This window comes from Miscanthus floridulus, chromosome 18, assembly GCF_019320115.1.
Source record: "Miscanthus floridulus cultivar M001 chromosome 18, ASM1932011v1, whole genome shotgun sequence".
In the NCBI taxonomy this organism is placed as follows: Eukaryota; Viridiplantae; Streptophyta; class Magnoliopsida; order Poales; family Poaceae; genus Miscanthus; species Miscanthus floridulus.
In genome coordinates, this window is record NC_089597.1 from 18,649,820 (window position 1) to 18,721,908 (window position 72,089).

The 72,089-nt window shown below is 48.8% G+C and overlaps 2 protein-coding genes and 1 pseudogene across 2 annotated transcripts; all 3 read left to right on the forward strand.

Annotated features, from left to right (window-relative positions):
• Nucleotides 1–10,398: 10,398 nt before the first annotated feature.
• On the forward strand, nt 10,399–16,150 carry LOC136523391 (ATP-dependent 6-phosphofructokinase 2-like; annotated as a pseudogene).
• A 2,571-nt stretch (nt 16,151–18,721) lies between these two features.
• On the forward strand, nt 18,722–19,131 carry LOC136519951 (uncharacterized). Its single transcript, XM_066513353.1, has one exon. It carries the CDS (start codon nt 18,805–18,807, stop codon nt 19,129–19,131), a length of 327 nt encoding a protein of 108 aa, XP_066369450.1. The 5' UTR covers nt 18,722–18,804.
• An 18,753-nt stretch (nt 19,132–37,884) lies between these two features.
• On the forward strand, nt 37,885–39,146 carry LOC136522826 (uncharacterized). Its single transcript, XM_066516628.1, has 2 exons — nt 37,885–38,150; nt 38,790–39,146. Exons 1-2 carry the CDS (start codon nt 37,938–37,940, stop codon nt 38,928–38,930), a joined length of 354 nt encoding a protein of 117 aa, XP_066372725.1. The 5' UTR covers nt 37,885–37,937; the 3' UTR covers nt 38,931–39,146.
• Nucleotides 39,147–72,089: the final 32,943 nt, after the last annotated feature.

A 72,089-nucleotide genomic window follows, 5' to 3' on the forward strand; every position in this document is an offset into this window, starting at 1 on the left:
CCAGACAGGCCTCGCCGTAATTTTTTACAATTTAGTCTTTTTTTTAGAAAATTTACATTTAATTTTACGAGAAACTTAAACTCATCTTTGGACTATAGGGTCGACGTCATGACTCATGGCGCTGAGGTAACACTTCTCGACCCCACAGATCTTAACGTCGAGGTGTCTGGCCGTGCATAATAGTGTATCTTAGGTGACGTTGACGTAATCGATACGTCGGTATAGCGTACATGGCGCCGAGCTCGACGGCACATATCTTGGTCGGAGGCACGTATTCGGGTGAGGTGTGCTCAGAGTCATTTCCGTCCTCAGAGGTCAGAGCCCAGAGGCACGCTGCTGGCATCGCCGGACGGGACGGCAGCGCCAGAGTGCAGTCAACTCAGGGCTAGCCTGATGGAAGGGTCGAAAAGATGGCAAGAGCTTGGTAGCAGCTTGAGCATCGGCGTCTAGCTGCAGTATTCTCTCCGGCCTACTGTAGAGTATACATGTAGCAGCAGAGGGCCTTGTTCGGCTTACCCCATATTCGGCTTATTCGGCTTCTTTTTTTCAGCCAGAACAATGTTTTTCTCTCACAACAATTCAGCCGGAACAGTATTTTTCAGCCAGTTTCAGCCAAGTTTCAGACCAGCGAACGGGGTCCAAAGTTGCCGCCTTCTGGTGGACAAGGCCCAGTAGGCGGACTACGTGCGTAGTACAAGTTCTAATCCACCACCGATGCACCGGACGAACCAGAGAGGCCTCGCCGTCCTAATTTTTTACAATTTAGCCTTTTTTAAAGAAAAATTACGTTTAGCTCTATGAGAAATTTAAACTCATCTTTGAACCATATGGATCGACCACAGGACTCATGGCGCCGAGGTAACACTTTTCGACCCCACAGATCTTGACGTCGAGGTATCTGATCGTGCATAGTAGTATATTCTAGGTGACGTTGACGTGACCGTTATCTGCATACATGGCACCGAGCTCGACGGCACATCTTGGTCGGAGGCACGTATTTGGGCGAGGTGTGCTCATAGTCATCTCCGTCCTCAGAGGTCAGAGCCCAGAGGCACGCTGCTGGCATCGGCGGACGGGACGGCAGCGCTAGAGTGCAGTCAACTCAGGGCTAGCCCATGCATCGGCGTCTAGCTGCAGTATTCTCTCCGGCCTACTGTAGAGTATACATGTAGCAGCAGACAGAAGCTATGAGCCTTTCACTGGATGGACTACCGCTCTTCCAGGCATGCAGCGCCGCAGACCAAGTAGCTGGCTCAGCTAGGCGCCTATGCCGTAGGCAGGGCAGCACAGCACAGCATGCGACTGCTGGCTCCGGCCACATCCTCTCACCTCGGCCCCTGTGTGATCACGGGGCGCCTGCCATGCATATCTGTCTCTTCCTGTTCCTGGCACTGGGCAGCTGCGAGCTCCCTCCTGAAACTAGTGCACGCCACGCACCATGGTAGGAGGGAGCTCGCAGCTGCCTCGTGCCTACAGGAACGGAGAGAGACAGATATGCATGGCAGGCGCCCCATGATCACACAGGGGCCGAGGTGAGAGGATTGTGCGGCTGACCGGCTGTACCAGTACCACCTTGAAGACTGGATTTTTAGGCAACCCCACTTCGCGTAGCCGCAAAGCTAACCCTGGCCTCTATTTTTGTCTTTTGTCTTCTAATCTATATACTTCTAACTTTTGAATCTGAAATTTTATAGAGTAGACAGTTTCAAAAGTTTTTTTTTTGAAAACTTCTTAGGACTTTTTCTTAACGGGTTTTCACGATTCCATAGAGTAGACAGTTTATACTAAATATTTTGCCAGAATACAGATTTCATCAACAAATTAATTCTCGATTGTATTGGTTTAGTTAACCATGTCATTAGTGCCTAACTGATCCTCAATCACAAAAAGAATATCATCCGGTTCGGCTAAATCAAACTTCTTCTAGAATGACTAGATATATAAAAACTATTATCAATATTTATATTTCTAAATAAGTTTATAAGAGTAAATTTATGATTCATTCAGGATATTTATTATGTATTACAGATATTAGGTATAATTCTTTATATATATATGGAGTATTTAGTAATAATTCATTGATTCTTTGAAAACACATTATTTTTGGACGGAGTGAGTGCTCTAGTCTCCTACACAATGCTATTACTGCTACACACGCGAAGTGGGGTTACCTAAAAATCCGGTCTTCGAGGTGGTACTGGTACAGCCGGTCAGCCGCGCAATCAAATCGATCACGGCCGACACTCCACTGTCCAGCATGGAAATGACAGCAGCCCACGCGATGACGCGAACAGGCCACTCGTCATCGATCACGGCCTCCACTCCACTGTCCCTGGCAGGAGTTAATGCGATGCATGCGGCCACGGAGATGTATGGGAGAGAGAGAGAGAGGAGTGGAGGAATGCAGGCAAATGCACCAGCGCTGGTCGGCCAGCCAGTTTTTGTGATGAGCACGGGAACCGAGGAAACACGGCCGCTCAGTCTGCCGGTCATCAGCGTGTCCGAGGTCGGCATGTATCGTGACGTTGACGTCGAGGTACCGGTTACGTCAATGCCACCGAGGATCTCGAACCTCGGCGTCAAAGATCTGACGTGTTACCTCGACGCCATGAGTCATCGCGTCGATCCCTAATGTCCAAAGATGAGTTTAAGTCTCTCGATGGATCAAACGTAAATTTTTTTTTAAAAAAAGATCAAATTTTAAAAAATTAGGCCTCGCCGTCAACACGGGGTTTATATTACGGGATGGGATCGCCGTCACCGTCAGCCTCGTCGGCACAGCGGTGGTCGTCCTGACCGGTGACCGTGACATGTTGCACCACGGCCATGCATCTACATGTGGTGTTGACATTTAAGATTGTCACAACTCACAAGTTAGAGTTTTCGGCCCCGTTCGCGTGCCTTTAAACCCGGCTTGATCCACTTCTTTTTTTTCATCCGAAACATTATTTCTCTCTCACAAAAAATCCTTCAGATTCATCCAGATTCCTCCAGAATTCCTCTAAGCGAACGGGAACTTCGTCAGGAACGTCCTGATAAGACAAAGGGACAGTGAATCATCCGTGGAGACGAAGTGAAGATCACGTTAAAAATGTGATCCCTGGAAAAATATCAGGTCGGGCATCATGTGATATCAGAGCATAATGTATCCCTTTCTGCGAAACATTATCTGTAATCGAGATTCAAGTCCTTTTAATGTTGCTCTAACAATAGATCAAAATTTTCATCTCTTTTCAATGGTGATCACCATAAAAAGAACTAAACCCAACTCTCCAAACATAGGGGAAGATGCAACTCCCCTAATTCAAACTACTCGGATTTCTCCTTCCTGTGTTTGGCTGGACCGCCACCCCCACATCGTCCGTGCACCATCCACTGCCATCTGCGCTAGGCTTGCCATTAGCATGCCTGAGATGTTTGGCCCATGTGCAATTGCATCACTCTTCCCTAAGGCACAACTTCAAGCACCACCAACCACTGGCCCAACAGGCAAAGAGCCACCAAAGAGAGCCTCCCCTTGCTCAATAGCCACCAAATTTGAACTCTACCGAGCTTGTCTCACCACCCTCAGGCATTGGCGGGCTACAAATTGCTTCTAGACCCTACCCTCCTTGGCCACCCCAACAGACCTTGCCTCCAGATCCTCGACCACATGAGAAGCCCATCCCAATCTTGGGCACGTCTGACCTTGTTGCCCTAAGCCAAGCATATAGAGCTTGGGCGCACCCCTCCTCAGCTCAAGATCCATGACCCGACCACTAAGGCTGTGTTTGGCTTAGCTCCTAGGGGCTCCGGCTCCTCCGCAAATACTGTAGCAGTGCTATAGCACGGAGCCATTTTTGATTTCGAGGCAGAAAATGAACTGAGAAGAGGAGGAGCCGGTGGAGCCATGATTCCGAGCTTCTCCGGCTCCATGCTACAGTGTTGGAGCTAGGAGAAGCCCCTCCAAACGGGCTCTAACTCATGGAGACCACCCACACTATGGCTGCGCCATCAAGCTCAAACCGGACTAGAAGGGCCCACCACCTCCAAGACCCGCTGGAGCAGAGCGAAACACCGGTGACACCAGCCATTGAAGCTCATTGCCACCCTTCATCATCGAGAAGGGGATGCAGGAGGGTGGGGAGCCAAAGTAAATGCACTAGTCGAGTAGGAGCCACCCTTGCCCCTGAAGATCTGCTCAGAGAGAGAGAGAGAGAATGCGGCGGGTAAGAAGAGATATGTGTTTTGGGGCGAGTGGAGAGATGAGGAAGAAAAGAATAAAAAAAACACAATGATAGGTATAGTCTAGATTTATTGGTGACCTACAAAATTATCTCCTTCAATATCCAAAAGGTAATGGGACAACCCTACCAATCTATTGGGGAGTTGTTGTTGGATCTGCTGGAGACGCTCTTAATAATTATTCAAAATTGGTGTGAGGCTACTTTGTGAAACTTCGATCTCCAACTAAATATGAAGCGGAGCTAAGACGTATGCGGATGCATACATGCTTACATCAATTCATTCATCATCAGACCACCAGACCACTTCGGGTAGGCTATACACGCAATCGTGCACCCACCGGCGGAGCATAGCCCAATGGCAAGAGGGGGTTGGATTGCTCATTACAACATGAAACCATTGTGACATATATATATAATTCAACATGCTACATATCTAGGGCCATTAAACTTCTGTCAACCAAGGTGGGTGAGGCCTAGTTTGGTCTCCACTACCCTCGGCCCCTATGTGCACCTAAGCCACCAGTACAAACTGCGTGTAGTTGGTTAAGTATATTGGTTCAACAAGTGTATCCCGAGCCCATCTGATTTTGATGGCCTTAGGTCAGATAGTGTTGTCAATCAGGTTTATTAGGCAACCTAGCCAAGCCACCAACCAAACAGCCGATCGAAACTATTCTATGGTACTATCTCGATGATTCTCAGATGCTTCACATTTTTTTTCCAATTTTGTCTTTACGATGATTCTTGAGGTCTTGCTTACTTTTGGCAGGTACACATGATGCTTGAAAGTTTACCGTGTGACGACGGTGGTTGGATGCTTGGACTTTGCATGAGTCATGTACAATTTCACAAAAATCAATTTTTTTTCAAGAAAGAAATGCAAGGAACATAAAAAAGCCTCCCTTTCAAAAAAAAGGCTCCCTGTGTTCAAAGGGGCTAAACTTTGTCTTATGGGTAACAACGGGCGCCATAGATCTTGACGCCGAGCTTGACGTTAAGATCTATGGTGGCGAGGTGGTGTTTAAAATCAGCGCCCACCTCTTCTGGCCGAGGCTTCTTCCTTTTCTTTCTCCTCCCTCTCGGGTTTTGCTCTCCCCACTTCGCCCTACCTCACGAATCGGCATATTGGACCTTGAAAACTTGGATTTGATCCGTAAATCTTCGAGAGCAAGATATCCACGCTCCCCTCCTAATTTTTTTTCGCATTGATTCGGTATATATTATTTGTATTTTGCAACTGAAGAATCATCGTTACTTAGGGTTTTATGCAATTTTTAATATTTGTATTATACATGCGTAGGATGCTAAGGCGTGAAAAAGGTAGCAAACTAAGGTAACCTCAGCGCATCTTGTTATATTATGGGTTCATTAGCGTTTCATATTGATAAGGACATGAGCTCCATGCATACGACCATGCTTGGAGATAGAGGACGAGGAGATCAGCGAGGGTGTCCTAACCGAGAAGGAGGCCCGAAGCTCATCCAGTTCGAGTCACCAAGGTGGAGGCCCAAATCAAGTTCGAGCCCATCTCGGGATCTAGGACCAGTCTGTCATAAAACTGGTCACACGGGCACGTCCGGCCTATATTTTTTACGATCCACATATGGATGGAAAGCTAATTAGATAAAGAAGCCAATGCAAGTGGTCTCACATCAAAAGCCCTTCGGAATCAATGGGAATCGTCGAAACAAGTCAGCGTCCATAATCTGCCAGGGTGCTGTGACACTGTTTTTTGGTCCGTTGGACCGTGTATCGTGTTTGAACCCATTAGGAGCGCGTCCAAGGGGGTGACGCCCAAGACTCTATATTATACCGCCGTCACCCTCGTTTGGGTATCGGAAGATCGGGTCTTGTCTACATCAAGTGGTATCAGAGACCTAGTTGCCCGTTAGGTATATCCCTGTGTTTTTCTCTTTAGATTAAATATGTTTTTCATTACCAAGAGTCCACAAAAAAGAAAAAAAAAACACTGCCACATATTCCCTATCCTACAACCCCTTTCTGCCATCATAATATTTTTTAATTTCAGTTTGCTTTATTCAATGGTCGTCCCTTATGTGTCGTTGTGTTCGTTGGTTTATTCAAGTTAGAGTCTAGTTCTTCTCGAATTTGTTCCTCTCAGTTTGGTGTTGAGTTGGTCCTCTATACACATATTAGATTGGTTTCTTGTTTGACAATTAGTCAAGAAAGTACAGATGAGTTGTGCCATCTTGCTGAAAAAAGAAAAGGAAAATTTAGTTGTACGTGAGCAGACAAAAAATAGAAAGATTTGCATAATTCCTTATCTAATAGATATCAAGTCCAATTTGGTTTCTTCTTTAGCATGTACGTTGGACTTTGGAGAGCTACTTTTGGAAGCACATATCGTGCTGCTTTTTGATATTCTAGAACTTGAGTCTTGCATTATATCAGAGAGAAATTAAACTCTAATTGCATTGTACCACAGTATATATTTGAAGGTTGTATTGTAGCAGTTATCTGGTTAAAAAATCAATCAAAGGTAGAAAAAGGGAAAGAGGTGCACAAATCAAAAGAAGAAAAAAAGACCGCACCTAAAAATGAGAGAGAAAAATATAAAGAAGGAAAGAAAAAGAAAGTGAAAAAAGAGTTCAGAAGTACTTGCATCCATTTAAGTCCTTGTGCTGAGTTGTATTGTATTGCTTGCTTGAACTACGTTCAGGATGAGTTTAGGCCAGCGACATAGACTAGCTTGGGACTACTTTTTAATCTTACAATTTCTAAATTAAATTATTGCTATTCCTTGCTACTATATTGTGCCTGTCCAAGCTCTATTTTCTTTTAACCAAGTACAGGTTCGCCTTGCAACTGTTACACTCAAGCTACAATGGTATCGCAGTCACCGACCGATTGCACCGCCTGTATCTTTGGTAAGAACACTTGTAAGACCGTGGTAAGACGCTTGAGAGTGTGTGACTTTACTCCTTGACCACATCATATAGTAGCTGATAGGAAAATATATACTTGTGTGTTTTCTTGTTTGATGCTAACAATAACAGGTTACAACACGTACCGATATGAGACATCAATCATGCATGAGCCACGCACTATTGCTGCTACACCTCCTCCCGCAGGTCAATCTATTCTTTCTTCCCCGCCTACTTATGATGGTATTGGTGCTGATGAGTACATTGAGTGGAAAACTAAAATAGATAATATTTTTGCACACAGTTATATGTGCGAACGGAGGAAAATAAAAAATGCAACTAGTGTTTTGAGACAATCTGCATCAACTTGGTGGGAGTCTTTAAGTTTTTCAGATAAACCTCACACATGGAATGATATGAAAGATCTTATGAGAGAAAATTTTGTTAATCCATCTCTTGTAATTAATTCAAATGATGAGGTGCATCAACTAGATCAATCTCTTATTATTCCTCCTGCTATGCCTAACCTTTTGCAGGACAATGTAGAAAAGAGCGAGGATGACGTGATAGAAAATGAGATACCCACAGCCTCATGTGAAAATTCAAAACCATCAACTATTACTCCTGCTGAACATGAGAGCAAAGGTAATGCCCATGATGCTAAACTCACGGAAGGTGAGAGTTCTCTTGATGTGCTAATTTTTTCTACTAATTATGCTATGATAGAGCAAATTTTAGTGGAGCCTTCGCTCGATTTACCTTTATCACAAGATGATTTGCTTGATGTTCCTTGTGACGAAGATGACTTGCATGATGATATTTATGTTATACCCATGCAATCATTGAAGAATGATCATGCTATATGTGTGCTGAAATCGAACACTTGTGTTGAAAATAGACTTGTTATTCATAATGCTAGTGAAGTTGATGAGCTCAAATTATTGTCTTCTTTAAATACTTCGGGTTACATTGAATTTGATGTTCCGTGTAATCTTAGTTCTTTAAAGGAGAAACTTTATGCATATGTTGATTTGCCATGGTTCTCTAGACATACATATCATGTTTTTTGGCAAATATAACAACCAAGGACAATATTTGATACAACGAGTTTACATTTGTACAAATCCGAATTCTCTTTTTGTTGTGCAAAGTAATGATCAACTAGAGGACAGTATAATCAACACTGTTGTTATGCCATATTCCTTTAGTTTTGCTTTTCGAATACAAGTGGAATCCAAAGAAAGGGAGCATATGTTTCTTGTTAGTACTAATCTTTTGCGGGATAGTATTGACAAAGATGGTGTGTATTTCAATCGAGCAGACTACATGTCTATAGGACAAGACATGCTACAAACATGGACATGTGGTCATATTCATTCTCACAACATTGTCCATTCTCATTATTTTGGAAACCTCGTTTGTCCTCATGTTGTGCAGGATCAACTTCAAGCAAAATCAACGCCGAGGATAGCTTTTCATCAAGAAAGAGACGATGATAAGGACATGAGCTCCATGCATATGACCATGCTTGGAGATAGAGGACGAGGAGATCAGCGAGGGTGTCCTAACCAAGAAGGAGGCCCGAAGCTCATCCGGTTCGAGTCACCAAGGTGGAGGCCCAAATCAAGTTCGAGCCCATCTCGGGTTCCAGGACTAGTCTGTCATAAAACTGGTCATACGGGCGCGTCCGGGCTCCGTTTTTGACGATCCACATATGGATGGAAAGCTAATTAGATAAGGAAGCCAATGCAAGTGGTCTCACGTCAAAAGCTCTTCAGAATCAACAGGAATCATCGGAACAAGTCAGCGTCCAGAATCTGACAGGTGCTGCGACACCGTCTTTTGGTCCGTTGGACTGTGCATCGTGTTTGGGCCCATTAGGGGTGCGTACAGGGGGGAGACGCCCAAGACTCTATATTATACCACCGTCACTCTCATTAGGGTTTTGGATTTTGTTTAGTTCTTGATTTTCTCATGAAACAGACGTCGTTTTGCTACAACTGTACCGTCAAGGCCGCTTGCTGTGAACCAGGTCCCCGGTTCTTGATCTTGTTCGCCTGTGGCGATTAGTCGTTTCGAATAAAGACCTGAACTCCTTCTCGTTATCATAAGCCTTATATTTATTTACAATTTCAGATTGCGTTCATCCCGTTCTTGCTTGTGTTCTCGATTCGTTTGCAGGAAAGCCTTCTCGGCGAGGTCAATCGTGTTCATGTGGTTGATAACCAATGAAGCAGTGGTGTAATAGTTGCGAGGGTCCAAACCAGTCTTGGTTCGAAGCCTAGATCGTGAACATCGAGTCTCCACCAATCGATGCTATCATACCTATCAGAAGATCGGACCTTGTCTACATCACCTATACTGTACCTGGGAAAAAAGTGCTATCGGATGCTTTGCCTTGTGTCCTCATGAAAGCGACATGGGCACATGGAATCTTATCCAGCGGTCAATCAAGCACTGCAGCAAAGCTTGTCCCATGATCTTGACCAGTGACAATGGCAACGACAAATTGACAACGTAGGCTCGAGGCACCTTTGGTTCCAGCCCATCGGATGTTTGACACTAGTCTCTACAACTAAAACATTCATAACTATTCTATCCACAGGTGCGACACCAAAGCCGAGGGAATCATTCACCATCGTGTGAAAAATCGCTCACTCGGTTGCTCGTCCGGCTTGCCTTCCATCAGCTGCGCATGCAGTGGCCCCACCCCCCTATGTGACGCGCAATCACCATGCTAAAAGATCTCCAGGGCATCGTTGCGCCATGTCGATTAGGAAGGCTATCCCAAATCATCACTCTGATTTCCATGGGCTGCCCCTGCCCCCAACCACGATCCAGACTACCGCCATTGCCCATCCACCTCGTGCCTACACCCATGACCATGCCCACGACCGAGACCACTTCCGTGGCTCTGTCATCACTAGCTGCGGATTGATCCTCCCGGCACCGTACAGGAGCGGCTCTCCTAGCCACGGCGGTGCGTGAATGAGTGGCCATGCCTAGGGTTTCCGTGGGGTTCGACCTCAATAGGATCATGGATGACATCGACGGGCGGGGGCAGGGGCGGACACAACGGTGGGGCGGGGGCTCAAGCCCCCCTACCCATCTCGGAGCAGTGAAACCCCTGTGGAGCTCCCATGATTTTTTAGGCAAAGTTCTATAGTGTAGGGGGACTGAGACTTAAGATCGAACAACAGTGTTGTTCAGCCCCCTGAAATATTTCCTGGGTCCGCCGCTGGGCGGGGTTTCAACCAAGTGTACGCCATGGATGACGACGTCACGCGATGCGAGGACTGGTGAAGATCTTCGAGGAGGTGCAGCGGCGTGACTTCCCCATGAGCGTCGCTGGCGTCGCGCAGGCCGCAGACAGTGGACAACGACGTGGGCATCATTGACCGCTCCTTCTAGTTCCACTCGACGATGGAGACGGCGCAGCAGGCCAGCGCCACGACGCACGTGGAGGCCAAGAGCGCAGCGACCAAATTTTTTACTATTTGGCCCTTTTTCCAAAAGTTTCTCTCAAATAGACCCCTGGCGGAAAGAATTCTAGAAATGGACCCTTGGCTCGGCGCCAGAGTGACTGGCGCCGAGCTCGGCGCCACGGTCACAGGCGCCGAGGTCCTGGACATGGGGAAATGGCCTACCAGGGGCTCGGCGCCAGAGTGACTAGCGCCGAGCTCGGCGCCGTAGATCTTGGCGCCGAGCTCGGCGCCAGTCACTCTAGCGCCGAGCCCCCTAAATATCTACCGGCCAGTCCTTCTTCCCCATCTCGCCCTAGCCGACCCTGCCCGCGCCGTCGCCGCTCCACCGCCGCGCCCGCGCCCACGCCCGCCCGCGCCTATATTTAAGACCAAGCAAGATTACTTGTCAAAAAGTCAATCGCATGAACAAATGGCCATGAATGGAGGCAATGATTCACTTTAATACCTGTCTACCAACACAGTTATCGCCGCTGAGTTGAACTTGGGCAACCCACGACGAACCTGAAAGGAGATGACATCCAGGCCAGCTCTTTGCAGGAAAGGAGTGTACCTATCGTCGTACCGAATGTCCAAGAACCCACTGTGGGTCCTAGAACGAAGGTGCGGAAGGTCCTGCATCGAATATAACATAGTCACATGTTACTTCACGAACACTTGTACGAATAAAACTTATAGATTATTACCTGCCCCAGCGCAACGAGACGTCCTCGGTGGGTCTCCTCATACGTCGGGTCGAGCAGGTGGAATTGCTCCATCCTACAAAAAAAGTGAATGAATTAGAATTGCAATGTACAATGAAACATGAACTTATAAATGTATAGGTAATTGACACAAATACAAGCATAAATTGAGACATGCATAGTTAAATATATGATACGACAAATATAAAATAATACTATAAACCAATAGTCCTACCTCACTAATCTGCCAATGGCAACTTCGTGAGTTGTGGCCAAGTCTACCGCACTTGCCGCACTCGTACTGCTCGGGATCAGTAACAAAAGGAGTTCCTCTCCCACGCCTAGTTCTTCCGGGCATCTGATCCATAACCATCCTATGCCTCGTCCTCTGCCTTGATCCACGCTTGTTCCAACGGTAAGCTGGATCCGCAATGTACTTCGGCCCATCATATGGAGGCCACTCTCCAGGGTCCCATAAAGGCACGAAGCGAGGGCTCCATGTGTTCACAAGCGTGTTGACACTGAACTCGTGAGGTATCCTCCTCTCGATATTATAGTTGCGATGCCTAGATGCTGCCACCAAATGCGAACATACAAAGTGGTATTGCCTTGGTTTACCACAAGTGCACTTGAAATCTTGGAGGACAACCACATGTATCCTCGACTCTCGGACCTCGCCGTCGGACGTTGTACCGCCCCTATGCTCGACCTGATAAGTCCCTATGGCGTGGTCAAAGCATGCAACCTCATGTGTGCCAGCCCTTTCTCTTGCCTTCTCTAGGTGTGCCTTTGGTTTCGGAGCCCATATCTCTCCATCACTCCTCAACTGCAATGCATGGGCGTGTCTATCGTTGAATCAGGCAACAAGCTTATAGAAGGTGAATTGAACAATTGCATTCACGGGCATACCACGTATCCCCAATAGCAACTTATTGAATGACTCTGCCATGTTGCTGCACTGAAACTCGTACCTCCAGCCACCGTCGTCATGAGCTCTCGTCCATTTCTCTAAATCCCTCATCAAACCTGTGAGCCATTGTCTACCTTCTGCATTTGATGTGGTTCTGACCTGCTCCAACTTTTCCCTAAAGTACTTGTCCTCAAGCTGTCGAGCAGCCTCCTGGAACAGATCAAAGTTTTTCTTGACACAGTCCTTCGGTAGTAGATTCTCGGCAAGGTGTCGAGTACACCAACGATGGTGCAAAGGTGCATACCCCTCTAACTGCTCTCGCACGGCATTAAGTATGCCCTGATGCCTATCAGATATGACGCCAACCTCCCTGCTAGGGCCAACCACATGTATTCGGACTAGCCTCAAGAACCATCCCCAACTGTCATTGTTCTCCTTCTCAACCAAAGCAAATGCCAAAGGAACCAACTTGTTGTTCGGGTCACAGGATATGGCTATAAGAAGTGTGCCCTGGTATTTGCCAATCAAGAACGTACCATCAATGGAGAAGACGGGACGACAGTGCCTAAAGGCCTCGACACACTGAGGAAAGCACCAGAAGGCACGGAAAAATATCTGCCTCCCATCCTTCCATGCATTAGGTTTTGGGATGTACTCATAATGCATGCCTGGATTCATCGCTTTGATTGCATTGAAAAGAACTGGCAGCTGCTCATACCCATCCTCCCAGTCCCCATATATCATATTCCACGCTCGCTGCTTAGCCTTCCATGCTTTACCATAAGTTATCACATATCCTCCATACAACGCCTCAACGGTCCTGATAATTGTTCTCACCTTCATGTTGGGTTCTCACTGCAAAATTCCCATCAACCGCTTGGCAATGAGGGTAGATGTCAACTGCCGATGCCTCAGTGTCAGCTCATGGTCAGCACAATTGTGTGGCCCAACAACTTTTGTGATCTTCCATTTTCTGGTCACCTGTTGCTTCCTTGCACAAACCCTCCATGGGCACCGTTCCTTGTCACACACAACTGTGTAACGGCGCTCCACATATGAATGCAATACCCTGTAAGGCCTCTTTCGTATCACTGCAAAAGCCTACAACCACCTCTTCAAAGCAGGGAGGTCACTGAACACCCTCCCCTCCTCAATTACCATGTTAGGACCGGCCTCAGGAGCTTCTAGGAGCTCATCATCACGTCCTTCTACAAACGCCAGATCAGAATGAGCAAGATCACTAAACTCATGAACTCTAGGATCACGGCGGTCGGGAAAGATACGCCTCATCATCTCAACATCACTCTCCGTCAGCTCATATGGCTCCGAATCATTCATAATTTCAACATTATGGCTCCTAGCCATCTCATATGGCTCTGAATCATTCATAATTTCAACATTATGGCTCCTAGCCATCAGGACGATCATCATCAGAATCAAGAGCCCTAGCCATCTCATATGGCTCCGAATCATTCATAATTTCAACATTATTGGAGCCACGAAATCCATCTGAAAAGTGCACTTGCACAGCAACATGGGGCACATCCATATTCTCAGGAATGTCTCCTACAACGTCATTATAGAAATGAGGAAAGAATGAAAGAAATAGATGTAAGGAACGGGATAAGCTCCCAAAAACCATACGGTTAAGACACTTACTCGGATGATTCTGTGTCAAAGGGATCTCATAAGGAGGATCTACCACGAAAACATGAGTATGACAATCATCTCCAAATAACGCATTGGGGGCAGATTGAGCATCAGGAACCGTAGGCGCAATCTGCACATGCAGGTAAGGTTTCGGAATAGGAGGGTCGATGTGTGCCGGATGACCCATTGCTGGGGTAAACCCATGAGGGATTGGATCAACTAACACCCGACGAACAACCACGTCCAAACATTGCAGCTGGCTCTTCATAGCCGATCTCACATAGTTGTCCCACTGATCCGCACAACCAATTGAGATCATTCGCCTGAAGATGTTCGGAGGACAACCTAGGTGCAGTACACCATCAACTGCAATATCATCATCTCCAAAGCAATGCAGCTCCTCCCGAGCCCTTGCAACCATATCACTAAATGAAGGCCTATCATTGAATAGCACAGGCACGCTTTGCATGTCAAGAAACTCAACATATCCATAACGATCGCTTTCAACCATGCCTCCATGATATATGGTCACTAGGTTGTCCATCTATTTCAAAAACGTAACGAAACACATGTCCTTTAGTCCAAATTAGACGATAGATAGTACCTAACAAGTACTTTCTAACTACAAACTAAGTAATCATGATAATAACTGCGTATATATTTATAGTGTACTCACTAAATAGCAAGATCATATGTAGTTAACTACAAATATAACTACATATCTAAGTAGCTATCTAACTATATATATTTACTAATGTATCTATATTTCTATCTATCTACATATATATCTCACTAAATCAACTAACTAAGTCATCACAGTATAACTAGTAAATAACAAACACCAACTAAATAGGTACATTGCATATTCATATTTTTTACCTTACCGGGTCGACGGGCGATGGGCGTAGGTCAAGGCGAAGATCCGGGCCTACGGTGGCGCGGCCAACGACAGAGGTGGCGCGCGGCAGTCGCGGGGTGCCCGGCGCTCCGCGCGGCGAGACCGGCTCGACGGGCGCGGGAGGCGGGGCGAGGCGAGGGCGGCGGTGGACGTCGGCAAGGCTGGGCGAGGCCGGCGGTGGAGGGGGCAAGGCGGGGCGAGGCCGAGGCCGCCGGTGGAGACAAAGGCGAGGTCGGCGGTGGAGGGCGTGGCGGCTCGGCGCTGCAGCCAACCAACGGGCAACAGCGCGAGGGCACGGCGGCGCGGTGTGGGCTTGGGTGAGGGAGCGGAGGCGGCGGCGCGGGTGGGCGGGCAGGCGCGGCGCGGGCTCGGCGCGGGCGAGCGCGCGCGGCGCGGCGTGGCGCGGGCGCGGGCGGGCGTGGGCGCGGGTGCGGCGGTGGAGCGGCGACGGCGCGGGCAGGGTCGGCTAGGGCGAGATGGGGAAGAAGGACTGGCCGGTAGATATTTAGGGGGCTCGGCGCCAGAGTGACTGGCGCCGAGCTCGGCGCCGAGCCCCTGGCAGGCCATTTTCCCGTGCCCAGGACCTCGGCGCCAGTGACCGTGGCGCCCAGCTCGGCGCCAGTCACTCTGGCGCCGAGCCAAGGGTATATTTCTGGAATTTTTTCCGCCAGAAATCTATTTGAGAGAAACTTTCGAAAAAGTGTCAAATAGTAAAAAATTCGGGCGCAGCGAAATGCGTGGGGCTCGTGAAGCTAATGGGTCGGAGCGCGGGCCACATCGCGCTGCACACCACGCTCAGAAACCGCGTCGTCGACTGCTGCCTCATCCCGAGGAGGACTTCTACCTCTACGGCGCTGGCAGACTGTTCGAGTTCCTGTATCGCACGGCCTCGAGAAAGGCCACGCCATGGTCGTCATCGCCGAAGGGGCTGGGCAGCGCTTCATTCTGAGACCCGACCCACAGCAGCAGCAGTACGACGAGTCCGGCAACCAGTGTTCCTAGACGTGGGCGCGTGGCTCAAGGCCGAGCTGGGGGCGTGGTAGGTGGAGGAGCACGCCGGGGAGTTGCTCACGTTGAAGTACATCGACCCCGCGTACATGGTCAGTGCCGTGGTGGCCAACGTGGCCGACAACCTGTACTGCACGCTGCTGGCACATTCGGCGATCCACGGCGCCATGGCGGGGTACACGGGTTTCGTGCCGGGGCCGATCAACGGACAATGGCAGCAATGGCTACATCCCCGCGGTGGAGGTCACCGAGGCGCGCAACCACGTCGACACCAAGGACTACAACTGGGCTTGGGTCAGGTCCGTCACGAACCAGCCCGACTTCATCAGTTCATCCAGAGCACGGAGGTGCAAGCCCTTACTGGCCTTGACAAGGCTATGTGATTTCCAATCAATGCAGCATCTTTGAGCTGCAGAGCCCCTCCAGTTACAGGCTAGCAGGATCATGGCGCCCGTGGCACCTTGAGGTCTAGCGTTGGAGCCTCCTTGTCGTATGGTGCCATATGGTACTAATGGTCAGCAGGACATTTCTCTAATTCCTTTGCATCCCTCTTGCATTTATAGGCTGTTTTCTTGGAGCCTTGTATGAGCACAGTTACGATTTTGACACCACAAAACCTTCAGGTTTCTACATTTTTGTAAGATGAATAACGGCCATTCTTATTGCAAGGCACATTCTTCTTGATTCTAATTCCTAATATAAAGTTTAGCAAAAACAATAAGCTAGAATGGTGTGGCCAGTACCCTGTCTGGATTGTTGAACTATTACAGAAGTAGAATAAATATATGTGCTTGTCTACACAGTGGTACTGATTTGCTGAAACCATAAATGATGGATCATGAAAGGCAATGCCCATTGTTTCACTAAAATCATGTTTTTGGTGGTTTCAGATGGCTATCCTACCATCTGAAAAGGGGAACAAGGTGTCCCCTCGTGTCTTCAGAGCCCTTACTTTTTAACAAGTGATGCACTACCCATTGACTTTATTGACTTTTTAGAGCATTCACTACCGGAAACGGTGGCTTTGCCATGTGCCACAGGCACTCGGCAAAGCCCAAAAAACACTCGACAAATGCTTTGTCGAGTGTAACACCTCAGTTAGTCAGTTTAATGGATGCTACTTTTATTTTAGAGATGAATTATGTATCAACCATAATCAAACGGGAGCCAGAAAGATAAATACTAAAACTTCTAATCTTATTATCAGAAATACAACCGTTCATTATGCCTTTTACTGTGAAAAATATCACGTGAATAAACATATGCCTTAATTTCTCTCATTTTATGCTTCTCCTTGTGTGGATTTTGGATAAAGATGTTTTAGCGTATATACAAATCAGGTCATGGTATCAGAATCTGGAGTACTATGGTGAATCGGCAAAATTTTACGTTCTTTTCACACTATTCATATGCTTCTTATTTTTTAAAAGGAAATTTTAGATTGGATAAATAATATATATGTGCTAATATACCAGGTTCTGTTGTCCCTCGTCACAGCCTGCGCACGTTCCAGGACAGTGTTGTTCACATGCACGGACAGGCCGGCATCAACAAGCAACGTCGTCCAGCAAGACAGAACTGACGGGGATCCTTCTGATGAACAACTCGTCAAGCAAGAAATCACTGGAAAAAGGTTAACTACAAGGAAACATATTATTGGATACTTTGCAGTTTTGTTGGTGTCCTTGTCCATTATGATATCAGCCAAAGTTATAAAATTTACGTAAATGTGTGAGGCACGGTTTATTTAATCTAAAGTTATTTGTGCGATTCATTTCAATTTGCTGAGCATGGTTGTGGCTCTGCATGGCTCCAAGGCAACGCTGCACCATACCACAAAGAGGATTGTTGAACAATTGCAGGAGCACTCTCAAGACTAGAAAATATGATATCATAGTTTACTTGATTTGGTTGCAACCCATAGGTATAATCATTTTTTCCGGTGCAACACACATTTAAATCTAAATTATCGTGATATTAATTTTCTCCGTTGCAACGCATGTGCATGTTCCTAGTTTAGAATATTAAACATCGATCAATTACAAAACTAATTGCACAGATCGAGAGTAATTTACTAGACATGTGTTAATGATGGATTAATTAGGCTTAGTAGATTCATCACGCAAATTAGTTTCCATCTGTACAATTAGTTTTATAATTAGCTAATGTTTACTTCTTCTAATTAGTATCTAAACATGTGATGTGGCGTATCCGTGTATCCAAACACCCCTTTGGGGTCTATGAATTGAGTTGTATGCACAGTGCAACTAGTCTTCATTGCTCACTGTCGTTAGTCACGGCCGGACACCGGCTCGGCACCCGTGTTGTTCCTTGCATTATTGCCTGTGGTGGGACTCGCGGTCGGTGATTCATGGTCCACGGCGGAGTCAAGGAACGAGCGCAGGGCAAGCCAAATGTCATCCCTCACCAACAACCCCCGCAATTTCCCTGAAATTTCACCTGACGACGTGACCGTCGGGCCGGAGCCCTGGGGTCCTATCCAGACCAGAGCATGTACTACACCTACGACTCCCTGCGAGTCTTCGCCTATAAAAACAAATCTGCGAGCGCAGCGGATTTTGCTAGTTGCGACGCTCTCCTAGCTACCTACAATCGACACGTCAATCTTAGGCGGCGTTTAGTTCGTGAAATTTAGAAATTTGACTACTGTATTACTTTTATTTTTATTTGACAATTAGTGTTCAATCATGGACTAATTAGACTCAAAACGTTCGTCTCGCGATTTGCAACCAAACTGTGTAATTAGTTTTTTTTCTATATTTAATGCTACATGCACGTATCGTAAGATTCGATGTAATGGTTACTATAACACTTTTTGAAAAAAATTTTGGGAACTAAACACAGCCTTAACGAAATTATACATTATAGTAGCCCACCGATATAGTAATCTTATAGCCCCTGTATAAAAACTCCAAACAGATCATACTCCACACCACACACCAAAGCACGCTCCGCAAGCTCTCTGGTTACCTGCCTACCGGCTTCAGGCTTGATCACACACTGCTACACTGATACCGGCCACTGCCCACTAGGCACTAGCCATGGCGGACAACAATCACTGGAGGAATCGCGGGCAGACCCTGATCGCCGGCGCGGGCCTCGGAGTGCTCACCGTCAACTCGGGCCTCGCCATGTACCGCGCCAGGGGCGACGCGGCCTCCATCCTCTTCGTCGCGGGGTCGTACCTCACCCTGCTCCTTCTGTTCGTTTGCCTCCGCGCCTACGAGCGGGCGGCGCCAGGGTCGCCGGCCAGGGAGCGGGCGAGGCGCGCCGTGTGGCCGCTCACCACGCTGCTCACGCTCTCATTCGCCTGGAAGGTGGCGGCGGCCATGCCTTCGGCTGCTGCGGCAGCCGTCGTCTGGGGTTAGCCATAGCCACCACCGTCGGCGGTTTCGTTGCTCTGTACGTGCAGGCCTGAAGACATGCACGGACTAGCAGTTCAGGGCTCTCGGCTCGGCGGCTCCATCAGCCTGTGTAAAAAGTACTTAGCTAATTTTTCACTTTTGTGCATATATATGTGCAGTAGCTGATTGGCTTTAATAAAACAGAGCGGCTTATGTAGCAGGTATCCTTTGAACGTGACCGCCAAATGACCTTAAACCTTATAGGCTTTATAAAGCCGTTGAAGGTTACATTAGCGCTTGATTTCTTTTTGGCGGAATAGTCATTTTAGTCCCTTAACTATTGTTTAATATTCAATTTCGTTCTAAACTTTTAAAAGAACTGTTTTAGTCTTCAAAGTGGCCATTTTCATCCTTAAACTTTCATCTATGAACCATTGAAGTGTGTTTCCGTCCTCAAAACTTTTTTTTCCCATTTAACTTCGTCCTCGTCCCACATGGGATGCCACACCATCGTGTCTGAAAAGCGCAATGAAGATGACACACCAATGGTTCTTGTGTATATATATATCTCAAGGACATGACTTGAACATAGTTATCCTGTTCGCTTGAACTACTTCAGCAGTACTTTTCAACGAACGAACAGTGTTTTCCTCTCACAAAAAATCAGCATAAGCATCAGCATAAACCAAATTTCGACGAACATACTATATTCATTCTGCATTCAAATGGCTTTGGAAAATCTCGTGCCAATGCAAACATAAAGTGTTTTTCTGTTGCTCTTAAAGGAGCCATTCAGCTTTAGGAATATCTTGAAGAGGAAGAATAATACGCATATGGAAAGCTTTAATTGTTCCCTCTTTTTTTGTACTTTAATTTTATCTTTGTAAGTCCTTTTAAAATTCTTCTAATTTCTTTTTCCTCTAATATAACCAGTAGGGGCGCCTGGGTGTGCGGTGTGCCATGTATGCACGGACATTTGGCATGTGGGTGCTCTTGGTGATCCAGCAGCCTGCAGTATAAAAAGTACTCCCTCCGTACTTAGAAATCATGCAGCCTGTTCGGTTGCTGATTCGTTTCATTGCTGGTTCGTGAAGAAGTACTGCTGGCTGGTTTGTGTGAGAGAAAAATACTGTTCCGGCTGGAAATTTACGATCGTTTACGACAAGCCACAGCCAAACGATCGTTTTAAGGGTGGAGTGGTTTTCACTAATGAAGTCGTTTTGGGCGCATGGAGAGAGTTTTGGACGGGATTACGCCCACTATTTCGTATCCTGGCCCGTCACGGCGTCGCCCAGTCCCGAGGATACATTTAATTGCGCCTCCTCGCTTGCCATCGTCCCTTGCTTCGCTCGCGCTGCGCATCAGAGAGAGAGTCCATCGCTTGTCTCTATGGAGAGAGAGAGCTCGCTCGCACTGCGCATGGAGGCCACGAAGCGACGTATGGAGACCATCGCACCGCAGGACGTCGCGGTGGAGGACGTCATGGCGGTCCGTCGATCTGCGCCGCAGGACGTCGTGCCGCCGGAGTCCGTCGAGCTGCGCCGTAGGACGTCGCTGGCCACGACGGAGGAGTCGGAGGATGATGCGGTCGGAGACGCAGGAGCCTCCAAGGAGGACGAGGAGGTGGGCTCTCGGAGCCAGAGGATGAGTCGTCCATGGCCATGGCTCCTCAGCAAGGGAACAGTAGCAATGCGGGGTGCGCACATGAAAAAGAAAGGAGATGCAAAGATAGAGTGTACTATTTGTTCGATCAAGATTAAATGTCTCATGCATACATCCATATTTGCCTAAATACCAAAGAAGTCTAATTGTGCAACTACTAATCCGAGGTCTAGTTGTTCCTCCATGAACCAATCTTCTCCAAAGCGTCAGCTACCAACGAGAGAATAATATTGAAATTTTGAAAGGCCTGTTCATGAAATTAAATTCAGTTATAATGATATACTACTACTGGTGAAATTAGACTGAGTTGAAACTAGAAAAGAAAATGTACTTGTAGAGAGTGTACCTGTTGAACGCTCAGAATAAGGCCATCAACGCTTTTTGCATCTTTCTTAATTTCAATAGCTTGGATAGCACGAGATATGCCTAGATCTACGATATCAAAAATTTGGTGAATTTGATGGTTGAAAAATGACCCTAATGTCAAAACCATCTTCTTTACCAGCTTCAAGGAACCGTGGATCATCATGTTCTACTCTAATATGAGAAGGTGCATTATCTTGCAGAATGTAGATAGGCTTGTCGACATCTTCTAGTGGCCATCTAGCTCGTGGCCATCTAGCTCGAATAGCAGGAAGAACACTAGAAATCATGAATTCTCTAATTACATCTCTTGTAATTGTTGCTATCGGCTTCACTTCAATTGTCCCAGCTGGCCAGTTAACACTACTCTTAGCATGCTCAAAAGTAACTAGAGGAAAGCATCCTATCTTTCTGTTAAAAATACACACTCTCCCTTCATCGAATCTTGGTCCAGCAGTCACACATAAAAACATTATTTTATGAATCTTGCTCTTGGAAGAACCTAAGGTCAATATTCTAGTAAGAACATAAGAACACCATTCCTCATCTTCCGGTGGCAAGTTCAAATCCAAAGCAGCAAACGCTTCATTGTCATCTAGTAGAGTGGCATAAAAACATGTACACTTAGTGTCGGTGTTTCGAACAAGCACCGGCTAGTAAATTTATAATTGATGCGCGTTAGGCCCGGATGGTGCGCTAAAGGACACAAGGTTTATACTGGTTCGGGCTGAATGTCCCTACGTCCAGTATGTTGCGGCTCGTGTTATTAGCACCGAAAAAGGTTCATAGTAGGGGGTACAAACGGTCGAGAGGGGGACTAGTCCCTGGTCTCTGATGGAAGGGTCGAAAGGGTGCCAAGAGCCTGGTGGCGGCTTGGCTGTGTGCGTGATGTGGAACTGAACTCTCAATGAGCTCGTCTGTATGTGAGTTGTTCATCCAAAGTCGGTCCCCCTAGTGGGGAGCCCTGCCCTCCCTTTTATAGACCAAGGGGGAGCAGGGGTTACAGATGGGAGAACGAGGAAAACACCAAGAGTATAGAAGGTCCTTAAAAGGACCCGGGTCTCCCTTTTTCCCCGCGCCTGCCCTGCATAACATGGCAGACCGTGTCAGGAGCGGCGTGGTTGCTGATATTCGTAGGCCATACCCTAGCCTCCTTTAGCAAGTGGGTGCGTCCCGTCCCACCCCCGCGGGCGGCTTGTCGGACAGGGTTGTCGATCTCCGACCCCGTGGGGAGCGGATAGTGTAGTGACTGCTCGTTTGCCACTATAGAGGACGGTAGTCCCTCCTTGGAACGTAGTGGTTGTCGTATGTCCGTGTCGGGTTCTTTGCCCGGAGGCTGAAGGCGGCGCCTACAACACTGTAGGGCGAAGGGCACGCGCCTGCAACACTATTCAGGCTCTGCCACGCCTGGAAGGGTCTAAGCGCCCATCCTGTCATGCCCTGACGGTACTTTCCTGCAGGGGCACAGGGCATGGTCCTCGATGCCACGGTTGACCCGAACGTCTTGTCTTACCCTGTGCCTATCATCATGAGGGAGCGGGGTGCGGTTGTCAGGCGAGGCGGAGCCAGCCTTTGGACATCGGGCAAGGCGAGGTCCGTCCTCGGACATCGGGCGAGGCAGAGCCTAGATTCTATCCGTGGGGCGAGGCTGAGCCTAGCCCTCGGGGGTCGGGCGATGCGGAGTTAGAGCCCTAAGCCCTCGGGCGGGGCGGAGCTGGCCCACGGGCGTCGGGCGAGGTGGAGTTTATACCTCGGGGGTCGGGCGAGGCGGAACCAAACCCCCGCCGTTCGGGCAAGAAGCGCAATAGTGCTCTTGTTCGTTCGGGAGTGTTTAACGTTCGATGGTTATTAGTTCCACCTCTTTGGGTACCCCGGTATTAGGTCCCCGACAGTAGCCCCCGAGCCCCCGGGTGATTCAGACAGAATCGCCCAGGGGGTGTTTTGATTTTGTCGAAGTCAATTCACCAGAGGGTGCGCGCGAGCGCACCCGGTGGGTGTAGCCCCCGAGCCCCTGGGTGATTCGAGTAGAATTGCCCGAGGGTAGTGTCGGAGTCAATTCGGGCCAGAGGGTGCGCTTGCCCCTGAGCCCCCGGGTGATTCGGATAGAATTGCCCGTTGAGTGTTCCGGACCCTTCGTGGGTAAGATGGCAAGATTCGGTTTTTTGTCAACTGGATAGTTCTAAGGGAGCCCCGGTACCCCATTTGCGGGAAAAATGTCTAGGGTTAATTTGGCCGGGGTTCCGATTTCAAGTCGAGGCCCTACTAATGCTTGTGCACCGGAGTCCTGGTTTCTCGCGGGCCCATCCCTCGTTGGGACAGCCATCGAGATGGTTGGGTCGACCCCTGGTCATTATGGGCCCAGACGGATCAGAGAAGAAATTTTTCTGGCCCACATCCCCTCTGTGCGAAAAGAGTCTAGTCGCTCGAGAAGGCGAACCATCCAGCGTGATTTCGGTGGGAGAGGATAGGGATCGCGGCCGCGTGTCCCACGACGTGACACAGCGGTGCACGTGGCAGGCCTAGAGATCGAGGCAGATGGTTGCCCTTCTCGCATCCGTCGCCCCTATAAAACCACGGGGTTCGCCCTCGGGCTTCCGTATTCCGCCCCCACATCTTCGCGTCTGAAACATCCGCCGCCAATTGCCCTAGCCTCCTGCGCCCGCACCACCACCGTCGTTAGGTTCGCCTCCACGTCCTAGCCGCTGTTAAGCTTGTGCCCGCATCGCGGTTGTCGTTGAGCTCGTGCCCACCTTTCGCCCGATGTTTCAATGGAGCTGTGGGGCAGATCCGGCACTACCTCTCGGTGTTTGGAGGGCCTTGTCCGCCGTGGCCTTCTCCGCTCGCAATCCACTGTCGAGGAGTGGTTGCTGCCTGGTGAGGAGGATGAGCCGATGCCGCCCAAAGGGTATGTTGTGTCCTTTTCTATCTTCCATGAGCGGGGATTTGCCGTACCCGCGCATAGATTCCTTCGGGGGCTGCTGGATTATTACCAGGTGGAGCTGCAGCATCTTACTCCCAACGGGGTTCAACATATGGCGGTGTTTGTTGCCTTGTGTGAGGGTTTCCTGGGGATCGATCCCCACTTTGATCTGTGGCGGCACTTCTTCACCGTCAGTCTGTCGAAGAGGCGGGTTGGGGGGAAGGAGGTGAGTGTGCCGATGGGATGTGCCAGCATTCATTTGTGCCATATCCGGGCGAGGGAGTACCTGTTGATGCGTCTGTTGACCTCCAACAAGGGGTGGCATTCGTAGTGGTTTTACGTCAGGGATGATGTGAGTGCCCCCCTGCCAAAGTACACTGGGTGCCTCATCGATGAGGCTCTGCAGTCGTGGCAGTGGGGCGTTCTGACTAAAGAGAAGAAGCACATCATCGACCTTCTTGCCGCCCTCCATGCTCTGAAGGAGCGGGGCATGAAGGGGTCGGGGATCTTTGGCGCCTACCATGCGAGGAGGGTGGCACCGCTGATGGCGCACACGCTTCCCCTACACCGGATGGTGCCTAGAGTGTCGTTCGAAGGGACGGTGCTTGTCGATGAAGCGCTTCCTCCCTCCGAGGTGGCGCAGCGCATTAAGGAGGCGATGGAGCCTTCGAAGGACACCACCGGCGCCGCCCTCGACCATGTATATCCGGTGCCAGGGCATCCCCCAATGCGGTTGGAACTAGGGTTTTTTGACTTTGTAAGCTTTCTTTCCCCGCGCTCCTCTTTTTACTTGATTTTTTTGACCCTTTGATGCTAACTTTGGGGCGTCTGTGGATCAGCCGAGGAGGCTAATCTTCAAGGACAGTCCGGCCCCGATGCCGAAGGATTGGGTGCTGGCGGCATCAAATCATATCACGGCGAGTGGGACAAGAGGACAAAGGAGCTCAAGAAGCAGGAGATGCGATGGAAACAGGAAGCACGGGATCGAGGAGGGGATGTAAGCAGTGACGATGACGACGACGACGATGATGACGATGACGACGAGGTAGCTGGCGATGTGGATTGGATTGTCCTAGAGGACGAGGGCACGCTGACAAGTGCCCATCCATCCACGCAGGGACCCTTCCCATTCCGCACGAAGGGAAGCGAGTCCGCGAGGTCGACGGAGGTGGACCGAACCTCTGACCCGTCCTTAGGGCCGGTGGGAGCCGGAGAGTCCGTCGCTTCGCGCGAGGTGCCGATGGAGGATCGGTGGATGGGAGGAGGCGGACCTACCGCTGCCCCCGAGGTGCTGATGGAGAGGGGCGGCTCCGTTGCCGCGCCCCACGAGATGACGGAGGCGGGTGGATCTGCCACCCCGCCCGAGGCATTAACAGAGAGGGGTGGCTCTGCTGCCGCACCCTAAGAGATAAGGGAGATGAGCCCCCCTGCCCGGGAGCAGGGGGCAGGTTCAAAGCGGTCCCGCCCAGCCGAGTTGGGGCAGGGGTCTAGGGGTTCGTCCCCAAAGCGTTGCCGCCGGCCGAAGGCGCCAGAGTAAGCCACTGACTCCTCTATTTTTCCTCCTTTTTGTTTTCCTATTTTAACCTTATACCTCTTACCTTTGTGTAGATTTTTGTGGATGGGCCGCTCTCTGGTGCTGGCGCCCAAGAAGAGTCTTTCCCTTCAGGCAGGACGAACAGTGGTGTCCGATGTCACCCCTATTTTGGGTAGGGGTGGTGCTGATGCTGCAGCCGCGTCGGCCGACTCGACGGCGCCCGCGGTGGCGTCCTTGCCCTTGGTGGTTGCCGAGCAGGCGGCGTCTTCCGTGGCAGACGCGACACAGCCGGCCGAGGGTTCGGTATTGCCGGTGGAGATGGTCGTGACTGCGCCAAGCCAGGAGTAGCCGGACGCAGCCGTGGTGGCGTCTGAGGGCGCGGTGCAGTCCGCATCACCGGAGGCCTAGGCAGAGGGGACCGCGACCATGACTAGCCTAGAGCAGCTGGACATAGCCACGGTGGAGTCCGAGGGGGCGGTGCAATTGGCGCCACCGGCGGTCCAGGTCACGATGCCCGAGGCAGGCCGGATGGAGGAGGACACGGCCGGTGGGTCTTCGGGTGTCGTGGCGGTGGTTCAGAGGACCAGGAGGGGTCACCCCCATCCCCGTTGTTGGGTGGCATCAGCTCCCCTGCGCGGGGCAAGTCGCCGCTCTAGTGGATGGCCGCTCAGGACCCAATGTGAGCTCTTTTCTCACTCAATGATCATTCCAAGAGCATGGAGCGGGAGAGTCTTGAAATTGGGCTATTGACTATGATGGAAGCCTTGAACCAGGCCAGAGGAGCCCTGCGTGAAATCATCGTTCCTACCAGCCAGGTATCCGCTTGATCTTCCTCCTTGTTTTCCTCTTTCTTTGTGTTTTCGTATTTTTTGATGCCGGTCTTCTCTTTGGTGCCTCGTTGCTCGTAGTTGGGACGAGTCCCGGTTCCTCCGCGAGCAGAAGGTGGAATGGGATTGCCTTACCGAGGAGGCCCGGCTGTGAGGAGATGTGGGCGCGCATCTTGCTGCTGCCCAGTAGCGGGAGGCCGAGGCGCGCCGAGACGTGGAGGAGATCCATGGGATGTTTGTGGACTTGTCGGCGAGGGTGAAGCAGGATGAGGAGGAGGCTGCCAGGATCCTAAAGGAGCGGGACGAGCTACTCCAGAAGGATGCTGAGGTCAGTAGGCGGGCTGTCGAGGTCCTGGACAAGCTAGAGATGGAGCGGGATCTCAGGCGGAAGGCCGAGGATAAGTCCACGACCCTTTAGCAGAAGGCGGACCAGGATGCCACGGTGATCGACTGGCTGCGCAGGGAGTGGGACGAGCTACGCCGGACCAAAGATAGACTTCACTCGGAGCACAGCACGGCCCGTGAGGAGTGCGACCGGGCCGTCCGAGAGCGCGACGAAGCGCATCAGGAGGCCAAGGCACGCCGGGCGGATCTTGGAGTCAAGGTGGCCCGAAGGCTGGATGCCGAGGAAGCCTCTGCCGGTCTGCACGCCAATCTCGCCGAGGCACGGGGGCTTCTTCAGGTCAAAAGTGATGAGTATGATCACCTATCCTCCGCCGTCCTGGCGGTCTATGACGGCCTGCAAGTGGCGCGAGAGGAGGGGGCTAGTTCCCTCATGACTCATGCTGCTGGTATCGTGGCGCGGGTGGGCCAGCTTGAGGAGAGCGCCTTTCACGCCGGGATTACCTAAGCCTTCACCGTTGCTCGTTCTCATTATGATCGGGAGGTCAACCTGGAGGTGATGAGCCTCGGTTTCCCGCCTAATTATGAGGATGACGAGCTGGATGAGATTGAGAAGGTGGTGGCTCCTCTTGCGCAGGACCTGGCGAACAGTCTGAAAGGAATGGTTCTCCCTTCGTGGAAGTAGTTAGTTGAATAATTTTGATAAACACTTATATGTAATATGTGAACAAGTGTTGGTACTTTTGTGTCTGGAAATAGTTTCGTGATTTTGCTTCGCAATTTCGTTTTGTTTGATCTTACCTTCTTCCCTTTTAGTGATAAAAAAGAGATTTATGCGATCGACCCTTCTGTTTGTTAAGACCGTAGGGCCTGAGGTTTTTAGGGGAAACCTTGATCGTGCTGGTGAGCAAAATTGCCGTAGCTGTCTGGGCGTGGGCTTTTTGTGGTCTTACCAATCTGTTCCCCCGAACCTTGCCGCCAGTCTTGATGCGAGGAAGAGGTCAGATGCAATGACTTTTTCGAAAAAGAAAGGAGGTAGTCGTACGTTGATCAGCCCCCGAGTGAGATCCGACCCCTTGCGATTTGCTGGGGTTGGATGTTACTAGAGACCAGAGTGAGGGAAGCAAACTTACATTTGTATTCGCTCGTACCCCTTACTTAGGATCTTTGGCGATCGCTACGTGACCGTGCGTTCGGTCTTTACCACTGGTTCGGCCTTCCCCGAGCCCCCGCGCGTGGTGGGGATTTGGTCGAGGGCCGGCCTATTTCGTAACGTTCGTCCCGTCCACAATTCTTCACAATTTGGAGGGATTGGGGCGGTGTCATTTGCCTCGGTGGCTCGAATGACGTGCCTGATGAGCTCGCTAACGGGGGTGCTTGGGTAGAATCTGATCCCATTGCTTTGTGATGGAGTTGGCAAAGCCCTTGGGTGGTATTCCGTTGTTCCCTATCCCACCTTCCAACAGATTCCCCCTCAATGGGGTTTCTATGGGCTCGGCTATGGGCTGGTTTGAACTAGAAGGTTGAGACGACCTTATCCGCCTCAATGCGGGTAGGGCAGAGGCCGCAGAGGCACATCCACGTTTTTCTCCCCTGGCTCTTGTTCGACGTGAGGTGGCCTAGGACCTTTTGCGGGTCGGCCTTCGAACCTTGGTCTTTTGATCTTGGATCGAGCGGCTCGAACCCCCGAGCCCCGTTAGGGTCTGATGGGGGTCGGCCATGTTTCGCGTGTAACCCCGTCCTCGGTTTCTGCAACCAGAGGGGCTGAGTTGATGACACTTGCCTCGACGGCTCGAGTGCCATGCTCAATGAGCTCGCTAACGGGTATGTTCGTGTGGAATCCGGGTCCATCATTTGCTGACGGGGTTGGCAGAGCCCTCAGGTGGCACTCCACTACTTCTTCACCCGCCTCTCGGCAGATGCCTGAGCCATTCGATAGGCTCAGGTCGCCCGCTGTCCTCTCCTCGGTGGAGACTCTATGGGTTTGGCTTGGGGTTAGAATCGAACAAGAAAAGGTCGAGACGCCCCTGTCCGTTTCTGAGCAGGGTCAGGCAGGGCCACTGGGGCTTGTCTTGGTTATTTCTCCCTAGCTCTGTTCGACGCGAGGAGGCCTCGAGCCCTTTGCAGGCCGGCCTTCGAACCTTGGTCATTTGTCGTTTTGTATCGAACGAGGCGACTGCCACTTCGTGACGCGACATGAAGCGTTTGGGATGCAGCAACTGCATGAGTTTAATGTATGATTTAGTTTGAAACGAAAGCAGGATTACCTTGGTGATATGAGCGATGGGAAGCTCCTACCGGCTGTGTCCGTGTGGGGTTCGGGCCCTGATGTTTGCGACGAGGTTGGAGTAACCTGCATAAGAATCGCTATTCTTTATTTTTGTTACTCGGCGGTGATTCGAGCCGCTTGATTGATTTAGTTGACCTGACAGCTTTCCCCCGAAAGGGGCTCTATAGGGGGCCCCTCCAAAACCCTCTCGGTAAGGTGGGAGCCGAGGCTCGTGGTGCGGGGAACTATGAGTTCGGTTTATGCTGGTGAACAAAAAACACCAAAGCCATCGAGGCGTAGGGTCTGGCGGTTCATCCAGTTGTATTCAAAGTTTTATACCCACACACCGCGCCTCCGGTTTTGAAACGTAAAGGCGAAGAGGGTGTCCAAACGAATAGACACCCTCGGCAGCCCCCGAGCAATGTCCGTGCCCTTGTAGTTGCTGGGGTCGGTAGCTTGGTGAAGAAATTATCACCTAAAGTAAGTAGACAGGGGTACTTATCTTTTCAGCGGTCGTCCGTTCGTTGTTTTACCTGGGCCGTCTGATCGGCCCAGGAGGCCCGCTGGGCTCTCTCTGGATGAAGGTTCCGTCGTTGGGCCATTCCACAATCCTGCCTGGGGAAGCGGAGAGTCGCCTGCATGCGGACCTGCCCTGGTTCTCGCGCCCGGGACGCATTAGTGGTGGGCCATGCACGGGCAACGTCCTGTTTGACCAGGCAACGTCTTGTCGACCAGAGCGCGTCCTACCGGTTCCGTCGCATCCCCTCGGCTTTCTGTCAGCATTGATTTTGTATTTGCATTGAATAGGGGAAGGCAGAGAGTTTTTTGTCCCAACCTTTCACCTTTCCTCAGCTGCTGAGCCCCTTCTTTAAATAGGGGGGAGAGGAGTTCTTGTCCTACTTCCTTGCCAGCCTTTATGCCGCCACTTTTTCTCCTTCCTTTCCACCGAATGCAGCGGTTCCTAAGTAGGAGAGGGCAATGCCAGGGAGAGAAGAACTCATAGATCCATTCATGAATCTGGGGCGTGATGTCGAGTTGGAGGTCATCCAACGTAGATGAGATGGTGAGGGTCGCCTTTGTCGAGAAAGGGTCGCTGCCATCGAGGGAGGAGGGGCACTGGAGGGTGCCGAGCGTTGTTGGCCTCGACATCGTCTGTTGCGGCCTTCCTTCGATGGCAGGCGCCCCCCGTCCAGACGCCATTGTTGGGGTTGCGGCTGATGACGATGGTGTAGTCCCCGGATGCCCCGACGGAGGGGCACCACGGTCACCGGCGTGGTGCTCGACGTTGTAGATGACGGTGCCTTCGAGGATCCTGCGGAGCGGTGGGACGTCGCCGATGGAGAGCGTGGCACGGCGGCCGCAGTAGACGAACTGGCCCGTGTACGTGCCAGGACGTTGCCGATGGAGAGCGTGGCGCGGCGGCCGCAATAGTACTTGTAGTAAAGCTAGGCAGAGACTGTAATTGAATAAGTTTGTGGGGGAGCCCCCGAGTAAACAGTCTTCTAAATTTACGAGTACATTAGTCCTTTTCATGATGAAATCACTTTGTAAGTGGTGAATTTGTGCGAAGAATGAACAAAATTTCATCTTTTGTTACGGCAAACAGCTTTTCAGCTTCCTCTTTTTGTAGAAGAGGTTTTGGTACCCTCCGACCCTTCCAATGGATCAAGTCGTAAGAAACTAAGAGTGCGGGCGAATTAATTCTGATCACGCTGGTGAGCAAAGAGGTCGTAGCCGCTGGGGCGTGAGTCTCCCGCAGTCCTACCAGTTATACTCAGAATTTGTTCCCGAAATATTAGTCCTTAGTACTTGTTATGAGAAGAACGGAAAACTTAGAGAATGTTTGCAAATATAACACAGGAAGTTTATGCAAGATAAACGTACTTGTATCATTCGTATCAGCCCCCGAGTGAGGTCTGACCCCTCGCAATTTGCAGGGGTCGGATGTCACTAAAGATCAGGGTTTTGTAAAGACAAAAACTGATAAGGAAGGGTATGCATTTATTTAAGGGTAAAAACGACGTAGCTATTCGATGTTCCAAGCATTGGTGAAGACCTTGCCGTCGATGGTTTTCAACTTGTAGGCACCTAGACGGAGTACTTCCGCGATGACGTATGGCCCTTCCCAGGGTGGGGAGAGCTTGTGGCGGTTCTTGTTGCTCTGTACAAGGTGGAGAACAAGGTCCCCGACATTGAAGGCTCGGTCCCACACCCGTCGGCTATGGTACTGCCATAGCGCCTGCTGGTACTTGGCCGAACGGAGGAGGGCGATGTCGCGGGCTTCGTCTAGTTAGTCCATGGCGCCTTGGTGGGATGCTACGGCTCCCTGTTCGTCATATGCTCTGATCCTTGGCGCTCCATAGTCGAGGTCCGTTGGGAGGACGGCCTCGGCACCGTAGACCATGAAGAAAGGCGTGTAGCCGGTGGCCCGGCTGGGGTTGTTCTCAGGTTCCTGAGTACTGCGGGGAGCTCGGTGACCCAGCGTGCGCCAAACTTGTTCAATAGGTTGAAGATCCTGGGCTTGAGGCCCTGTAGGAGCATGTCGTTTGTGCGCTCAACCCACCCATTCGTCAGGGGGTGTGCGACGGCCGCCCAGTCGATCCGGATGTGTTGTTCATCGCAGAATCGAATGAATTTCCTACCAGTGAACTGCGTGCTATTATCCGTGATGATGGAGTTTGGTACTCCAAAATGATGGATGATGTCGAGGACCAAAGACTCGCAGGTTGTCCCGGACAGGAAGGCTCCTATCACGTCGGCGTCGGCGTCATTAGGGAGCTTGTTGCACTGCCGGGAGAAGCGCCGGATGTACCCGCGGAGGGTTTCATTGGCCTTCTGGCGGCAGTTCTTGAGGTCCCATGGGTTCCTAAGGCGCTTGTACATGCCCTGGAAGTTCCCCACAAAGATTTCCCTCAGATCCGCCCAACTCTGAATGGTGTTGGACGGTAGGTGCTCCAACCATGCTCGTGCCGAATCGGCCAAGAATAGTGGGAGATTGTGAATAATGAAATCGTCATCATTCGCGCCACCGGCTTGACAGGCAAGCCGATAGTCTTTGAGCCAAAGCTCGGGGTTTGTTTCCCCAGAATATTTAGGGATGTTGGTAGGCGGTCGGTACCTTGGTGGGAAAGCAGCGTTGAGGATGTGCCGGTCGAAGGCCTGAGGGCCTGGCAGGCCAGGGCTCGGGCTTCGGTCCTCGCCGCTGTCATAGCGTCCGCCGCACCGAGGGTGCTAGCCGCGTTTGGCTCCTTCTCTTGAGTCATTGTAGGCATGTCTGCGGGCATCAATGGTGCTGCGTGCGTCGCGGTTGTAGCCGAGATGTTGATGCACCGGAACATCGGTGTGCTGCCTGTCGCCTAGCGGTGTCTGGTGAACCGACGCATCCTTGGTGGGGCACACCGAGGGCATGCGCTGGCTGGTGTTGGGCTCGCGTCGCCGAGACAACAAGCTTTCCACCTGCTACACCGCCGCACGCTCGAGCAACGTGCGAATTTCTTGGCGGGCCCGGCGATCCTCGGATGTCACGGCCTCTAGAAGGCCGTGAAACAAGGCCGTCGCATCGGTGATGTTCTAGCTTGCCCGAGCGAAGTAAGGGAGGGTCCCATCGTCGGTGAGGATCCTCTGGTGTACGTTACGGGCGGTGGCGCGTGCGTGCCCACCGTCTCCGCGACGCTTGATTTCCTCATCGATCTTCTGGTACTCCCGAACAAGCTGTTGTCCGGCGTCATCGATCTCTAGCTTCCGTGCTCTCAGCTGCTCCATCCTTACATGAGATGGGGCCACCGCCTCTCCTCCGGTCCTGGCGTTGGGGTTGCCTGTCGGGGTAGCCTCCCCTCAGAGACGCTTTCAACGTGCCCCTCGGAGGTTTCCGCCATGAAGCACTCCTGGGAAGGGTGATGTCTCCCCCAACTAGAGCCAGAGCTAGAGGATGATTCTGGCTCCTCGATGAGGAGTTTGCGGAGGGACTCCGTGTCGTGTTCAATTACGCCCATGAACTCGCTGTCCGCGGGTGGTTGAACCATGCGTAGTGCCACGAGATGGCAAGCGGTCGCCGCGGCGTCGAGAAGACCGAACAGAAACACTGTCGGGGCATTCTGCACGTGGCGCTCTGGAGAGAGGTGCCCCTCCCCGGAAGGTCGTGCCACGTCGTCGTCGTTGGAAAGGGCGAGGCGACGCTGGCTCTCCCTGGACTGCTGGGGTCCAAGGGAGACGCCGAGCTGTATGTCCCTACGTCCAGTCTGTTGCTGCTCGTGTTATTAGCATCGAAAAAGGTTCGTAGTAGGGAGTACAAATGGTCGAGAGAGGGACTGGTCCTAGGTCTCTGATGGAAGGGTCGAAAGGGTGCCAAGAGCCTGGTGGCGGCTTGGCTATGTGCGTGATGTGGAACTAAACTCTCAATGAGCTCGTCTGTATGTGAGTTGTTCGTCCAAAGTCAGTCCCCCTAGTGGGGAGCCCTGCCCTCCCTTTTATAGACCAAGGGGGGAGCAGGGGTTACAGATAGGAGAACGAGGAAAACACCAAGAGTATAGAAGGTCCTTCGAAGGACCTGGGTCTTCCTTTTTCCCACGCCTGCCCTACATAACATGGTAGACCATGTCAAGAGCGGCGTGGTTGCTGATCTTCGTAGTCCATACCCTGGCCTCCTTTAGCAAGTGGATGCGTCCCGTCCCGCCCCCGCAGGTGGCTTGTCGGACAGGGTTGTCGATCTCCGACCCCGTGGGGAGCGGATAGCGTAGTGACTGCTCGTTTGCCACTGTAGAGGACGGGAGTCCCTCCTTGGAACGTAGTGGTTGTCGTATGTCCATGTTGGGTTCTTTGCCCGGAGGCTGAAGGCGGCGCCTACAACACTGTAGGGCGAAGGGCACGCGCCTGCAACACTATTCAGGATCTACCACGCCTGGAAGGGTCTAAGCGCCCGTCCTATCATGCCCTGATGGTACTTTCCTGCAGGGGCGCAGGGCATGGTCCTCGATGCCGCGGTTGACCCAAACGTCTTGTCTTACCCTGTGCCTATCATTATGAGGGAGCGGGGTGCAGTTGTTAGGCGAGGCGGAGCCAGCCTTTGGACATTGGGCAAGGCGAGGTCCGTCCTCGGACATCGGGCGAGGCGGAGCCTAGCTTCTATCCGTGGGGCGAGGCTGAGCCCAGCCCTCGGGGGTCGGGCCAGGCGGAGTTAGAGCCCTCAGCCCTCGGGCGGGGCGAAGCTGGCCCACGGGCGTCGAGCGAGGTGGAGTTTATACCTCGGGGGTCAGGCGAGGCGGAGTCTAGCCCTTAGCCCTCGGGCGAGGCAGAGCCGAGCCCTCAGCCCTCGGGTGAGGTGGAGCCGTCCTCCAGCCGTCGGGTGAGGCGGAGCTGGCCCACGGGAGTCGGGCGAAGCGGAACCAAACCCCCGTCGTTCAGGCAAGAAGCGCAGTAGTGCTCTTGTCCATTCGGGAATGTTTAACATTCGATGGTTATTAGTTCCACCTCCTTGGGTACTCCGGTATTAGGTCCCCAACACTTAGACTTTAAATAATGGATGCATGCATAAAAAAACAGAGACGAAGATACAAAGAAACAGGACAAGTACTTACCATTGGGATCCAATCCAGCAAAGAACTCGTCCATGTGTTGGGACAGTTGCACGACAAATGAACATGAGGAGTTGGCTTAGTGTTGTGTTGCATACTAGTACTGCTTGCGCTATGGCATTTAAAAAGGGAAGTGACTCAAACGAACTGGCGCAAAAATCACGCGCCAGCGAACGGAGCGATCCGCGCCAACAAAAGCGCCAAGGAAAGTAATCCGCGTGGCAAGGGAAAAAAATCACGCCCACAGTGCCATACAACGAGCCTCAACGAATCAGGCAAGCGCCAACGAAAAAAATCGCGCGCAAAATTGACACATTACACAAAAAATATGATGACGCGAGGGGATCAAACACTACCCTCGTGGCTCAAGCCTCAATGAGCTAACCAACCAAGCTGCAAACATTTGTTGTATTGGGGGTACCTGCTACCCTATTTAATAAGGACAGACAGGGAATAGTACACCCTAATTAATCACTCCTTGGTATGCTAAATCCTATCCAAAATGACTTGATTTTTGAGTATGGAGAGAGTACTAATATAGGAGTAGCTAAGGGTGCATTTGGTTCCAGGATAAAAGGGTTGAGACGGTGGACAACGACCCAGTTCGAGTTGGCAGTGGAGCAAGTTGCAGTGACGCAGGCCGGGCCATGCGTGGGCGACCTAACTAATTCACTAGCTATCACTAATTCACTATCAGTGTAGCGGGTGAAAACCAAGGTGATCATGTTGATTTTGTCAGTATGCCTCAATAATTGTAACCTCTCGTTCGAATTGAGCAATAGCTGAGTAGATGGTTAGGTTTTGGGTGGTGAAACTTATTCATTAGAGTTTAAGTCTTGACTTGGCTCATTTGTTCAAAATTTGACGATATTTATTCTTGTAGTTGTAGGTGACGTGGCCGTCGACAGCGAAACGCTCGTCAATCTCAAGGTCAGTCTAGCTTCTACGCGCAGACAAATCATTAAGAGCGAGGTCGTAATCAGTCCATTGACAACGTATATGACGATTTTAGGAGCGTGGAGGGACAATGTTTTTGGACACACTTGGTTCGACGCCCGTAGGAACTAGGTCAAACTTCAGCCGTTTGCCCCAGCTAGCGCACAGGAATTGCAGTTTATTTTTCCCTGTTGGCGCAGCAAATCGAGGCAGCTGTTTTCATGGACGAATTTTGGAAAAAACTTCAGTGGAGATAGTATCCGCCTGCTAGTTGTGCATACCTATTGCCTGATGGCTGCCGCGTGGGCACGTCAATGAATCTGATGGCAAGTGTTCCAGCAGCTAACCGTGTGGGAGCCGAACCGAAGCACGGTGCACAGCTGAGCAGCGGACGAGGAGTTAAGGACAGATGTCGGTTTCCTTTGGGTGGACACGTGTCATTCAATGTGAGTGTAAGAGCCCAGTTGGGAGGGGGGCCCTGGGTGGTGGCTAGGGTTGAGGGAGGTGAGGGCGACAGGCAGGGGGAGGGGGCAGCGGCGCTAGGGTAGTGGGAGAGAGAGAGAATCGACGCAGGGGAAGGGAGAGGAGAGAGGAAGGATAAGCCTGAGGTTGTTTTTTCTTGATTGCAATGATTACATAGTCCTTCTACTTATAGTCCTGTGTAGACTTGTCTCTTAAATAACCTAATGAGGGAAGTCCTTATAGATATGGACTCCTTCCAATCTATCTAATCTCAATCGATCCTATTCTTATTCTCTTTTCTCTATTGGAGATCCTCCGGATATGGATAGTGGAGCGACGGGAGACCGCCCTTGCCAGGCGCACCTCCCCCTTTTGTCGTGCGCGCCCCTCTCCTCAGGTGGCGCGGCTGGCCTGGGCCCTGGGACCTCCATCCGACGTATGACAGTGAGCATGCATGCACACTGAGTCGATACCGTCTCCACCGATTTTTTTTCCGAATTTTGGTCCGCTGCCCAACGTCTGGCTGGGCGTCCTCAGCTGAAACCAAACGCGCCCATGTGTCGCTGTGGTTTTTGTTGTCGCCTCCACGGGCCACCGCCCACCGGCCACGTTCAAGTGACACTGACACGTGTCACGTGTTGGGGAGTACTCGTACTACCCAGCAAAGCCACACAGAGATTAAGCTAGGACCCATGGGCGAAGCCACGTGAGGGCCATAGGGGGCTGCGGCCCCCTTGGTCGAGGGAGTTTTCTGAAGAGCGAAATGTGAGCAGCTGCGACGTACGTTATTAAGTGCAATACGCTTGAGTGAATTCTTCGTCTGGTGCTATCCCAACACCTCTTGCCGAACTCAGCACACGGTGCTTCAATTAAAAAATTGGCTTGCACTGCTATATATGCGCCTGAAGTCTTTGAACTGCTCTCCTCCCTCCCTCCTTCCCTCCCTAGTCTACGTGTAGGAAGGTGAAAATTGACTTTTTATTTGTTACTAATGCTTGATACTTGATATGCTGGACTTCATGCTAGCTTGGTGCAATATGTTGGACTGAAATTTACTAAGATATATAGCATCTTTGACGTGGACTGTGGCTAGCAATACCTTCTATTCTAAACGCTGCAACTGCTATCAGACACTATAGATTTTTTTAGCTCCCATGACAGTTGGCTACTGCTGCCTACAACAATTGCTATACTACGTAAAGACAATATATGTTTCGCAAGCATTTCTCTTCTTAAAGCATTGGCAGGCATTGTATTGAATGATGTTGGAGCTCATCCACGATGTCATCAAACGGGTTTTACATATGCACAAGCACTTCATCTCATTTTTCATCTTACTTGCTGGCTTCTCTTGTTCATGGAGCAAGCGCAAGCTGGAAGGTAGTAGCATCTAGTTAGGTGTGGCATGAGCTTATGGAATTGGCCCCCTCTTGATTTTAGCTCAGGCTCTGCCACTGCTGGGACCCACAGTTCCACTACAATCAAACTACATAATACAGTAATCATTTATATGTGGTCCTGACGAGCATTAGGATTGTGCCGGTGAGTCGTTGTCACACCGCACCGAGCAGTACGAAGTTGGCGGGCAAATGGCAGCCACATGTTTATCCGCTATAGGTATGAGGTGCTTCCGGCAGCAAAGACTTCACCCAAGCAGGGACGAAGCTAGAAAAAAATTTAGGAGGGGCTGAACAATAGCAATTAGCAAGAAAAGTGGTTCAGCAAATCTCAGCCCCTTCTACCTCTACATCTACAGCTAAAATTTCAGGCGACGGCTCTATAAGGCTTCACTTGCTCGCGAGCGGTAGGGGGGCTGGCCCTAGCCCCACCGCTGGCTCCGTGCCTGCACCCAAGTCAGTCAACTGGATAGGATTTCTCCACACGACAACGTCAGCGTCCCTAGCTAGCTCCACACACACGGACACACCTCTGCTCCTGCTCTGCCATGGCCAACCTCGCGCTGACCTGGGTCACCAAAGCCGGCTTGGGCGTGCTCACCCTCAACTCCGGCCTGGCCATCTACCGCGCCAGGGGCGACCCCGCCTCCATCCTCTTCGTCTCAGGTTCGTACACCACCCTGCTCCTCCTCTTCCGCTGCCTCCGGGACTACGAGCGGGCGGCCCCCGGCTCCCCGGCTAGGGAGCGGGCGAGGCGCGCGGTGTGGCTAAAGATGGCAACGGGTCCCGATACCCGATGGGTATGTGATCCATTAGAGGACGGGGATGAGATCATATCTTTACCATACGGGAACGTTCCCTGTTTACCCGTCCCCGTTACCCGTTGGGGAACCCGACTATTTGAGCTGGCATGCGAGTATTAGGCCCAAAGAAGCTCAACATAGGTATTTTAGCCCAAATCTGAACAATCATATATATAGTTTATGTGTTCTAGGAACCCTAGTTCAATTTTTCCTCACCATCTCTGTCAGCAGCACAAGCACGCCTGCCTCACGAGCGCTCGTGCCCCTCGCTTCCTCAGTTCAGTCTCTCTGCCACCTTTGCTCGTCCTCCTCGCAACCTCGCTCCTTCTCCTCGGCATCTCCGAGACTCCGACACGTATACCCGGGTGAAGAAGAAACGTCTCCGATTGCAAAGCTGCGACCCCAAGTGTCTTTGTTTATCGGGTATGCAGTACCCGTCGGGTATCTGTTACCCGACCGATGCCCGACGGGTACGGGGATGTGTAAGAATCTATACCCGAGACAGTTAACGGGGACGGAGACGGGATGAATTCTCCGTAGCGGGGAAGAGAACGTTCTGGCGATACCCGACGGGTACATCCCGGTTGCCATCTATAGGTGTGGCCGCTCACCACGCTGCTCACCGTGGCGTTCGCGTGGAAGGTGGCGGCCGTCATGCCTTCGGCCGTCGCGGCGGCCGTCGTGCTCGCCGTCGCGAGCACCGCCGGTGGCTTCTTTGCTCTGTTCGTTCCCGGATGAAGTCAGGATGGACCGGCCGTCAGATCAGGTGCATGCTTCAGGCCGGCTCCGGGTGTGTGCGTGCGTTACTGATATCTGCAGTGCAGACAGCCGGAGATGATGTGTAATTACGTCGTGTACGGGCTACGAAGGAGACTGCAGGACCCCTGTTTATCCTGCTCGGGCTCGGAAGGGATGGCTGCAGCAGTCACTGTTATCATGTGTATATATTGCAGATTTATACTGTACGCGATGTTTTTGTTCTGCTGTACTGTATTTGCTAGTCTGTAAATGTAGCACCCTCTGTACTAAATGTTTGCAACATCAGCCATAAAATAGCGAGGGAGCTGGTTTAAATTTGTATGGATTATTGCGAAGGATGAGCGAAGCTGCTTGTAAGAAAAAAAGATGAGGTCACCGGTGAGGTGGTCACTTTCCCCGCTAGTATCATTTCGCGCGGAGTTATATGACGTGGCTCGCATGGCGAGCTGACATGGCGGCAATAGTCAGTGCCAACTCTCTCGGTGCCAAGGCCCACAACGACCAGGTCTAGGCCATATCCTCGCGGCCAGGCTGGGTCATCCCACCAGGGCCCAAGCGTCGGCGTCAAGCCGAATGACGCTGAGGTCGGCACTAAAGCCTATGCTGCATGCTTGGATGCCGGCCTGGCCCGCCTATGTGCCACTCTTTGGATCTCTCAAATAGACCGTTGAAGCTTCGATTGAGTGTAAGATCTTTCTATATCAAGGTATCCTCCCTCCCTCCCTTAATTTGTACACGTTGATTTTGTCTTTTTGAAATATTTTTTTTGCATACCCTAATTTTAGTTGTGTCGGGTTCGTAAACCCGGGGTCCCTCACGGACCGGCTTCCCAAAACAAATGTTCGGCCCAAGCAGACAACGCACAGCTTCTGGGCCGGCCCAAGTACCTGAACGACAGGCCGGAGGGGCGATCCAATCTCCGACCAGAAGGCCTAGCCGAGGAGGAACAACACCCGCTTCCGACTCCAGTCCGCCTCTCTGATCGGAGCACTTGCTTCGGTCTCCAGCCCGCCTCCGGATGGCCTCTCCGACCGGAAGGCCTGGCCAAAACACCGCTTCCGACTCTGACCCGCGTCTCCAACCGGGGATGCGCTGAACCCCTGCTCACCGCTCCTGTCCGACTGGCGCGATCAGAGCCGACTGGGACCAACCGGCCGGGGACGCCCGCTCGGTAAGGACCAGGAAACGGACGAAGAAAGTAAGCCAGGGCACACGAGTCAAACCGCAATACAGGGGACCGTACCCTGCGCACCTGTCAGACAGTACCCTGCGACCCTCCTGGCACAACAGAACTCAAACAGTGTTGTAGGCGCCAATATTTTCCCCTACAGTATTATGGGCGCCATTGACTCCCATACGGTAAGGCTCCCCCACATGCCTCTGGGCATCGACAGTGTTGTGGGCGCCGATATTTACCGTACGGGGCGAACATGGTAAAACCCCTTTGCTTGCCTCCCGGAGTCAACAGTGTGACAGGCACCGACGTCTGCCATACCCGAAGAAGACAACACAAACCTCCCACGTGCATCTGACACTCAACAGTGTTGTGGGCGCCTACCTTCATCCTGTACCCGCCGGCGTGGGCAACAAGGCTTTGTAGCGTATGGACTCTCTCCCTCTCACTTGTAAAGCTATCCCCTTCATCTATAAAAGGGGGTGCGCTCTCTCCCAAGAGACTCAGTTGATTCAATTTGATTCAGATTCATTAGATCGATCAAGTTCACTAGTACACAACAGCAGAACCACCAGGTTCAAACCACGAGCACACGCTCGAACACTTAGCATATAACAGAGCTCCTATCGTTTTCGGTCCCTCTGACCAGAGTATGATTGGACCAACTGTACCCCCATCTTTCTTCTTCTCGTTTGTAACCTCACTGCAAACTTCGAGCATCTGGGCTCAGGAATAAAGTCACCGACCAACTCAAACTGGACGTAGGGCACGTTGCCTGAACCAGTATAAACCCTGTGTCATTGAGTGCTAGGCCACCTCCGATCACAACGTACGACAAAACTACAAATATTTACGTGTTGGTCACTTTCTGCACCAACAGTTGGCATCGTCCGTGGGATAAACGATGTACGTTCAACACTTTTTGGTCATCGGATGTCCCATTTTTCCACCACCTTCGCTATGGCAGGATCAAGCGATACAACTCGCTTTGGCTCACTGGAGTTTCCCGCACTCCCACCTGTTGGGACGTGGGTTCCACCCGTCTTCGATCCATCCCAGGCCTTCCTCTTCGGAAGCCTAGACTTCGTCGCCGACCGGCTCGACGTACTACACCTCTGTGAGGAGGCACTCGTTCCGGCGCCCGTCGGAGGGGCACCCTCCATCGGCTCTGGGATGCACGACGACTTCAATGACGCGGCATCTGCGCTTCATTCCGAGCAAACTCTCTGCTCAAACCCCGCTGTGAGTAATGTGCATACTGTTATTTACTCGCTATTTACTATCTTCCGTCAATTATCCGGAGGGACCACGTTGTCCGTACCACAACCGCCGCATGACCGATTCCCCTACGGCCTCGCGTCCCCCGCGGGCGCGTACGCCTAGGGGCTCCAAAAAATGCTGACGCCGTCTCCTCTCACATCCGAATTCGTGGGGATGGCGAGCTATGCTCCCACCTGTTTCTATGAACTCCTGGATGACGAGGTTGAGAGCGATGGCTCCAGCATAACTTATTATCCTCATGTGTTATAGTAACCCAACTATCGTAAATATGTATTGACATTATCGTAAATTAGTATATAAAATTATCGTAAATGGAGGTGGCTACAGAATAACTTATTTTATAGTTGGCTACTGAATATACTCTCCACACATATATATATATATATATATATATATGTATTAATAACATACACACTTGAAGTACCTACGCAACTGCATAAATACACAATCACACTCGCACACACACAAGCATACCCCTACAAACATATATACGCGCATGCAATTTGGATAACCTGTTTTTATATCAATCGTCAGCAGTGTCCGGCCTGGGAAGAAGGAACAAGACATAGAAGCCCCCGATCACCGTGGAACACCCCGTCAGCCACACGGCAGCGGCGAGGGGCGGCGCCATATGCATGTAATGCTAGGTCTGATTATTTGCACTCGACCTTAATTCTGATACTGACGCCGGCAACGGTAGAAGCCCCCATGAAGCAGACGCCGGCCCCGACGACGGGCCACGGCACGAGCACGGCGACCCTCCACGAGAACATCGCCGTGAGCGACGTCGTCGTGAGCCAGACGCTGATCTTGGCGCGGCCCCTGGCCGCCGAGCCTGGCGGCGCCGTCTCGAACCGGCGCAGGCTACAGAAGAGGACGACGAGGGTGGCGTACGTCGCACCGACGAAGAGTATCGTGGCGGCGTGCCCGCCTGACCTGTGGATTGCGATGGCCGAGTTGCATGTCAGCAGGAGGAATCCCAGGAATGTTGGCCACCATGACGCCATGATATGATCCTAGCTGTTTGCGTATGTGTATTACTGCGTTGTCTTTCTGCAAGCAATGACATGGCGCCGTCGATGTAGCTAGGAACATATATATATGTGATATACTATATTACTCACTCCGTTCCAAATTATAACTCACTTTGATTTTTTTAGGTTCGTCAAAGCAACTTATAATTCAGACGCCACGGAGTCCCTGTGTCATCGAGCAGAAGGGACCGTAGGGAGCAAGATATCGAACGAATGAACATTGGGCCCTGTGTATATATATATATATATATATATATATATATATATATATATATATATATATATATATAGAACTACTATTCTGTAGCTGGCTACAGAATAACTTATTCTGTAGCCACTTTGAGTTATGATAATTACTATGTTAATTTACGAGATTATAGTAACTCCTTACTAAGTGGTTTAATATAACGTTATGGTAAATATTCTCATGTGTTATAGTAACCCAACTATCGTAAATATGTATTGACATTATGGTAAATTAGTATATAAAATTATAGTAAATAGAGGTGGCTACAGAATAACTTATTTTGTAGCCGGCTACTGAATAGCCTCTCCTATATATATATATATATATATATATTGGTATTAATAACATACACACTTGAAGTACCTACACAACTGCATAAATACACAATCACACTCGCACACACACAAGCGTACCCCTACAAACATATATACGCACATGCAATTTGGCACTATGTAAAAAACGATTTTTAGCAACGGTTTGATGGAGCCGCTCCTACAGTGGCGTGCTTGGGTGCCCAGACACCAACCGCCCCTACAAATGGAACGGCAAGGGCGGCTGGTGTTTCAAGCCGCCCCTACAAATGGGGTCTGATTTGTAGGGGCGGCTCAATCACCAGCCGCCCCTGAAAATGCTATTTGTAGGGGCGGCTGGTGATTGAGCCGCCCCTACAAATGGCCCCGTATTTATAGCACTAATTTATAGAGGCGGCTCAATCACCAGCCGCCCCTACAAATGCTCCCATATAAAACAGATGCAACACCTTCTTTCTCCTCGGGTCACTCACTCCAACCCGTGAAAGAAACGTGGGGAGACCTTGGGCACCTCCCAAAAATTACTCTACTAAGAGGGGAAGGTTTTGGTCTCAAATCCTTTGGTGGAGATGTTGTAGAAGGTAAGAAAATGCTATTCCATACTTTTTTTTGAAGTTTTAATGGTTGGTTAGTGAGTAATTAGAGTTTTATTTTTCTCTCTCTTCTATGGTGCTTGAGCTATTTATGAAGCAAATTAGACCCAACTTTTAAATGTACTAGGGTAAATTAGGGAGGGGAACAAGATCATACCCTTATTTGGTCCATGTTTCTTGATTTTAGTGAACAATTAGTTAGTTTTATGGATGTTTCATGTGCATGTGGATCTAGATCTAGGGTTTGGTTTTTTTATTAATTTCGTTTTTGTAAATTTATGTTTGATGAAATTGGAATAGGGTTTGTATGAAAGATATTGGGTAAAGTATAATTGTTGCTAATTGTTGTCTTTGAAATTATTTATTGTAATCAATAAATATGTATTTTAATTATTTATGGATAAATGGGCCGTTAATTAATTTTTTTTACCATGGTGTGTTTGTATGCTTGATGTAATTATATTAGATTTATATTCATATATATCTGAAGTATATACAATTATTCTCAAGTAATTATTAATTTGTTTCATTTTTATATATATCTGAATAAGTACTCCTTTAATGTTTGTTTTGTTTTTGTTGTAAAAGATGGAGTACAGGAACTCTTGGATGTATGGTTCGTTAAGGTTCAAGGCAGGTTTCCGTGAAGAGGTGGATAAATTTATTGAAGCCGCAAAGAAGCATGCAACGACATTGAAAGAGAATAAGGATACAATTATTTGCCCATGTAAAGATTGCAAGAACCGTGTGGCATGGACAGATATGACTATCATCAGATCACATTTGATTATGCGAGGATTTGTTGAGGACTACACAGTGTGGATTCATCATGGTGAAACGGTTATTGTTAACGAAGAGGATGAGGAGGAATACAACGACGAAACCATAGAATCCCTATCCCAATATTCAGCAGAGCTTGATGCACGAATGGATTTCGAGTTTGGCAATGAACAAGGTGGTGATGCTGGTGGTTGGGATGGTAACGACGAAGGTGGTGCCAATAATGATGGTGGAGCATGTGTCGGGGATGAAGATGATTTGGAGGACATGATTCGAGCCCTTGGACCAGAGATTTTACTAAATAGCCCGAAAGGTCTAGAAAATTTGGAAAGGGTGACAAAAGCATCGAAGGAGACTGTGTATGGTGTTGAAAAGGGTTGTCCGATACATTGGACATTGCTACGTTTTGTGCTTGAGCTGCTCATCCGGAAGGCTAAGTACGGCTGGTCAGACTGTAGTTTCAATGATCTATTGCATCTCCTATCATGGGTGCTGCCACAACCAAACTCAGTTTCCACCAACACATACCAAGCGAAGAAGGTCATACGTCCATTGACAATGGGGGTTGAAAAAATCCATGCATGCCCCAACCATTGTATACTTTTTCGTGGCGAAACGTTCAAGTCACTGGATAAATGTCCCCGGTGTGGGGCCAGCCGGTACAAGAACAATGACCTTTACGGTGGGGACGAACCCTCCATGGGGAAAAAGAGGAATAAGAAGGGTACTAAAAAGGTGGTATAAGAATCTCAGCCCCCAGAGGACACTCCATTAGGCAACGATGCAAAGCAGAGAAGAATTCCTGCCCTGGTAATGTGGTACCTGCCAGTGATCGACCGCTTGAGACGTATCTTCCTAAACCCTAAAGAAGCCGCACTCATGACATGGTGGAATGATGAGCGCAAGGTGGATGATGATAAGATTGCACACCCGGCTGATTGTAGTCAGTGGAAAAGGTTTGATGAGAAGCACAAAAAATTCAACGATGACCCAAGGAATGTACGGTTTGGCTTGAGCACCGATGGAATGAATCCCTTCAATGAGAGGATGAGCGACCACAGCACATGGCCAGTGATCTTGACCATGTACAACATCCCAACATGGCTGTGTCAAAAGAGAAAGTACCTTCTCCTCACTATTCTTATTTCTGGCCCTAAACAACTAGACATTGATATAGACGTGTTCCTCGAGCCCTTGATGCAAGAAATGGAGAGGCTATGGAGGCATGGAGAGCAGATGTACGATGCGTTCCGAAAGGAGGACTTCATATGTAGAGCAATAATATTTGTTACTACCAATGATTACCCCGCACTGTTTGCTTTGTCTGGACAGATCAAAGGGAAGACGGGATGCTTGGTTTGCTTGGATGGTACTACATGGGTGTACCTGGATGCATCCAAGAAGATAGTTTACCTAAGGAACCGACGCTTCTTAAAGATAAGTCACAAGTACCGCAACAAATTGTTCTTTAGATTTTATGACAACGCTCCGGAGATTGAACCCCCTCCGGAGAGACGTCATAATGGAGAACACGTGTACAGAATGGTGAAAAACATACGCGTCATCTATGGAAAGAAGAATTCAGATGGGATGAACAGAGATAGAAGCACACCTCCTGTTGAAGGCGTACCTTTCAAGAAACAATCGATCTTTTTTCAGTATCTGCCTTATTGGCCAGACTTGGATGTCCCCCATGCCATTGATGCTATGCACGTGCAGAAGAATGTCTTTGAGAGTCTCATTGCTACCTTGATGAACACAGGCAAGTCAAAGGATGGTCTGAAAGCACGGAAAGACATGGTGCAGCTAAACGTGATGCCACAACTTCACCCGGTACCTAAGGCTAATGGAAAATACACTCTGCCTACGGCGTGCTTCAACCTAACACCAGACGAGAAGAGAGCTATATGCACTTTCGATGAGTTATACAACTTTTATGTTTACAACATTTTCATTTTATTTAATTTAAAGTCATAAAATTATAGTCGAAGTTTTAAAATTCAAATTTATAATTTTTGTTTTCTATATTGTTTTGACTACAATCGTTTATATATATATTTCTTCATATATATAATAATACAAAATATTATATTTGTGCATATACACAATTGTTTTTATATTACTTTTATTTTGGTCACAATTGTTTTATATATACACAATTGTTTTTATAATACAAAATTAACAATTTAAAAAAATAAAAATATATTTCTAGGGGCGGTTAGATCAGAAACCGCCCCTACAAATACATTTGTAGGGGCGGCTGGATCAGAAACTGCCCCTATAAATGCATTTCTAGGGGCGGCTGGATCAAAAACCGCCCCTATAAATCATCCTGTCTATATATACGAGGGCGCATGTGTGTTGTCTTCATTTGGGCGCTCTCTTCTCCTCCGACGCCGTCAGGCTGCCCCGCCGACGCCGGCCAGCGCCCCTTCCCCGCCGACGCCGGCCCGCGCCACTTCCCCACACCCGCGCGCCCCATCTCCGCCCCCGCGCGCCTGCTCCTTCCCCGCACCTGCGCGCCTGCTCCTCCCCGCCCTAGGGTTTCTGACCCCACCGCCGACGCCCGCCTGCTCCCCGGTGGTTGGCCCCCGCCGGCCGGCCGGCCGCCCCAAGACAGCCCGTGCGGGGAGTTTCCCTTGTGCAGGTCGCCCGCCCCAGGACCTGCTACAGCTCTGTTTCACGCGGTGGTTGACGGTCATCTTCAACCTGTGCGCGTCGCCGGCACCTCGTCTCCAGCCTCCACTAGTTCCCACCACATCTCGATCTGCTGGAGGACTGAGCCCACCGGTGACAAAGGTATGCTGCGTGCTAGTTATGATGATGATATTTGCAATGTTGTGGGTGGTGGCTGTCTCCTGACTATCCCTGATCTATGCATTTTGACTATCCACTGGATTATCGCTGAATTATTCTAGCATACTGCTTGAGTACAGAATTATTTCTTTAATGATCTATTCTGACTTCCTGGATTATTTGTTTTTTATCAGCAAGTACACATGTTATTTCTTATTTGTAGTATGACATAATATGATTTGTGGTAGGTTCTTGCATTGTTCTAGCATGCTGGCTTGACTGTATTTTTTTTATGAAAACTTGTGCTACTTGCTGGACTATGATAGTAAAGTTGTATTACTTGCTGGACTATGATACTTGCTTGACTGTATTAGTTGAGAGTTTCGATTTAGGTGATTGTCCTTCACACCTAGCATGTCAAAGTTCTATGTTTTGTGTTTGGTTTTGATTGGGCTCCATAGCACTTACACTGCATACTTTCAGTTGTCTTGATGCTTACTACTTTTAGCACATGTCACTCTGTAACTGTGAGAGATAAATCCTTTGCTCCTCTCTATCCCTCATTTCAAACCTTGTGCTCGGATATGGCAGGGATTGAGACCCTATCATCCATATTACAACAGTTTCGCTTCAATGATTTAAATATGCAAGTCTTTTTTAGTGGCATTTGCAGTTCATATTAGGTCAGACTTGAAGAGTTCACAAAATAGTATATTACATTAGCTTCACTCCGACATAAACACTTATATTTGAACTGTGCAACAAGTAGAAATGTAAAAGCTTAAACACTTATATTTGAACGGTGCAAATTAATAGTCAATCCTTTTGTGTGCTCAAGGTGAAATAAGCACTAGAACTGAAATTATGTTTGTGATACTAACAGACTCAATCTTCTATTCTCCATAGTAATGTAATAACAACAATGGCTGCTTTTAATAAGTTATAAACAAACTTAATGGATCACTGGCACATTATAGAAAAAATAGCATTAGATTAAGAAGTCATATGTTGCTGTATCTCGGCCTAAAGCTCCAAGCTAACTACTATTAGTCGACTAAAACAATTCTTGGTAAACTACCCTAGCTATGTACCAGCAGGTTGCCAGTAGCAAGTTACATGAATAAGATATCTCCATCAGTCCTTCCATGTTACCACTCTTTCTCTGTCTTTTTGGTTCTTTTTCATGGCTGTTTCTTGATGCAACATCAACACTTCTTGGTAGACTTGCAGCTTCTTCCTCCAGTTGGCTGCACACTTGCATCAGCTTCTTCTCGTATTATACATACACTGTATTTGCTTTGATGCTATTGTCTGTACTCTTACTCTTACTCTTACTCGTACTACTCTCTATACTACTCTACTACTACAAAGTTAACTAGATATGTGCCTACTACTTCTCTTACTACTACATAACTACTGCCACTGCTCTACACTACTACTACTCTATACTACTTAACTGCTGCTGATACTCTATACTACTACTTAACTAATACTTAAGTTGTCCTTGCTACTACTTTATACTCTTACTCTTACTACTACTTCACTACTCTTACTACTACTCCACTGCTCTTACTACTCCTACTACTACTCCTCTTACTACTCCTGGGCATGCTTGTACAACTGGGCATGCTTGTACATTTGGATGCCCCAATTTGGATCCACCACTGCTCCGCTCTGCTTGCTGCTCAAAATTGAAACAGGCTTCCAATTGTAGAAGCTGTTAATGCTTATCTTGGACATGATGATGGCTATTTTGATTTTTACACGCTGAGCAAAGTGCCTAGAGTAATGGGAACTATACATGATGTTCATGCCCATTTTGATTCGCACTGAGCAAAGTGCCTTAGGTCAATGATGTTAGATTTTTAGGCACAGGAGGAGCACCCTTAGGTGCGGCAGCCGCATCTTACTTACGATTGTTGTCTGCAATTTTTGCTAGCTAATAATCAGTACACCCCCTCAGTGCATCCTCCCTATCTAATTAGCACTATTTCCTAATGGTATCTGTGGACTGATTAGTAGCTTTCATGAGAACTTGGGTTATTAATTGAGACCTAAGGCACTTTGCAATGATGTTTCTATACATTCTTAATAGTATTATTTCCCATCTGTGAACTGTTGGTACTCGTTTCCTGCCATTTGCAATAGCTCATTAGCTCATTAATCCTAGCTGTTCTTTCATTGTATGCTTGCAGCCTTGCACTTGTTTGTTTAATTAGTGGGACTTCGATTCATCTAGTTTCATTTTTAGGAATAAATATCTGCCGAGTAGAAATAATCCTTGCATTTATATTATTCTTCTTACATTGTCATTTGTATGCTTGCAGCCTTGCACTTGTTTGTTTATATTATTATGGCCGGTGGCTACTAATCTTCTCTGTACTTATTGTCTTCTCTGTACTCCTCTTCTACTACTACTCTCCTCTACTCCACTCTACTCCTCTCCTAAGCAGCTGTTGTTTTTTTTGCTACTTCTACTACTTCCCTACTACTACTACTGTCTACTACTTCTGATTGTCCGATCTGCTTATCAGGTTCGGAAGATATTAAGCATATGATGTTCTTACATTGTCATGTTGCTTTTTCTAGGAAGCAGCACCTGCTTTTTTTTTCAAATCTCTCATCTCTTCTATTTGTTGCCACCTTTCCTATCCTCTATGTTTTGGAAGCAGCATCTGCTTTTTTTTTGCCAAATCTCCCCTCTCCTCTCCTCTCCTCTCCTTTGTGTTTTTGCCGATGATGAAATAGTCCAAGTCCATATATTATATGGAATATGAGCTGATGATCAAGAACTTGTGAGGAACTTGGCATCATTAGCAGCCGCCCCTACATTACCTTCTCCTCTCTTCTCTGTTATGATGCCTTGATGCTCCAAGTTTAAGATCAGATGATGTTTGACATGTTTCTGAGGCCTCTACCACTGCTACTTCTCGTTTTTTTATATATTGTTGTTTTATAGGACTACTTTGGTTTATAGACCTTTTTGATTTCTTATACCTTCTCGCGTACCTAAAGCATACTTTCTTGCATCTATTAGAACAAAGCGCGAAATAATGTCATGGACACCAGACAGTGCAGCCCGATGCCCCGAGCATGATGAGCAGCCAACCCTTGAGGAGCAAGCACTAGAGGACCAGCTTACTCAGGAACAGTTCAATAAGGAGGTACAAAATGATCTAGAAGTGATGCTTACTTAGGAGTAGTGTGACGAGGAGGAAGGCCCCGAAGGAGAGGCTGCTAAAGGCGAAGAAGAAGAGGATGATGCTGATGATGACTCAGAAGAGGGATATGTAAGTCCCGAGGATCCTTTCCCACGTGAAGCCAGAAGGAGGCCAACGGAGGAAGATTTGGACAAGGACTTTGACCCAAATGAGGAGGTAGGGAAAAAGCCTTAGCTTATAAATTTTGCTAAAGCTTTGGCTGTGTTACCTCTGCTAACACTTTGACCTGTCGTATATACAGGTCCCTCCTGAAACTCAAAAAAGATGACGTCAACGTCCGCGACATCTCGCTGGACAAGACGGAGTAAAGGAAAGGAGAGCAGAGGCAACAGCCATAGAGACGGATCACGATGCCTCTACTCCACAACCTGAAGACACAACCACGACTACCAAGCCTAAGAGGAAACGAGGGGATAGAAAAGGAAATATATATCCAGATAAGGCATGCTATGTGATAACAGAGGTCGGGCCAGTAGGGGAGGTCCTTGAGCCGAAGGAATTAAGAGGATGATTCCGTAATGCAATCGAGGCCCTAGTAAGAGATAAATTGAACTCAGCAATCCCTAACTGGAAAGAGGTACCAGAGAACAAAAAGAATGAACTATGGGATAGGCACCTGAGGGTCAATTTTAGATTTCCGAAGGGTAAGCATGACCTGGTAAAAAAATGCTTTCAGGATGATGGGAGAGGTATTCCAACATTGGAGGTCGAAGCTCAACATGAAGTATATCCAAAAGGGGTTAACTCCCTTCAAAGAGTTCAGCAAAATAACTCCTAGTCAATGGGAGGAGCTCGTGGCTCAGAAGACTTCACCGGAGGCATTGGAGCTCAATGCCCATAACACCGAGCTGGCAAAGAGGAACAAACACCACCATCATCTAGGCCCCGGTGGCTACTATGCCAAGGAAGAGCAGTTTAGGAAGATGGACGAAGAGGCCGCAGCTGCTGGGAATATCGATGTGATGAATCTGAAGGTACGCTCAAGGAACTGGATATATGCGAGGAGTACAGAATCATCCGGCAGTAATCTTAAGTTTAATAAGCCAGAGACCCAAGAGGTAGTATCAAGGATACTGAAATATGCTAAAGATAAGGAGAAGGGCTCCTTCAATCCTTCCAGAGAGAGGGACGAGCTTAGCCTTGGCTTGGGAAACAAGGAGCACATAGGCCGCACTAGGGGGCTAGGGAAAAGGACGACCTGGAAGCAAGGATTCGAAGAGGACAGGCATATGTACAAGAAACATGGCTGAGACCGAGAGACTAGTCTTGAGCTCCAAGTGAAGGCTCTAGTTGCGAAGGCGCTAGAGGAGCAAGGATTGTCTACGGAGCCATGGATATTAGTGACACTGCTGGGAGAACTGACATTAGTTGGTAGCCCTCCGAAAGTTCCTAGCAGCCAAGGTTCCACTACAGCCACAACCCCCGTCGATCGCATACGAGAACTAACTAGTTGCACCTTGGTGTTTCTCAGCGGCCGACAGAACACTGTGATGGAGGTGGCAACGGGTGTGGCACATCCTCCCAGTGGCTTACACCACAATAATAAGATACCGTCGGACTACACTAGGGTCGAGGTGCATACCGTGAAGCCCGAGTTCATACAGTGGAGGATAGACTACGCAACTCCTGAGGGGCTGGTGTTACTCGGAGACGTTATTGGGCAGTTCATCCTCTGGCACAAACGGGACATTATATTGACTGCTTCTTCGCTGCCTCCCCCTCTCCCAAATTCTGAGCGAGTTGTTGTGGTTGGGGAGATATTTTCATCGTCTCGTGACCACCATGTACCTGAGATGCCACATTCTTCCCCGCCTCCTAGCGAGCATGTGCCTGATGAGATGCCACAACCTTCTCCAGCTCGTACCAAGCAAGTGCATGATAAGATGCCACAGTCTTCTCAATAAGCACAACCGATACATGAACAATGAGTGTCTCCTGAAGAAGGTGATGCACAAGAAGACGAGGACGTGCCTGAATGGGAACTTCGAAAAAAGATTCCAATCAACATAAGGCCAGTTTATGTTCCGGTGAAAGACGTCTCGTCGGTGTCCAAGTGGTATTCACATGATCAATTCAAGCCTGAGAACCAAGTTAAACAAGTCCCATCACGGGGTTCTGAGGAGGCCGTAACTAGCAAACTCTACCAAATTGCAAAGCAGTATCCAAATGTTGATGACATCAAATGGTCAAAGGATTGCCTGAAAACATATGAAAGAGGCAAGCCCTTCATACCAAACCGAGACATGCAGCGCCTACCACTTGGAATGAGAAGGTTCCATGATTGGTAATTGCGTGTTCTCCCAACGAGCATAGATCTCGTACAAGCATGCTTTTCCACCGGCACATTTGGAAGCCCAGCCGGGAAAATTGTCTTTGACTTCAATGACATGCACACATGCTTTCACCTGGGAGAAATGGAGATGAATCTAATTCGCACGTGGTGCTTGTAAGTCCTTGTCCTCCCGATATGATATGAATGTAATCTTTGAATTTTGTTGTAACTAACCAACGCCGTGATTTGTAGAATGCAAGTGCACATTGTCAAACAAATGCCAAGTCTGAAAGCCGGGTATGTAGACCCTCAAGCTATAGCCCAACCAAATTTTAATTACCCTAAACAGTGGACACTGGATGCCAAAGAGCTAGCTGCTGCAAAGACTCTTCGGGAGAAAGAGCGCATCCATACGGCAAAACTAAAGGAAGAGTCCCTTACGGTTGCGGCATACATTGCTCTGGCTTTCAAAAATCTACAACAACACTCTACTATATGGCTACCATACAACTTCGAGTAAGTTCAACTATATACTTAAAGCTTTGTTCGATATATTTTATTCAATGCAAAAGAGCTTATCTAGTTCTATGATTAAATCCATGCAGCAACCACTAGATTTGTATAGCCGTCGATGTTGGGAGGAGCATGGCATGGGTCTTTGATTCAATAGATAAGGACCCAGTGACATACAAAGACTTCATATCGATTCTCAAGACGTATACATATCGACAATCCTCATTAGCTTATATGTTAGTATACATACTTGTAACGTTCACTTATGGATACTAACAAATTGTATTTGCTAAAATAATTCGAACAAGGCCTTTATGTTCTATGTCACTCATCATCACGGAAGGCATGATCCAGCGAGGAAGGAAAAGCTGGCTATAAAAACACTATGTACGGTAAGTGTAACTTACTTCTTCAGTACTCCGTTACATGGCTGTCAAAAGCATTACCTAACATTTTCATATGTAAAACACACAGTGCCCCAAGCAGAGGTCTGGGAGTGTACATTGTGGATACTATATATGTTCTATGATGAGTAACACCAGTGCCTACAGGAGACACCCCTTAAGGGTAAGTTTGAACCTCTTCATCAGTAGTATAAAAACTTCGTACATGGTATAAAATACTAAACCGAAACTTGTTCTCTTGTAGTGGAGAGAAGAGAAAGAAATGAAAAAAAGACCCATACGAGGATGACCAACTCTTAGAGCTCATCGGCAACCTTTGTAACTTCATATTGGACCAGATTGTACACGTCAAAGACGCCTACCATGACCGAGAGTCTGACTTAGGTAGAAATCCTCAGTACCAACACCTTCGTGAGACTGAAAGGCTAGCTCTAGGACGTTGATAACAATGTTTATGGAATTTGTATATTAAATGATGGATTGTATATATCCTTACGAATTGGACTTGTAATTGTAGTTTATATAATACTATTGTGCTTATAGTCGCGTTCGGAACGTTGGTCGCGGGGCGTTCGGCAACGCGAACGCGGTTCGGAACGTTGGTCGCGGGGCGTTCGGCAACGCGAACACTGGATGGAATATGCGGAAACAAACAGTTCTGGTCGAATTTGAATTGTAAATTTGATTTTTTTTTTGCGGAAAAACGTACTGTAGGGACGGTTCTAGATTGAACTGCCCTTACAAACAGGTATTATAGAGGCGGCTGGCACTACAGCCGCCCCTACAAATCGATTTATAAGGACGGTTCGTAATACCAGCCGCCCCTACAAATCGATTTGTAGGGGCGGCTCAATCCCCAACCGCCCCTACAAATTGATTTGTAGGGATGGCCTGGGAACCGCCCCTACAAATGCATGATTTGCAGAGACAGTTTGGTAGGGGCGGCTGGCCAAACCGCCCCTACAAAGAGTTACCAGCCGCTCCTAAAAATGTTTTTTTTTAGTAGTGTGGATAACCTGTTTTTATATCAATCGTCAGCAGTGTCCGGCCTGGGAAGAAGGAACCAGACATAGAAGCCCCCCATCACCGTGGAACACCCCGTCAGCCACACGGCAGCGGCGAGGGGCGGTGCCATATGCATGTAATGCTAGGTCTGATTATTTGCACTCGACCTTAATTCTGATACTGACGCCGGCAACGGTAGAAGCCCCCATGAAGCAGACGCCGTCCCCGACGACGGGCCACGGCACGAGCACGGCGACCCTCCACGAGAACATCGCCGTGAGCGACGTCGTCGTGAGCCAGACGCTGATCTTGGCGCGGCCCCTGGCCGCCGAGCCTGGCGGCGCCGTCTCGAACCGGCGCAGGCTACAGAAGAGGACGACGAGGGTGGCGTACGTCGCGCCGACGAAGAGTATCGTGGCGGCGTGCCCGCCTGACCTGTGGATTGCGATGGCCGAGTTGCATGTCAGCAGGAGGAATCCCAGGAATGTTGGCCACCATGACGCCATGATATGATCCTAGCTGTTTGCGTTGTGTGTTACTGCGTTGTGTTTCTGCAAGCAATGATATGGCGCCGTCGATGTAGCTAGGAATATATATATGTGATATACTGTGTAGTATATTACTCCATCATTTCCAAATTATAAGTCGCTTTGACTTTTTTTTTTTTCGTCAAAGCAACTTATAATTCGGACGCCACGGAGTCCCTGTGTCTTCGAGCAGGAGGGACCGTCCCATAGGGAGCAAGATATCGAGCGAATGAACAGTCATTTAAAGTACGTGTATATATATATATATATATATATATATATATATATATATATATATATAATCATATTTTCTACGGAGTACCTTAGAGAGCAAGCTGTGGCGACAGGCGAGTCGCCGTCGATGTAGCTAGGAAAATATATATATATATATATATATATATATGTGATATACTGTGTAGTATATTATTCACTCCGTTCCAAATTATGAAAGCAGCTTATAATTCGGACGCCACGGAGTCCCTGTGTCTTCGAGCAGAAGGGACCGTACCGCAGGGAGCAAGATATCGAACGAATGAACAGTCATTTCAGTACGTTGGGCCCAGTTTATATATATATATAGGGAGAGGCTATTCAATAGCCGGCTATAAAATAAGTTATTCTGTAGCCACCTCCATTTACTATAATTTTATATACTAATTTACCATAATGTCAATACATATTTACGATAGTTGGGTTACTATAACACATGGGGATATTTACCATAACATTATATTAAACAACTTAGTAAGGAGTTACTATAATCTTATAAATTAACATAGTAATTATCATAACTCAAAGTGGCTACAGAATAAGTTATTCTGTAGCCAGCTACAGGATAGTAGTTCTATATATATATATATATATATATATATATATATATATATATATATATATATATATATATATATTAGCTATATATATAGGGTAAGACTATTCTACGTCTGGCCACAGAATAACTTATTTTATGGCCACCTTGATTTACGATAATGTTTGTACCAATTTAAGATAATGACAATACACATTTACACATGGGTTACTATAAATCAAGATGATACTTATCATAATGTTATAGTAAATCACTTACGAGGGAGTTACCATAATCTCGTAAATTAGTATAGTAATTATCGTAACTCAAAATGGCCACAGAATAACTTATTCTGCGGCCAGCTACAGAACAGTACGTCTATATATATATATAGGGAGAGTATATTCAGTAGCCAGCTACAAAATAAGTTATTCTATAGCCACCTCCATTTACGATAATTTTATATACTAATTTACGATAATGTCAATACATATTTACGATAGTTGGGTTACTATAACACATGGCGATATTTACCGTAACGTTATAGTAAACCACCTAGTAAGGAGTTACTATAATCTCGTAAATTAACATAGTAATTATCGTAACTCAAAGTGGCTACAGAATAAGTTATTTTGTAGCCAGCTACAGGGTAGTAGTCCTATATATATAGCTACTACCCTGTAGCTGGCTACAAAATAACTTATTCTGTAGCCACTTTGAATTACGATAATTACTATGTTACTTTACGAGATTATAGTAACTCCTTACTAAGTGGTTTATTATAACGTTATGATAAATATCTCCATATGTTATAGTAACCCAACTATCATAAATATATTGACATTATCATAAATTAGTATATAAAATTATCCTAAATAGAGGTGGCTACAGAATAACTTATTTTGTAGCTGGCTATTGAATATACTCTCATATATATATATATATATATATATATATATATATATATACACACACACACACTAGTACCTAAGCAACTGCATAAATACACAATCACACTCGCACACACACAAGCATACCCCTACAAACATATATACGCACATGCAATTTGGATAACCTGTTTTTATATCAATCGTCAGCAGTGTCCGGCCTGGGAAGAAGGAACAAGACATAGAAGCCCACGATCACCGTGGAACACCCCGTCAGCCACACGGCAGCGGCGAGGGGCGGCGCCATATGCATGTAGTGCTAGGTCTGATTATTTGCACTCGACCTTAATTCTGATACTGACGCCGGCAACGGTAGAAGCCCCCATGAAGCAGACGCCGGCCCCGACGACGGGCCACGGCACGAGCACGGCGACCCTCCACGAGAACATCGCCGTGAGCGACGTCGTCGTGAGCCAGACGCTGATCTTGGCGCGGCCCCTGGCCGCCGAGCCTGGCGGCGCCGTCTCGAACCGGCGCAGGCTACGGAATAAGTTATTTTGTAGACAGAGTAGTGTGTGTATATGTGTGTATATATATATATATATATATATATATATATATATATATATATATATATATATATATTGAGCCCAACGTACTGAAATGACTGTTCATTCTTTCGATATCTTGCTCCCTGTTGCAACTGTTTTAATTATTTCAAACGTACGTTGTAATTGTTTTATTTGGATGTTTTAAAAATAAATTGATGTTGTATGTATCTCTTCACCTTCTGCTGCCTCGCATCGTTGTCTCCTTCTCAATGATGGTGATGTTCGGACGGTGTGGGCCCACGTGGGGCGAGCAGCGTGGGTGGGGCGCGAGTGATTTGAGTGGCGTGGAATCTGAGCGAGCTGGGCGTGAGAAGCAGCGTCTGGACATAGGCCAGTGCCGAACGTCCGACGCTAGTCTGTCCTCTATATAATTTCCGTCTTTCCTTTTGGTGGAAATTTGGTTATCACTAACGTAACTATTTGAAGTCCAGAAGATGAGAACCAAACAGCATCGTAGGTACCGTCTGTACCGGATTGTTAAAATTTGCGAAATAAAATCTAGGACACCGATTTTAGGAACACATCCTACGTACGTACATTCCATTAGAATCTGTGGATACTGAATTTTTAGAATTCCTGTCCAAACCGAACGATACCCCATCAGACATGTAATTTGATGGATCTGCATTGATCAGTGAAGGTGGACCACACCGCCTCTTGCCGGTCGGCTTGCCGGCATGGTCCGCACCGCCTCTTGTTTGCTCCGTCGTCGTTGGACGGCGTGGTCGACTGGTCGGTGCTGCGTCTGGTACGTCTGTACGTGGCACAGGCGCACACGTGGCGGCGGTGTAATCATCGTTATCCCCGTCGTGGAGCCTTCTGGTGGACAAGGCCCAGTAGGCGGACTACGTGCCTAGTACAAGTTCTAATCCGCCACCGATGCACCGGACGAACCAGAGAGGCCTCGCCGTTCTAATTTTTTACAATTTGATTCTTTTTTTTTAAAAAAAAATTACGTTTAGCTCTATAAGAAACTTAAACTCATCTTTGGACCATGGAGTCGACGTCAGGACTCATAGCGCCGAGGTAACACTTATGACCCCATAGATCTTAACGCCGAGGTATCTGATCGTACACAGTAGTGTATCATAAGTGGTGTTAACGTGCCCTATACCTCGGTGCTAACATACATGGCACCGAGTTCGACGGCACAGATTTTAGGTCGGAGGCACGTATTCGGGCGAGGTGTGCTCAGAGTCATTTCCGTCCTCAGAGGTCCGAGCCCAGAGGCACGCTGCTGCCAGGCATGACCTAATGGTGGTCGGGCCGGCACGACACGTCGTGCCTCCCGGGCCGTGCCGAACCGGGCACCGGGCCTGGCCAACGCCCCAGGCACGGCCTGTCGGGCCATTTTTCGGGCCGGGCCGGCCTGAAAAGCCCGAGCGTCTTAGCAGGCCGTGCCGGCCCAGCCGCCCGATGAGAGGGGAACGGAGGCGTCGCCGTCGCCTCCAGGGCGGGCGTGGGTGGCGAAGGGGCGGCGCTAGCTGAGAGAGGCGGGAGGCGGTGGCGGCGCTCGACGCCGGATCCGGCGAGAAGAGAAGGGGATGGAGAGGAATGTCTGGTAGGAGTAGCAGATGAGGCAGGAGGAGGAGTCGGCGTCGCCGCGGCAGAGCGCGAGCGCGTAGACGGTGTCGGGGACCTCGGCGATGGTGGCTGTTGCGAAGAGCTTCCCAGACGAGGAGGCGTTCGTGGGGAGCGTGGCGGCGAGCCGCTGGATGTTGGCGTGGTAGGCGCTGTTCGCGGTGTAGTGGGTGCTACTGTTCCCGCAGATCTGCCCCACGGGGTCGCCGGCTTCCAGAGGCGTGGGGGTGACGACGAGGAAGAGGGTCGTGGCAGATCCGGCCGCACCCGCACCCGACGCCGACGGCCACACGCGGCAAGAGGAGGTAGGGCCGTAGGGGCACACCGACGGCCCTTCCAGGGCGCGACCGCGTGGAGGTAAGGAGCCCCTGGCCACATGGAGGTTGACACATGACGTCGGATCTGTCGAGGTGAGCGCCTGAGCGGAGGTGAGGATCGTCCTCTGCCCTCTAGTGGGCGCGGCCGCGTGGGTTGTGGCAGGTGTGGAGTGACTGCGAGAGTGAGAGAGAGGGGCGCGGTGAGAGACCGAGAGAGGCGCGGCGCGGTGAGAGACTGGGAATGGGGATTAGGCCTTACCGCCTTAGGGTTTGACAGGGGGAGCGGTGAGAGACTGAGAGTGGCCGCGTCGTGCTTCCGGCTAGCGGGCCGGCTCCGTGCCTCCATTTTTTGGCCGGGCCATGATGTGCCGCCTGCCGGGCTGGGGGAGCAGCTCAAGCACGGCCTGCTACCCCGGGTCAGGCCAGCACGGGCACGAAGAAGGCTGGGCCGGGCCAGGCCAAAAAGGCGGGCTTCGGGCCGGGCCATCGGGCTACAGGCTGCATGTACATATATAACTAGATGGACTTCCGCTCTTCCAGGCATGCAGCAGCACCGCAGACCAAGTAGCTGGCTCAGCTAGGCTCCTATGCCGTAGGTAGGGCAGCACAGCACAGCATGCGACTGCTGGCTCCGGCCACATCCTCTCACCTCGACCCCTGTGTGATCATGGGGCACCTACCATGCATATCTGTCTCTTCCCGTTTCTGGCACTGGGCAGCTGCGAGCTCCCTCCTAAAACTAGTGCACGCCACGGACCATGTGCGAGCTCATCAATTCACAGATGGTGCGTGGCGTGCGCTAGTTTTAGAGGGAGCTCGCAGCTGCCTAGTGCCTCCGAATAGGGAGAGACAGATATGCATGGCAGGCGCCCCGTGATCACACAGGGGCCGAGGTGAGAGGATTGCGCGGCTGACCGGCTGTACCAGTACCACCTCGAAGACCGGATTTTTAGGCAACCCCACTTCGCGTAGCCGCAAAGCTAACCCTGGCCTCTATTTTTGTCTTTTGTCTTCTAATCTATATACTTCTAACTTTTGAATCTGAAATTTTATAGATACACTATGCACGTGCATAGTTTCAAAAGTTTTTTTTTGAAAACTTCTTAGGACTTTTTCTTAACGGGTTTTCAAGATTCCATAGAGTAGACAGTTTATACTAAATATTTTGCCAGAATACAGATTTCATCAACGAATTAATTCTCAATTGTATTGGTTTAGTTAACCATGTCATTAGTGCCTAACTGATCCTCAATCACAAAAAGAATATCATCTGGTTCGGCTAAATCAAACTTCTTCTAGAATGACTAGATATATAAAAAATATTATCAATATTTATATTTCTAAATAAGTTTATAAGAGTAAATTTATGATTCATTCAGGATACTTATTATGTATTACAGATACTAGGTATAATTCTTTATATATATACGGAGTATTTAGTTCTCGGGTACCATAAAAGGGGTCCCCTGAGCAAGAGCCAAAGTTAATTGCTTAAACCCTTTAAAAATCAAAGCCAAGAGATAACTATTGGCTAAACTCCAACCATGTCCGAGGCCACCGACTCTCTGCCTCAATCGAGGCCTCGCACGAGTGGCCTTGGGCGGTCTACCAATTCTCCATCCTGCTCGAAGCCTCGCACGTAAGGCCTCAGACGGGGAATCGATTCTCCATCTCGCTCGAGGCCGGCTCGTAAGGCCTCGGACGGGGAACCGATTTTCCGACTCGCTCGAGGCTCCGCCCGGAAGGCCTCGGACGAGTTACCGATTCTCTGCCTCGCTCAAGGCCGGCTCAGCAAACAACCCCATCGCCTTCGCCTCGACCAACTTCTCGGACAAGATGTCACGTCCGACCAGCGCGTTCAACCGCTCCCGCGATATCAGCCGAACGACAGCTCGACACATCGGAGTGGCCGACGAGACGCCAGTCAATCTAAGCCATGCCGTCCGAGACAGGACAGAGCAGGGGTTACCGGCCACTGTGCTTAGCACTGTGCCCACGACTGACACCCATACCGCACTATGCTGCCTAACTCCAACTGCTCCGAGGACAACGCGGCATGGGGAGTTAAGTTTGGGTCCCTGTAGCCTCGGAATTAGTGTACGGGACCAACTGCTCCCTCTGGCCTCGACAATCCACTTCAGGGTCTCAGCAGCCTTGGGATTCGCGCCCGCCGAGCCCCCCACGATGGTTCGGCCTCGGCACCAACTAAGCCTTGGCTCTTTACGTTGTCGATGAACAGCGACCAGGCACGTCGTCCGCCATGCCCTGCCTCAAGCTGTCACTGGAGCCCCCACGTCGCACAGGATCGAGCGTGACCGGCACGTCGCTCCAGTACATCAAGTACAAGACCGCTCCGTCGACCATGCTGCCACACTCACAAGCTACAGGGCTCGGACATGCCGCCTCTGCTTACAGGACGCCGCGTAGCGAACACATGTATCACCCCTGTCCCCCCTTCAACTATAAAAGGGAGAGACCGGGGCCGTTTCTAGGGACGACTAGTTTAGGCTCACGAGCTCACGAGGTAGACAAACACACGCTGGACACACTGTAACGTGCACGCTTCCCCGCTGCTTGAGATCAACATCTCAAGCAATTCACACTGCTTCACGTAGAGACCTGGGACTTGCTCCCTCTTTCGCCCTGCTTGTAACCCCCTACTACGAGCATTTCGGTGCAATGAATACAAGATCGATCTCTCAGACTAGACGTAGGGCACCTATTACCCGAACTAGTATAAACCTTGTGTCTCTTTGCATCACCATCCGAGATTAGGGGCAAGCAGTACATTTTCACTAGTTGGTTGAGGGCTCGCCGGTCCAAAACACCGACATTAGTAATAATTCATTGATTCTTTGAAAACACATTATTTTTGGACGGAGTAAGTGCTCTAGTCTCCTACACAATGCTACTACTGCTGCACACGCGAAGTGGGGTTGCCTAAAAATCCGGTCTTCGAGGTGGTACTGGTACAGCCGGTCAGCCGCGCAATCAAATCGATCATGGCCTCCACTCCACTGTCCAGCACGCAAAGGACAGCAGCCCACGCGATGACGCGAACAGGCCACTCGTCATGGATCACGGCCTCCACTCCACTGTCTTGGCAAGAGTTAATGCGATGCATGCGGCCACGGAGATGTACGGGAGAGAGAGGAGTGGAGGAATGCAGGCAGATGCACTAGCACTGCTCGGTCAGCCAGTTTTTATGACGAGCATGAGAACCGAGGCAAAGTGGCCGCCCAGTCTGCCGGTCATCAGCGTGTCTGAGGTCAGCATGTATCATGACGTTGAGGTACCTGTTACATCAATGCCACCTAGATATCAGCCAGGCATCTCGGCGTCAAGATTTGATATGTTACCTCGGCGCTATAAGTTCTGGCGTTGATCCCCAGAATCCAAAGATGAGTTTAAGTCTCCCAATGGATCAAACGTAATTTTTTTTAAAAAAAGGTCAAATTATAAAAAATTAGGCCTCGCCGTCAACATGGGGTTTATATTATGGGATGGGATCGCTGTCACCGTCAGCCTCGTCGGCATAGCGGTGGTCGTCCTGACCGGTGACCGTGACATGTTGCACCACGGCCATGCATCTACATGTGGTGTTAACATTTAAGATTGTCACAACTCACAAGTTAGAGTTTTCGGCCTTGTTCGCGTGTCCTTAAACCCGGCTTGATCCGCTTCTTTTTTTATTTAGAACAGTGTTTTTCTCTTACAAATTCTTCCAGATTCCTCTAGAATTTCTCCAAGCGAACGGGACCTTCGTCAGGAACATCGTGATAAGACAAAGGGACAGTGAATCATCCGTGGAGACGAAGTGAAGACCACATAAAAAATGAGATCCCTAGAAAAATATCAGGTCGGGCATCCTGTGATATCAGAGCATAATGTATCCCTTTCTGTGAAACATTGTCTGTAATCGAGATTCAAGTGCTTTTAATGTTGCTCTAACAATAGATCAAAATTTTCATCTCTTTTCAATGGTGATCACCATAAAAAGAACTAAACCCAACTCTCCAAACATAGGGGAAGATGCAACTCCCCTAATTCAAACTACTCTGATTTCTCCTTCCTGTGTTTGGCTGGACCACCACCCCCACATCGTCCGTGCACCATCCACTGCCATCTGCGCTAGGCTTGCCATTAGCATGCCCGAGGCTGCGTTTAGTTCATGAAATTTGGAAATTTGGCTACTGTAGCAATTTCATTTTTATTTGGCAATTAGTGTTCAATCGTGGACTAATTAGGTTCAAAACGTTCGTCTCGCGATTTCCAGCCAAACTGTGCAATTAGTTTTTTTGTCTACATTTAATGCTCCATGCACGTATCGCAAGATTCGATGTGATGGCTACTGTAGCATTTTTTGGAAAACTTTTTGAGAACTAAACACAGCCTGAGATGCTTGGGCCCATGTGCAATTGCATCACTCTTCCCTAAGGCACAACTTCAAGCACCACCAACCACTGGCCCAACAGGCAAAGAGCCACCAAAGAGAGCCTCCCCTTGCTCAATAGTCACCAAATTTGAACTCTACTGAGCTTGTCTCACCACCCTCAGGCATTGGCGGGCTACAAATTGCTTCTAGACCCTACCCTCCTCGGCCACCCCAACAGACCTTGCCTCCAGATCCTTGACCACATGAGAAGCCCATCCCAATCTTGGGCACGTCTGACCTTGTTGCCCTAAGCCAAGCATATAGAGCTTGGGCGCACCCCTCCTATGCTCAAGATCCATGACCCGACCACTAACTCATGGAGACCACCCACACTATGGCTGCATCATCAAGCTCAAACCGGACTTGAAGGGCCCACCACCTCCAAGACCCGCTGGAGCAGAGCGAAACACCGGTGACACCAGCCATTGAAGCTCATTGCCACCCTTCATCATCGAGAAGGGGATGCAGGAGGGTCGGCTAGTGGGCCCCGAGAGGAGTGTGGGGGGAGCCAAAGTAAGGCCTGGTTTAGTTCCCAAAAATTTTTACCCCAAACTATCACATCAAATCTTGCGGCACATGCATGGAGTATTAAATATAGACAAAAAGAAACTAATTGCACAGTTTGGTTGGAAATCGCAAAACGAATGTTTTAAGACTAATTAGTCCATGATTAGCCATAAGTGCTACAGTACTAACATGTGCTAATGATGGATTAATTAGGCTTAATAAATTCGTCTTGTAGTTTTCAGGCGAGCTATGTAATTAGTTTTTTATTAGTATCCGAAAACCCCTTCCGACATCCCCGAAACATCCGATGTGACATCCAAAAATTTTCATTTTGCGAACTAAACGCAGCCTAAATGCACTAGTCGAGTAGAAGCCACCCTTGCCCCTGAAGATCGGCTCAGTGGGGAGAGAGAGAGAGAGAATGCGGCGGGTAAGAAGAGATATGTGTGTTTTGGGGCGAGTGGAGAGATGAGGAAGAAAAGAATAAAAAAACACAATGATAGGCCTTGGCCCGGCACGGCACGGGCCTATGCCAGGCACGACCTAATGGTGGCCGGGCCAGCATGGCACGTCGTGCCTCCCGGGCCGTGCCGAACCGGGCACCGGGCCTGGCCAACGGCCCAGGCACGGCCTTTCGGGCCATTTTTCGGGCCGGGCCAGCCTGAAAAGCCCGAGCGTCTTAGCAGGCCGTGCCGGCCTAGCAGCCCGATGAGAGGGGAACGGAGGCGTCACTGTCGCCTCCAGGGCAGGCATGGGTGGCGAAGGGGCGGCGCTGGCTGAGAGAGGTGGGAGGCGGTGGCGGCGCTCGACGTCGGATCTGGCGAGAAGAGAAGGAGATGGAGAGGAATGTCTGGTAGGAGTAGCAGATGAGGCAGGAGGAGGAGTCAGCGTCGCCGCAGCAGAGCGCGAGCGTGTAGACGGGGTCGGGGACCTCAGCGATGGTGGCCGTTGTGAAGAGCTTCCCAGACGAGGAGGCGTTCATGGGGAGCATGGCGGCGAGCCGCTGGATGTTGGCGTGGTAGGTGCTGTTCGCGGTGTAGTGGCTGCTGCTGTTCCCGCAGATCTACCCCATGGGGTCGCTGGCTTCCAGAGGTGTGGGGGTGATGACGAGGAAGAGGGTCGTGGTGGATCCGGCCGCACCCGCACCCGACGCCAATGGCCACGCGCGGCAAGAGGAGGTAGGGCCATAGGGCACGCCGGTGGCCCTTCCAGGGCCCAACCGCGTGGAGGTAAGGAGCCCCTGGCCACACGGAGGTTAACGCATGACGCCGGATCTGTCGAGGTGAGCGCCTGAGTGGAGGTGAGGATCCTCCTCTGCCCTCTAGTGGGCGTGGCAGCGCGAGTTGTGGCAGGAGTGGAGTGACTACGAGAGTGAGAGAGAGAGGCGCGATGAGAGACCGAGAGAGGCGCGGCGTGGTGAGAGACTAGGAATGGGGATTAGGCCTTACCGCCTTAGGGTTTGACAGGGTGAGCAGTGAGAGACTGAGGGTGGCTGTGTCGTGCTTCCGGCTAGCGGGCCGGCTCCGTGCCTCCATTTTTTGGTCGGGCCGTGACGTGCCGCTCGCCGGGCTAGGGGAGTAGCTCAAGCACGGCCTGCTACCCCAGGTCTGGCCAGCACGGGCATGAAGAAGGCCGGGCCGGGCCGAGCCATCGGGCTGCGGGCTGCATGTACATATATAACTAGATGGACTACCGCTCTTCTAGGCATGCAGCAGCACCGCAGACCAAGTAGCTGGCTCAGCTAGGCTCCTATGCCGTAGGCAGGGCAGCACAACACAGCATGCGACTGCTGGCCCCGGCCACATCCTCTCACCTCGACCCCTGTGTGATCACGGGGCGCCTACCATGCATATCCGTCTCTTCCCATTTCTGGTACTGGGCAGCTGCGAGCTCCCTCCTAAAACTAGTGCACGCCATGCACCATGTGCAAGCTCATCAATTCACAGATAGTGAGTGGCGTGCGCTAGTTTTAGAGGGAGCTCGCAGCTGCCTAGTGCCTCCGAACAGGGAGAGACAAATATGCATGGCAGGCGCCCCGTGATCACATAGGGGCCGATGTGAGAGGATTGTGCGGCTGACCGGCATGACACTGGTGATGGCATGGTGATGATCAAGGGCTTAAACTTGAAAAGAAGAAAGAGAAAAACAAAAAGCTCAAGGCAAAGGTATAATTTGTAGGAGCTATTTTGTTTTAGTGATCAAGACACTTAGAGAGTGTGATCACATTTAGGTTTGATAGCCGTACTATTAAGAGGGGTGAAACTCGTATCGGAATGCGGTTATCAAAGTGGCACTAGATGCTCTAACTCATTGCATATGCATTTAGGATCTAGTGGAGTGCTAACACCCTTGAAAATGTTTGTGAAAATATGCTAACACATATGCACAAGGTGATACACTTGGTGGTTAGCACATTTGAGCAAGGGTGAAGAAGACAGAGAAGATGCCAGTGTCGATCAAGTGACTAGACGCTGGATTTGAATACACCAGACGTTGACTATCTGCGTCTGGTCGCACTAACTTGGTGGTATAGTAGCTAGGGTATACCACTGGACGCTGGGCTGTGTCCGATCGAGGTGGACCAGACGTGTCCTGTCGAGGAAAAATGGTTTTGGACCCTTACTGTACTCGACCAAACGCTGTGGCTCCAGCGTCCGGTCAGTTTAGCCGGAGCGTCCGGTCAGCACTTAGCCGTTATGATATGATGGTTTAGTTTTAACTCAGAGTGACACATGGCAAAAATCAGTGGACCAGACGCCGAGTCCAGGGTCCGGTCAGTATGACCAGAGCGTCTGGTCAGAGCGCGTTTTGCCCAGTGAAGGGGTATAACGGCTCTATTTCGTGGGGGCTTCTATTTAAGCCCCATGGCCGGCTATGGCTCATATCTTTGGCCATTTTCATTGACATAGCAACCTTGTGAGCCTAGCCAAAGTCCTCCCACTCATCTCCATCATTGATTCATCATCATAGTGAGATTTGGAGTGATCCAAGTGCATTTGCTTGAGTGATTGCATCTAGAGGCACTTGGTGTTCATGTTTCGTTGCGGATTTCACTTGTTACTCTTGGTGGTTGCTGCCACCTAGATGGCTTGGAGCAGCGAGGATCGTTGAGCAGAGGGTGGTGATTGTCTCCAGCTCCGATCGTGGTGATTGTGAAAGGTTCTTGACCATTCTCCGGCGGAGCGCCAAAAGGTACTCTAGTGGATTGCTCATGGTTTGTGTGATTCTCATCTTGTGTTGGTTGTGCGGCACCCTATTGAGGGTTTAGCGTGTGAAGCCAATTAGCGCATGAACCTCCAAGTGAGTGAATCGCCACAACAAGGACTAGCTTGTCGGCAAGCAAGTGAACCTCGGTAAAAAATCATTGTGTTCATCATTGATTCCGAGGTGATTGGTCTTCATTGTTATTCATCCTTGTGATTGATTGGTTCCTTCATCTACACGGTGGTATAATCTTCTTGATCACTCTCTTTACATTACCACAAACTAATTGTCAAGCTCTTTAGTGTAGCTAGTTGTGAGAGCTTGCTTGCTTGGTTAGTATGGCTCTTTAGTTAGCCTTTGAGAGCACACTAACATAGAGTAGTATCATAGCTATTGTGTGAATAGATACTATCTAAACTAGAATTGTGGTAGGTGGCTTGCATCTTGAGTAGGCTAGCGCAACACTTGCTTTGCCTCATAATTGTCTAACCATTTTATTGAGTGTTGTTGTAGAAATTTTTATTAGGCTATTCACCCCCCCTCTAGCCATTAGGACCTTTCAAGTGGTATCGGAGCCGAGTTCACCGTTATTTGAGGCTTAACAACCTTCGGTGTTAAAATGGCTCAAATCAACAACACCAAGAAGCCACCCCAATTTGATGGCTCCAACTATCCCTATTGGAAGGCCAAGATGACAACTTATATCAAGTCAATCAATAGGAAGGTTTGGAAGGTGGTAGAAACAAAAAATGAGATTGAAGATCTAGAGAATTCCACCGTGGCCGAAGAAGTACTTCTCCAAAACAATGACATTGCTCTAAGTGCTATTCACGATGCAATTGATGAAAGAACATTTGAGCAAGTAAAAAATATTGAGATGGCTCATGAGGCATGGAAGAAGTTGGAAGAATCATTTGAGGGCACTCAAGCCGTGAAGGGTGCAAAGGCTTACATTCTCAAAGAAAAGTTTGCAAGCTTCAAGATGAAGGATGATGAGAGTGTGCCAGAGATGTTCCATAGGCTTCAAGTGCTTATCAATGATCTCAAAGCACTTGGAGAAGAAGTGAAGGATAAAGACTTCTCCCACAAGTTCTTGAGATGCTTACCCACAAGATTTGGTACATTGGTCACTATTCTAGTGAGGAGTGGCTTGGACACCATGACACCAAACCAAGTGTTGGGATAATGACCGATGATACTTATAGAGATGATGATGAGAAGGAAGAAAAGAAGGAGAAGAAAGATGAGAAGAAGGATGAGAAGAAGAAGAGCGTGTCATTCAAAGCCACATCATCCAAGGGTAAAGCAAAGCAAGAAACATCAAGTGAAGAAGATGAATCATAGGATGATGATGATGATGAGAAGATGGCTCTATTTGTCAAGAGATTTGGCAAGTTCATGGTGAAGAAGGGCTACCGTGCTAGAAGAAAGAAGTCTTCATCCAAGAACAAAGAAGAGTCAAGAAGGTGCTTCAAGTGTGGAAGCAAAGATCATCTTGTTGCTTAATGCCCATACAATAGTAACAATGATGATGACAACAAAAAGAACAAGAAGGAAAAGAAAGATAAGAAGGACAAGATGGCCTTCAAGAAGAAGAAGGGTGGTTCATATGTAGTCACTTGGGATAGTGATGCTTCCTCAAGTGATAATGATGATGATAGTGATGATCACAAGACCACCAAGAAGAAGGTTCTTACAAGCATTGCCATCAATGAGAAGCCTTCTCTCTTCGAATCTTCATCATGCTTAATGGCTAAGGCCACTAAGGTACAATCTTGTGATGATGAAAGTGATGAAGAACATGTTAATGATAATGAACATGAAAATGAAAATGATAGTGATGATGATAAACCTACTAAGGATGAATTATTTGACATGCTAGAAGATGCTAAAGAACACTTTGACATTAAGAGAAGGGAATGCAAGAGCTTGAATAAGGAGGTAAAAGCCCTTAAGCAAGCCCTTGATGAGCTCAAAGCAACTCATAAGAAGCTAGAGGAAGCCCATGAGAAGCTTGGCAAGGCTCACAAAAAGCTTGAAAAAGCTCATTCCACGTTGCTTAATGAACAAGATAAAAAGAAGCATGTTGAAACTTGTGATGTAGGTGTAACTTGTGATTTAATTGATACATCACTATCTATGCCTATCATCGTTGCTACTACTAACCCTTCTTGTAGCACTTCCACTTCTACCTCATCTAGTAGTGATGGTCTCACTTGTGATGCCTCACTAGTGGTTGAGAATGAGAACCTCAAGAAGGAGGTCACTAAGCTCACTCACACCTTAGCTAAGGCTTATGGTGGTGAGGACCGCTTGCTTATGTGCTTGGGTAGTCAAAGAGCTTCTCTCTACAAAGAGGGATTAGGCTATACCCCCAAGAAAGGCAAAGCGGCCTTTGCTCCTCACAAGACTAGTTTTATGAAGAACAATGGTCGGTTTTGCACTAGTTGCAAGCAAGTTGGTCACAAAGAGCAAGAATGCAAAAACAAGAGTAAAAATGCTAATGTATCCTCCATTAAGCTTGATTCATGCTATATGCTTACTAGGGGTACAAATGGTGTAAAGGCTAAGTTCATTGGTAAACCATGGATGGGCTCAAAGAAGAAAGCCATTTGGGTACCAAAGAGCCTAGTGACTAACCTTCAAGGACCCAAGCAAGTTTGGGTACCTAAAAAGAATTGATCTTCTTTTGTAGGTCAATTATAAAGTTAGAGGAAGGCATTGGGTTCTTGATAGTGGGTGCACTCAACACATGACCGGTGATGCAAGAATGTTCAACTCAATCAACACCAATGGCAATGATGGTTATGATAGTATCACATTTGGTGACAATGGCAAAGGCAAGGTCAAAGGGCTTGGTAAGATTGCAATATCCAATGACATGAGCATATCTAATGTGTTACTAGTAGAGAGCTTGAACTTCAATTTGCTATTCGTGGCACAATTGTGTGATCTTGGATTCAAATGCATATTTGGGGTAGATGATATAGAGATCATAAGTGTAGATGGCTCTAACTTGATCTTCAAAGGCTTTAGATATGAGAATCTATACTTGGTTGATTTCAATGCTAGTGAAGCTAGATTGTCCACATACTTGTTCACTAAGTCTAGCATAGGTTGGTTATGGCATAGAAGGCTTGGTCATGTCGGAATGAAACAATTAAATAGATTGATTAAGCATGACTTAGTTAAAGGCTTGAAAGATGTTGTGTTTGAAAAGGATAAGCTTTGTAGCTCTTGTCAAGCCAGCAAACAAGTTGGAAACACCCATCCTAAGAAAAGCATGATGAGCACTAGTAAAGCATTTAAGCTATTGCATATGGATTTGTTTGGGCCAACACAATACACTAGCATTGGTGAAAATAAATATGGCTTTGTGATAGTGGATGACTACACTAGATACACATGGGTATTCTTTCTAGTGGACAAAAGTGATGTGTTTGCAACATTCAAATCATTTGTCAAGGGCATTCATAATGAGTTTGAAACAACCATCAAGAGAGTTAGAAGTGACAATGGTAGTGAGTTCAAGAATACTAGAATTGATGAGTTATGTGATGAATTTGGAATTAGACATCAATTCTTGGCCAAATACACTCCACAATCAAATGGCCTTGTTGAGAGAAAGAATAGAACACTTATTGATATGGCAAGGTCTATGCTTAGTGAGTACAATGTGAGTCAATCTTTTTGGGCCGAAGCTATCAACATGGCTTGCTATTGTAGCAACCGCCTCTATTGTCACCGATTGAAAGAGAAGACACCCTATGAGCTCTTGAATGGTAGAAAGCCCAACATTGCATATTTTCGGGTCTTTGGATGCAAATGCTATATCTTGAAGAAAGGCACTAGATTGGGCAAGTTTGACAAGAAATGTGATGAAGGATTGCTACTTGGCTATTCCACCACAAGCAAAGCATATAGAGTTTGGAATTTGGATAGTGATACTCTTGAGGAAGTTCATGATATTGAATTTGATGAAATCAAGGGTTCACAAGTAGAGAATGAGAACTTGGAAGATGTTAGAGGCATTTAACTTTTAGATGCCATGAAGAACATGGATATTGGTGAACTGAGGCCTAGGCAAGTGAATGATGATGAAGATGATCAAGTACAAGTGCTCTCCAACTCAAGTGTGCAAGATGATACAAATCAAGTTAATGCAAGTGGCTCTCATGACAATGAACAAGATCAAGTGGCTAGTACATCATCTCAACCCAATGATCAAGCAAGTGCAAGCAATCAAGTTCCAATCCTCCAACCAACCAATGGTGCAAGAGATCATCCATTGGATACTATAATTGGAGATATTTCAAGAGATGTACAAACAAGATCAAGATTGGTATTATTTTGTGAGCATTTCTCATTTGTGTCATCCATTGAACCAAATAAGATAGATGAAGCATTGAAGGATGTTGATTAGGTGAATGCTATGCATGAAGAATTGAATAACTTTACAAGAAATCAAGTATGGAAATTGGTAGAAAGACCAAAGGGACACAATGTGATTGGAACCAAATGGGTCTTTAGAATAAGCAAGATCAAGATGTGATAGTAGTAAGGAACAAAGCAAGATTGGTAGCACAAGGCTATACTCAAGTTGAAGGTCTTGACTTTAGAGAAATATATGCCC

Bases quoted from the DNA above. Each gene is read 5' to 3' on its own strand.
- LOC136519951 (XM_066513353.1), top strand. From the start codon at position 18,805: ATGGCGGACAACAATCACTGGAGGAATCGCGGGCAGACCCTGATCGCC.
- LOC136522826 (XM_066516628.1), top strand. From the start codon at position 37,938: ATGGCCAACCTCGCGCTGACCTGGGTCACCAAAGCCGGCTTGGGCGTG. The intron at 38,151-38,789 runs GTGTGGCTAAAG...TGCCATCTATAG, and splicing joins GGGAGCGGGCGAGGCGCGCG to GTGTGGCCGCTCACCACGCT.